This window comes from Varroa jacobsoni, unplaced genomic scaffold (assembly GCF_002532875.2).
Source record: "Varroa jacobsoni isolate VJ856 unplaced genomic scaffold, vjacob_1.0 scaffold_1277, whole genome shotgun sequence".
Taxonomy (NCBI): domain Eukaryota; kingdom Metazoa; phylum Arthropoda; class Arachnida; order Mesostigmata; family Varroidae; genus Varroa; species Varroa jacobsoni.
Genome location: NW_019214179.1, coordinates 47,116 through 118,568, shown reverse-complemented (window position 1 = coordinate 118,568; position 71,453 = coordinate 47,116). Strand labels below are relative to the sequence as shown.

The 71,453-nt window shown below is 42.2% G+C and overlaps 4 protein-coding genes and 1 long non-coding RNA gene across 12 annotated transcripts in view; 2 read left to right on the top strand and 3 right to left on the bottom strand.

The window, feature by feature from the left end:
* Positions 1–21,501: 21,501 nt before the first annotated feature.
* LOC111268340 (uncharacterized) lies at positions 21,502–34,080 on the bottom strand. 2 transcript variants are annotated; one of them, XR_002685160.2, is made up of 5 exons: positions 31,571–34,080; positions 31,086–31,161; positions 25,497–25,562; positions 23,005–23,290; positions 21,502–22,045 (listed from the first exon to the last, which is right to left on the bottom strand). It is a non-coding gene; the product is annotated as an uncharacterized LOC111268340 (long non-coding RNA). The 2 variants fall into 2 exon arrangements; XR_002685159.2 differs by lacking the exons at positions 21,502–22,045; positions 23,005–23,290 and adding an exon at positions 22,801–22,928.
* A 2,268-nt stretch (positions 34,081–36,348) lies between these two features.
* AlaRS (alanine--tRNA ligase, cytoplasmic) lies at positions 36,349–43,806 on the bottom strand. 3 transcript variants are annotated; one of them, XM_022847285.2, is made up of 9 exons: positions 43,650–43,806; positions 41,921–42,073; positions 40,141–41,667; positions 39,685–39,912; positions 39,079–39,380; positions 38,570–38,732; positions 38,229–38,380; positions 37,779–37,968; positions 36,349–37,453 (listed from the first exon to the last, which is right to left on the bottom strand). In XM_022847285.2, exons 2-9 carry the CDS (start codon positions 42,027–42,029, stop codon positions 37,110–37,112), a joined length of 3,015 nt encoding a protein of 1,004 aa, XP_022703020.1. In that variant the 5' UTR covers positions 42,030–42,073; positions 43,650–43,806; the 3' UTR covers positions 36,349–37,109. The 3 variants fall into 3 exon arrangements, with proteins under 3 accessions (XP_022703020.1, XP_022703021.1, XP_022703022.1); XM_022847286.2 differs by having other exon boundaries at positions 41,921–42,023; XM_022847287.2 differs by lacking the exon at positions 41,921–42,073.
* A 305-nt stretch (positions 43,807–44,111) lies between these two features.
* On the top strand, positions 44,112–49,675 carry LOC111268337 (ribosome biogenesis protein bop1). Its single transcript, XM_022847278.2, has 10 exons — positions 44,112–44,304; positions 44,986–45,300; positions 45,574–46,004; positions 46,138–46,437; positions 46,646–47,100; positions 47,344–47,574; positions 47,850–48,043; positions 48,136–48,313; positions 48,449–48,641; positions 49,140–49,675. Exons 1-10 carry the CDS (start codon positions 44,245–44,247, stop codon positions 49,291–49,293), a joined length of 2,511 nt encoding a protein of 836 aa, XP_022703013.1. The 5' UTR covers positions 44,112–44,244; the 3' UTR covers positions 49,294–49,675.
* Positions 49,676–49,817: 142 nt separating this feature from the next.
* Positions 49,818–64,485, top strand: Hmt4-20 (Histone methyltransferase 4-20). Of its 5 annotated transcripts, none has more exons than XM_022847282.2 (6): positions 49,818–54,065; positions 56,051–56,213; positions 56,471–57,415; positions 61,478–61,854; positions 62,341–62,510; positions 64,372–64,485. In XM_022847282.2, exons 1-4 carry the CDS (start codon positions 53,908–53,910, stop codon positions 61,535–61,537), a joined length of 1,326 nt encoding a protein of 441 aa, XP_022703017.1. In that variant the 5' UTR covers positions 49,818–53,907; the 3' UTR covers positions 61,538–61,854; positions 62,341–62,510; positions 64,372–64,485. The 5 variants fall into 5 exon arrangements, with proteins under 5 accessions (XP_022703017.1, XP_022703015.1, XP_022703019.1 ...); XM_022847280.2 differs by having other exon boundaries at positions 61,478–62,180; XM_022847284.2 differs by lacking the exon at positions 61,478–61,854.
* A 6,387-nt stretch (positions 64,486–70,872) lies between these two features.
* Positions 70,873–71,453, bottom strand: part of LOC111268336 (uncharacterized) — a 13,383-nt gene continuing 12,802 nt past the window's right edge. The window contains exon 7 of the mRNA XM_022847277.2: positions 70,873–71,453. This exon is cut by the window's right edge and continues 7,713 nt beyond it. The gene's annotated coding sequence lies outside the window, so the exon portion shown is untranslated.

The following is a 71,453-nucleotide window of genomic DNA, read 5'->3' as shown; positions in this document are numbered from 1 at the left end:
TTTTCCACACGACGTAGCTGAAATAGCTAACGTAACGAGGGTTTTTAGCTTCAACGTGATGAGAGTGCCGCCGCAAACGGGTAGTTGGTCTTTCTTGAAGGCAGAGTCCCGTGGCTTGATATATAATAGAGATCGATGCATTGGAAAACACAACAAAATCAAAGTCGGTTGCTCATAGCCAAGAGAAAATCCGTTAGATACATTATTTTAATTAAATCATCCATTGAAATTAACTTGTTTATAGTCTAGGTACTAAAACGAAGGCTGTCCTATTGTTTTTTTTTGAAGAATTAATGCTTATTCAACGAGTTACCGTCAGCCAAAGTTGACAGTTGCCTGTACGGTTCATGATTTAGGAGAATAGCTAAATATTCTTTAAGGTAGTTTAATAGACTCTATTATATATTTTGTCAAAAGTATTTCTTTTTTAAATATAAGGAGACGTTACTGGATATCTGTTGGTAATGGGTATGCTAACTGGTGACTTTTTAAGCCAATGGCTTGGGTATCTGACTCAACTTTGAAGAACGTACACGCAGGCTACATCGCACCTTCTGCACCACAGTACACAATAAGATTATAACGGTATAAGAAAAACCTCGCAAGCAACTTCCGCTGATTCATCATTTTGAGCTTCAACGAAGATGCTAATAGTAGCGCTTAGACACTGTGTTCATAATGTATCCTTTGCTTTAATATGATGAGCCACATGATGAACAGGGATGAAAAGCGCTTCCAGCGTTTTGCTGTTTCCATAGAATCGATAATATTAATGCATCGAAAGAAGTCTTCAGAGCGAGGAACGTATTGTTTTTTATGCATCTGTTTGATATTGCCGATTGGCGATGATTGATTGGCCGATTACTATAGCTAGGCCGACCTTAGCTCGGGAAGGTCGATGCTAATTGGTATTGAAAACAGTTTGTTATGGCATCCCGCTAGGCTGGACCTGACCTGATGATCGATCTTTATACATATATATTTAGTACTGTAAAAGAATCCTATATATATACACGCAGCATTCTTCCGGCATACTTACTAGTCGGGGTGTCTAAATAAGGACTATTTTACTTCTACGGTTTCAGCAACCTTACCTTTGTTTGTCTATCTGTAATAAAATTGTTTTTCTTGTTTGGCCTTTCTGTCGATTCGGCCTGAAATTGGTCCTTAAAAAGTACTTATATTGACAAATCGCAGCGCCTTAATGTGTCGAGTACTCGAGCAGGTTCTGCTATTGCAACAGTAAGAAGATCCCGCAGGATAAAACTGATGTTTCAGTTTTCTACATGCACTGAATATAGGCCGTATAAATAGGTGCAATAGAACGTCAGCATGCTCGAATGTATTCTTCCGCTTACTATTTTTTTTAATAGGTTCATAGTTTTTCTTGTCTCGCATTGGAGGTAGTGAACATCATTGATATTGCTATGATAAACTTATTGAAAAACCCAGAAACAGAACTCTGTGGCTTAAGGTCCAGCAAGCGCGATCTCCAGGCTTTTCTATTAAAGTATATTAGCTCGTCTTCGTCGCCACCTGATGCATGATAATCAACATACACTGCAAGCATTTCATTACAGAACCTCATTAGATTGGACATATTTAATTTTGAATTGACACACCGCATAAGACCAGTCTTTCGATTTTGATGCAACTTCTACCCACAGCTGTAGGTAACCTTTCTGGCTTTATAAGCGGCTGCGTACTGCAATTAATTGCAGCATAAAGGTCGTCCAGGTAGATAAACTGTAGGTATCACTAACCGTCTTTGTCCAAAAGTTTTGCTGTGCCACTGTAAAAGCTCAACCTGAGATCTTGACGCAAGTGTCATCTCATAGCTTATCTAAGACCTGAGCATCGGGATAAACAACTTACCCCTAGTTTCTTCTTGTATAGATCAAATCGAAGCAGTCACCGGCACCTCGTCTATCTGAAAAGCTTTTTCCTTTACTACAGTAAAAACGAATACGATCTATATGAAGTATAATGAAGCAGGTAGCTCTATCAGCAAACCAATGAGCCAATGATCGTTATTAACCGTTACCCAAATAGAAGGTTCATTCCACACCGCCTTGAAAAAATCCGCCTCTCCATTGTTTTTCACGCAACCGAAAAAGCATCGTCAACGAAACCTATCATGGGGGGCATCGCTGCCCCGAAGTGCGTCAAGGAACAGAACGATTTCAAACGAAACCTACTTATTCCGTGTCTTCGCTCTACCTACAGGTATGATTGTGACAACCAACAAGCTCATGCTTGTTTCTCTACGCTTTTCGGTGGTTACATTATGAACGCCTTCTTTGCTCCCTCACATCCATTTGCTCACCGCAGATTCCATCAAGTTCTTTCTGCTACCTCAGGCGACTCTCCTCGACCGCGTTCAGTTCCCCCAGCGAAGCCTCCCTCGGCTGTTTAAGCGCTTACACTAGTCCTTGATCGCGAGATCTCTCCCCCCATCCGCAACGGCAGCCACGCGACGGCCGTTCCAAGTCGCCGACGAATGGATTTCGTTTATGCCGTCGTTTTTCCTGGCGTTGTTGTTGTCGTCGCCGGTCGTCTGCTGGTTGAACTTGTGTTTCCTCTCTATATTATGTGTACTACTGCTTGTGCCGCTACGGCAGCGCAGGGCTCTGTAAGCGTTTGCGTTTGTGTAGCGCAATTTAGCCTGCCGTGACGTGTCAGCGCTTTTAGGCCATCGCTGTCTAAATATACGCGCGGACTCGCGTGGTAGCGGTCACCATTATATGCTACTATTAGTTGAATCAGTTGTAGAGTTGTAAGAAACGCGGAAGAGGGCCAAGGGGTAGTTGTAACCGTAGCAAGGGTTTCTCGTCTATTTGTTGCTGCGGCAGTGGCCGTTCCTTAAAGTCAGGTTGACTAGCAGCCTTCATAACAGCAATGGCACTAGCAGCAGTGCAGTGCTTGTGATAGCGATAGAAATATAGTTGAGTAACAAGACAGTACTCTTTAGATAGTACCAAGTGGCCGACCGACCGACCGACCGACCAACCGTCCAGCCAGCTGTCGTTGACGCGTTTCGCGTTCGACTGAAACGTCGGAGCTTTCTCAGTTGTTGCGTGCGTCCGGCCATTAGCGGCTGTTCCAGCCGCTGTGTTTTGCCGTATATTTGCTAGTAGCTAGGTCTCCCCACCAGCGTCGACTGCTGTAGCTATCGTTGCTTCAGGTCTCATTGATGGTAGCAGCACAAAAGAGCAGTCAAACCTCAGCGAGAACACAATTTACAAAGATGACGGGGTTACTTCTCAAAGTTATGGCAGCAGTTCTAGTGGTCGTCGTCGTTGTGGCCGGTTCGTCGACACGTCTGGCATTGCGTGGTCAACGGCTGAGGCGATCGCAACACCATCTGCTATAGCGCTCCTGTATGAGCGTGTCTGTGGCACAGCAGGTCCGTTGGCTATGCACCCCCCTATGCTGACGAATTGCACCCTGTAAGCTGGGCAGCAAACTTGCCCTTATGTCGCCGGCGCGCGCTTGAGGCAGTGTAACTATAGCAGAAGAACTGAACTAATCAGACAAGGACGACGTTAAGTAAGAAAGCGGCAGCTAGCCATTAGCGACAGCGCCAGCGACATTGGCAGCATCAAATAGACGGGACACGGTAAAAGGACGAATAGCAATAGGAGCCGTAGCAGAATCGACGCTATCAATTGGCCACTGCTGGCACTGAATCATCGCCGTTGACGTCTTCGCCGTCGCTACTGCTGTCACAAATGCCGCCCTCAGAGGAAGGCTGCCTCGCTTTCATTCTTACTGTTGCTGGTCTGTTGCGCTGATCTGATTTGTCGGATGCTTATGTGTGCGCGCCAATGGCATTTATGTAATGTTACTTTCAGAAAAAGGGGGCCTTAGTAAAGCATCAGTAGCAATACATGTACCATTATCTAAGATCTATCTCACTATTTAAATCCACGAAATTCGCAAATTTAAGATAAGATAGAAAAATACAGTTCACACTGACGTTTTCGTATCGTTGATAATTTATCTCTACGAAGCGAACATCCGAGTAGACGATGGGTTCTTTAGTGGCCTTTATCATATTTGCTCACATTATTATACTATGCACGTCCTTCATACAAACAGAAATATCAAAGCAAAATTTGAGCACCACTAGCGTTCTTCTTTCATCGCACCTCAATAAAGGGCTATTTAACTAAAAACAAAAAAAGTTTTAACTAAAAACTTCAACCAGCATCGACCATGTCACTTTTTGCGTAGACATTATACCTAGTCTAACGCCTATCTTGCCCTGCCTGGATAACAGCGTTGAACAGCCGTAGCGTGCCGAACTTGGACCTAGCGCGCTTTACTATTGTTGTTGTCGTAAACGAACGAAAAAGTTTCACCCAGTATCTCTTATGTTGGCATAAACCATAAACAACAAGAAAGAACTTGCGTGGAGCAAGCGATCTTACGCAAAGACGTCAGGATAGAATAACCAAATCGTTGACGACAACATCTGCTGCTGCTGCTGCCAAGAGATCTCCTTAGGTGCTATTCTGACTCACTGTTATTGTTGATTCTAAATTACGTTTGGTAACTTCTCTATATATGTATGTATGTATATAAAAACATGGACCTCTGTAAGCCTATGCACCGGGATTTGTTCTATGTAGTTCCGCCGAAGAGCGCTGCACTGCGAGTACATTGCACATCTAAGGCGCTAAGTAAACATGAGGACGGGTGAAAGAAAATGAAACGTATTTCTAGTAATATTTTTCAAATTCATGAAAAATGTTTACAGAAAACCGCTGTAGACTTTTTTCTCATAATGGTTAGCCTCACACATTTCGTCACCCGAGTCCTTTCCGGTACATAATCCTTGTATGTACATTGTACTGTCGCGCTCCACAATATCTAACGTAAACTAGTTTATTTTGCCGCCTCTCGTTTCTATTAAAAGTATTTGACTTTAATCACTTTCCGAACTTTAATCGTGTCACCTAGTAATTATCTCGTGAATCGCGTAATTAAGTGTTTCAAATGCTATGTTCACTGCGATTGCCCCCTAGTATTGCCTCAGACGGCTGACCCCTAGCACTAAGCGAGCGTGTCCCTGCGCGGTCTCAAACCTAGCCCCCTAATTGGTGTTTTTCGACCCAAAAGCTTGATTAAATAATTCTGTCACAAGAGCGAGATTGTCAGTCAATCCAGCCCAGCAAGCATGCACCTATCGGTGTGTATAGTATTTACATAAAGAATGGCGTATACGACAACTTGCGCCGCGACTCAACTTCCATTCCTAACTCATATGTGTTGTATAGCAAATATCGATAATCAATGATCCCTGATTTTTCTTTTTAAGCAAAGGAGCGCCATAATTCGATCTATAAATGCAGATGTTATTTTTCAGTGCTGCACATATCACTTCGCTACTTCAGCCATTGTTTCCTCGCTACCAATATACGATACCAATTTGAGCAGGTCAGTATTGTGGAACTGGCGCACCACTAGATGATGACAGAAACCGTTTCTGGGACAATGGGCAAAAATGCCTCTAATAGGAGCTATTTATCTATCTGTACCTAGGTTTGAACTAAAGCCTGCATAGTTCAGTTCTTGCTGAACTATCTGGAAATAGGCTAACTTCTGGAAAATTTTATCATTTGCATACTGGATCGTCTTGGTGGTGTAATCACGCATTAAACTTACTGACGCGTGCCCTTCCGATATTTTTGGTAGAGTTGATCTCTGTGAGAAAATCCCGCGTAATATCAACTGCGAAAAACAGAATGTGTAATGCACGTAGATCGCATGTTATCGCATGTAGAGGTAATGCCAGGTTGTATGATGGCAGACATGGCCGGTATTATTTAAGTAAATAGAAGGCTACAGTACCTATTCATGGGTCAATTGTCCTTCTGCGTATTACAGTAACCCAATATCTCTAATGAATCACGAAATGCTTAATTAAGAAAAATTAATTAAGAAAGAAAAAAAAACTAATCGTGGCTTTTTTTTCGTATATTTTAATAAAGCATATTTGATTAACAGTACGCAGCAGACCACACCCTAATTTTACACCTACAGTAAATTATTATCTACCATCATCTAAATATAGTAGCATTTGCTTAGCTCGGTTATTCGTAGGCCAGTTTAGATCGTTGCTCAGCCATCTAGAGCGAAATTTTATCGGCAAAAAAGACATATTTTATCCCTTTTGTAAACTAGTGAGTCTAACTCCATCTTCGTTAAAAACTTAACGAAATAAAGATGTTGTCATAGCCATTAACCTAGGATAAGTTCACGACCTTTTCATTTTCTTGCAAAGCCGCCTAAATTAAAGAACTTCTATTGCTACCGGTCGCCTGGCGAAGATATACATCTCAACTTTGTTTTGCGATTCTATCCCACCCATAGAATTGAACGGATGTGTATTTACCTAAAGCACCTAACTTCAGCCTATTCGACAGGCGTCGCTCGATAGGCTCTAATCAATACAAATGATGTGAAACCTACACACGTTAGAGTAACAGAAAATTGCTATTTATCAGCAACGCTTCTACTCAAGTCGCAAGCACAGGTTAAAAAAGCAGTGGAAAAATTTACAGAGGTTTATGTATGACAAGGCGTGACACACGTGTCAATTCAACCTAATTCTGAATAGTAGCAATGCGTTGCAAAAACACGTTGAATCTTTTGAGTAAGCTAGCCGGTACAAAAAGCACGGTATAAGAAACAGCCAGACTGCAAATGCAGCCGAATTTTCTTTCCAATACTGGGGGCAAACCGCCTTAGGTTTACGCCACATCGAGTGGCACGATTCCAAAAGCAAATAAAATTCTCCAAATATTGAAACCTCCACAACACTTGACCTCGAATGATTTGCGGATTAGATAGATATTAAGCCGCCTAGACGGGGTTGACGCTAGTATCGAAGCTCCTGTCATTCATCCTGAACTACCTACACAATATGCGCAGGACATTGTCTTAATTAGACGACTTCAAAATTCATTTTCTACGCGTCCCGGCAGACGATGAGGCTCGGCTTGATGTTTCAACCAAATCGGGGCCTTAATAAACCTAAGGTCTTTAACATCAGGGGGTTGCGAGTGGTGAAAACTTGCTGTAAAAGCGAAGCTCCAGCAGTAACGAAGTATGAGACTTGCACCGAGAAAAGTCTTACTGTATTTTGAACCTTAAGCGGAGACTTTGCAAGTTTACCCATTGGTAATAAAGCTCTACTAATAGCTTAACTAGCTTAATGTTTTAAAAGTCGTACGTGTTATTTAACAAAATAAATTTATAGTATATTGGGTAGATGATAAACATCGATCGTTCAGATTAAGCAAAGCGCAGTTGATCAACGTCAAGCCACTATAGCTATAAATTATTATTATAAAACATAATTCTCGTTAAAATTCAAACCTTTGCCAAATTGGTATGAATTTATTTAATCGTCTAAATCTAAATTGTGCCCACCAAAGTAATTTCCGCCAAACGAAGCACGCTTTTTCCAGCTCTCAAAACACCCTTCAAGTTCGATCGACGGGATAGCCCTCAGCTCGATTAGTGATTTCACTATTAGTCCAAATGTGATGTAGAGACGCGTTCCCTCAAAACTTTTTTCAGTTATAGGAAAGGGAAAAGTCTTTTAGCTTTACGGTTTAGATCTAGCGAACACGGGGGCATACATATTGATTTTTCCTCACCAAAAAACGCTGTTGAGTAGTGAGCTACGAGCCAGTGTGTTGTCATGATAGAAAACCTAAAATTTGTTATGCTGCGGTTCTTTTCTCCTGCGTCAGTGACACCTGCGCGGTCATCTTAAAACTTATTGGTAGTACCCCCTAGAGCGGCACAGCATGAACTCAAGGTGAAGGATTCTCGTATGGTCGAAGCAAGCCATGAAGGGCACCATGTCCTCGCACGTGATCGCTGTCACAGGCCTTCCAGAATAAGAATCGTACGTGGAAACACTGTATCCACTTATTTATTCGGTGCCTGATTTCCATTTTTGTACTGCAGACTCCACATAGTACCTATGCAGTTGACTTTACGTATCTCCACACGATAAACCTCTTACACGCTTGTTACTCTATCTGAGAAAGATCGCGGAACGCCCAATATATAAAGTTACTCAATGAGAAAACTTGAAATCGCATTAAATTGTTACCTTATGTATAGTAGAAGCCCTGTTCTTTTTACCAAGGCAAACGTCCACTACAAGCGAGCATTCAATAAAAATTTTATCCAGTCGAAGGAATACGAAACTCATTAATTACTAAACAAAGTAGTAACTTGTATTATTTCTCACTACTTGTAGCGATGCTTGTACTCATTACATTGATATATATATCCTGTGCTAACGGTTTGTCTGAAGATTTTGTGTTTTTAACTTCACTTCAAATCTTGCCAACCACAAGTGAACACTAGAAAATTAACATAAATTTTTCGATAACTTGAAATATCACGAACTACTAGTTTACAGTTATTGACCCAGATCCACTTTGATAAGCGAACCGATAAGTAGTCGAACGAGCGACTTGTGGCTCTTATCAATATATTCGCAGGAGACCTTTACGACGATGCTGCCCCACTTTTTTTTGAAGCAGACTCCATGTGAGTGCGCAAATTCGTCCTATAGGGGTCTCGATCTCACTTCTATACTGCAGTGGCGGCAACTCTTTATCATACTACTTGCAGCCATCACTTAATGACTGGAACTAGGCACCTAGGTTGTTACTAGGCCTACGGATTCATCTAAGCCTAAATAATCTTCTAAGATACTAGACATTTCAGGCAGTCATCTCATTATGCTAATATTATCGTGTTGGGAGCCGGAAGTCTATCTCAATCCCCATGTGAATTATCTGGGCACTTCTAGTGTAGGGTATTAAGACGACTGGCTGAAAATGTTCAATAACTAGGATATACGTTTAATATTTTACTTTTCATGTTCGAGCTATACAAAGATGAACTATGACTTCGCTCCGGCACCATTACAACTTTAGAAATCTGCAAGAAAAGAAAAGAAGAAGGTTTCAAACTACAACCCAGATATTGTAACGTAGACTCGGAAAACGGTTGATTATTGGATGGATGCCCTACATCTTTGGAAGAAGTTCATAATTTATCTTTTACTTTCTTCTAAGAAAGATATTTATTTCATTTATACCACCGCTACAAAACAAAACTAAGTTAAATTCAATTTGTTATTATACCGCAATAGAAACATCGGGTGCGTACTACGTTATGGCTGAGTCTTGCGCCGTATGCTTTTGCTGCTTGAGTTATTGATACTTTGAGGAAACATAAAGAAGCTCTATACGAATTGGCGACGCTTCAGTTACCTCAGTCAAACGCCTGTATCAATGATAAAGAAATGTTCCCAAGAAATTCACCGCAAGATTTAACCTCGTCATAAAGTGCCTTGGAGTTAGCACTGCAAAATATATAAAATGGTCAGATTTGACTAGTCGGATTAGGAACAAACAACGGATGACAGTGGCTTATCCTGTTTTCGTTTTACCAGTAGTTATCTCTTTGTCCATCGCTGCAACTTTCGTTCCGTAGAAGTTAACTTATGCTGCTGCATTACAATGTTAAGTTTTGCAGACAAGATTATGAACCAACCCCACGTCCTTGAAAATTACGCGGTTCGAAATGCGCTTCGCTTTCATTGCTCGAGACCTGTTGCAAGATTTTGGTCCCAGAAACCCTCAGTAAAAAAAATTGCGCCCTGGTTAGCCCCATGATTGACGGGGATGACCTACCCTCATCTAACATGACGGAAAGTAAAAGATAGCTATTCCCAAAAATATGATAAACAATTTGCCTCAGAGGATTCAGAAACGGTGGCTATAATAACTTGAAACTTAATAAATCTCGCTTATGGGTGATGCCAAGACCAAAGACTCTTATTTCGATATCGAATGTATATATATATGTGTGTGTACATGTCAAAAATAGAAAAAATGCCCAACGTAATGCCACTCGAATGTATACCTCTAGATTAAAGTCAAGCCCACCAAATATCGTTACTTATCTATAGAATTATATTCTACCCATATTCGTCTCTAAGAGAGATTACTATCAAGATGGCATCCTCGAAATGTTTTATATCGACGTCAGAGAGGTACTTACTTTCAATTACATACGTGGAACTGCAATACTATGCCCGATATGATCTTTCCCCCAGTTTCTACGTACAGTTACTTATTGAGCCTTCTCTACAGCTCAAAAGGTTCGTTAGTGAGACACTCACTTATCATAATGAATCCAGTCACGGCGTTGCATCATTGACGCCGCCATCACTAACTGTGCAGATCTACGAGAGAGTCGCCATGGCTTGGGGGTGGTCCGTATCGAAGTATGGTATAATAGAACACGTCTATGCTTGGATGGACTCATTAAGCTAAAGAAAACTTGCGTGTTTCGAAGTGAAATATTAACGGCGTCTATTTCACGCTCACTTTTCCTCGCACGGTTGACGCAGATCACGCAAATACTACGTAAAACGAATGGATATGCTCATATGGAAGGTGGCAGTTGTTCTCCGCTTATTCTTAAGTGCTGCCACTTAATTAATATAATAATAAGAAAGTAAAGTGTTCCTGTTGCCGATCGATAACATAACTTGGACCTTTTTAATGTGACAACGTCCTATAATAGTGTCCTGATAATTATATGACGATATTTTTCAAAGGTTAATATCTTTGAGGAAAGATAGCTCCACTAAAGGACTGGCATTTTAGCCTTAAATGATTTTTATCTTACCGATTAGGTTGTGGGCTTGATTCGATCCCTTGAGCCAATAGCAACCAAACAAAACGTGCTTCTTCGTATGGAACGTTTTTTGTTAGCTATTAAAGTGCATTATATTACGTTGTAGTGCTTTTTACCTGTATGCTTGTTTGTGGTGTTCTGCTGAAAGACCCTACGATGTGCAATCACAGACAAAATAGGCGATATTGAATGAGTGCATCTATCCCGACTAGGAAAAAAATATCTAGAATTTAGTGTTAAAACATGCTCAAACCGTTTTTTTTCCAATTCTATAATGATATCCTAGCAATACGAAATTCTATTTCTTTGAATCGTCTGTGTAAGGAAATAGGTATATAGGAAATGTAAGGCAAAGGCAAACGGCTGGTGAACACACGATCCTTAAAGCATTTCCTTTTTTCTTTACTATTCCAATTGCAACGAAGAATAGAAACTCGTCCCACACCTAAGAAAATTTATTCTAATCCTTCTAAGTAACTCGTTCTATCTAAAAAATATCAATACAACCCAAAATGCAAATACAAGCTACATATTCGAGGGCTTTCTTTTGCGCTTGAAGCATCCCGTCCAAGCTTAGCTGGGTTTCTTTATTAGCGTTGCATTTACCCACTGATATCACAGATTCTAGTCTGCTATTCAATGTTCACATTATGCATACCGCCTGTAAATCCCGCAGTAGGTATTGTGCACAACGGCACTGCTGTGTGCATAGACCCGCATCGATGACCCGCCAGAGCCTTATTTAGGTTGGCCACGCCAGTTGTGACTTTCGTGCATACAGCATGGGAGTCATCTCAGAATTTGTCACTCGTTTTAGTTCACACAAAGGACCGTATCGCTACTCACAGTCAATTCCACCGTACACGGGTCTGCATTTAGCAGAATCATCATGTCATTGGATAGGAAAGAGGAGAACGTGAGGGAAAGAAACTAGCAGCTAGCATCACAAACGAAACTTCGCTGAGATAGAGTCTAGTCTTTGAAGCAGCTTTTCTCCCCCTCGATCTCTTGTTGTCTCTCTACGAGGACATCAGCACTTCAGCAATAGCATTGCTCCAAGGGGGTGCGATGACGCGCGTCTATACCAAACGGCTCTGCAGTCTCTTGGACACACACGCCTCATGAGATTCGAGGATTATTACTGAGCAGACCCACAGCCATGTCAGAACGACACAGCTCTTGGGAGTTGACATTATGTGAAATGAGTATCTGTCCTGCCATCATACCTGGTGCCAACCATCGCTAGTGTTCGCATATGGGTGGCCCTAAAATCGCGACGGATTGTCTCCGGTCTCACGTCTCGTGCCTGTTGTATGGTTGGAGCCTGATGCCAAATGAGTCAGCTTCACCAGGATTCGGATGTGATTGCGACTTCGTTACTATGTGGGGCTGACGCCACAATAAGCTACTGAATGCTTCCGCCCCTACTGTGACTCCAGTACTTAGTGAGTCTACCGAATTTTAGCAGAGCAGAATGCAGCAAAGCGGAGTTCGAGTTCTACCTACCTTCGCGCGCGCCTCATGTTCCCCTAGATTTTTCCTTTCAGGAGAATCGCTTCAAATATCTAGAGAGTATGCGGATGCAGAGAAGTCACAAATACGATGACGAACCATTGAAGTACTGTCGAGAAGAGCTTCGTGGGCCGGCTCAAGAAAGTAGGAAGGCTCGCAGGAGGATTCTCCTCCCGCCTATGAATCGGAGGCTGGTATCATCATCGTCATCATTATGATCCACGATAACAATGACAACCTCAGCTATGCCAGGGGGCTGCGGGTAGAACCGAACGAAGATTGAGGTTCACAGACTGTTTAGTGTGTCCTCATCGTTGGTCCGACTAACAATAGCAATAGAGCCTGAGAGCGGTTCATGAGTTGGCTTTCAGACTTCGCCAAGGAGGCGGAGGTGAGCCTTTTTATGCGTTTCAATGTTAAGCTTAGCGCCATTCGACAATGCTCCACACAGCACATGGACCCGGTGAACGAAAACACTTGAAGACCTTCTTCTGATGTGTATGTATATATAAATGAAATATATTTGAACCAGCCGGCACTCTTTTTATCTTTAAATAGGCAACGCAGCATATACGAAGCTTGCACATCCAACCACACATCTATCTATATTTTGCAGGGGTACCATTTGGCTTGTCGCGCAATTGATATGTATCATCGAATTTTGCCACTCACCGCACGCTATTGTGTATGAGTTCAATTTAGTCCATTGATATAAGAAAATACAAAAACCAGCTAATATACAAGCACTTACCGAATTTAACCGAATATATCCATAGGAAAGGCCAATGAAAGTACTTATTGGGTTCCAATGCTAACAGCGGATCCTAGGATTCATTAACAATCAACTCGACCCGTAGTCAGACCGTCTGTACAGTTTGATTTGTATACATCCATATTTTATAGCTAGACTTCACGGATTCCGTTTAGGGTTTCGCCCAAGCGACGACAGCGAGAGCTCTATTGATTTGACAAAACCGCTGAACTGATATATTGTTGCCAGTTTTAGCTTGCGTTGTGTGGAAAAAAGCAAAATTTTTATTTTCCATGTGATTTTATTTATAATACTAACGCATAATGATATTTTCCTTTAACTGATGTCTGTAAATCAAGTGTCAGTAATCTTACACTCCTCCTACCGTCCGTATGAGCCAGGTTAGGTTAGGTTAGGTTAGGTCACACTGGACCTTACACAAGTCTCGCCAATGTTGCCTTCTCCGAAAACTAATTGTGGAAAAACACGGTCAGGCTAAGTAAAATCTTTGTTTTCCATAATTTGGGAGAATTTCTTCGACCTGCGTAGCTGTTTTCAGGCCCGTAGTGTCCAGACAGTGCAGTTTAGTCGGTTAGACGACACGGGACGTGCCGACGGTCGCCAAGATGGGTTATCGCTTTTTCACGACATCGGCGGCCCAACGACCTCTTTCCTTTCAGCGAAATCTAAATAAAATGCAACATTATAAGTAAGGTTTAACTATTGACTGTAAAGATGACTTTCGGTGACATGAGTCGCCGGGCAAACCGCCACCGATCCCATCACAGTAGTCATGTAGAGAGTCAGACAGCCTTCCGAAGGCCCCCTCAAGTTTATCGAGACGACTGACCATATGATGCGATCATCTTCCGAAGTCAACCGGAGTTCCTGAGGCGCCGTCAGACCCCATATGTATTTATACAAATCGTTGAATTGTCCCACATAGCCCATTCGATCCTTCGACTGTCTAATACTTCGGGTAAGTCAGCCCAGACGAGGGCAGAGCAGCAGTATTCTGTAGAGCACTCGAGAAGATGCACTTTCGTCGAAGCATCATATTGTTCCTGTTCGAGATTTGTTGGCCGAATAAAAGGTCACAAGAAACTCCGAAGTGATCCGAAAGTCGAGCCATTTCCACAAGTGCGCAAAACCCATATTATATTGGTACACAACGACAACTTCAGTGGACCGGAACTGAGTCGGGGCTAAAAAGCAGGTAGTATTCGGGATGTCACGTACGCTCCGATTTCCTAAATGTTGCCCCGCGTCCCCAAGCTTCATCCTTAGGCTCGTTCTTTTGAATTTCTGGTCTGACTGAAGCTCTCGACCAGCCGAATCACTAGTCGCTTTAGCTTGCCGTAGAAAGATAATACAGTTGTTGACTCGATCGCAATATCGTGATGTTTACTAGGCTCGGGCACAGGATACATTGGCGAAGGAGGTATTACTGAGATCACAATGATCTGAGAGGATAGACGATTTGATAAGTCCGCGCATCAATCCGTTCGCAGGCGGCAATGAAAGGCAGGAACCTTTGAAGGTTTGCCGGTACAGGCACGACGATCATTTTCGAGCGACTTTTCGTCGGAGTCTTCATTCTCAATGCCGGCGTCCCTTCCTTATCAGATATTGTTTTGATTCTGTTGCGGCGCCAACAAGCCGACCGATCACTATACCTCTGATTTCTAGCTGGATCTCCTGATTGAATTATGTTGAAAAGAGAAAAGGTTCAATATCTTGAACGAATGACTCAGAGGTATCTATTGTGCTCGTCAGGCCGAACTGGCGCATTGTTTAGGCCTAACTAGTCATATATTTGTTCTCAGTTCAATTCATGCATAACCACATAACACTCGTAGTGAATACGTTCAATGGAAATTGTTCATAAGTAAATGCACATTAGTACAAGAAGCTAACTATACACATACGTATATATATATATATATATATATATATATATAAGAATTTTAATCGAACGCTAAACCATAGCTTATATATGCGGGCAGTTAATCACCAAATAGAGTGATATGACGCTGTAACTTCCATTATACATGGCTGTTTTTGCCTAGTTTAGCTGAAGAAAAAGAGCAGAAAAGAAAAACACTTCGAGAAAACTGCTAGCACCGTGACGACGAATCGACGCGCTCGGTAAATGCAGCATAACCGTATGTTTACACTAACTAGATACTAATCTTGCTACAGCGGGTCCGTCTTTCTCCTTAAAAATGACGAACCACTATGTCGTTATGAAGGCAGCACTCGTAGTTCATTCTAGTCAAGATAGTAGTATTAGTAATAGGACTGATCGTGATAACAGATAAAATCAACCACACTATCTAGACGATCCTATAATCACCTGGTTTCTCCCGCCATCATCAGCCTGATTACTCGAGCTCTGGCCTAACATGTCGGTTGTCACTAGTCATGTCCGTTATGGTAGCAAAGCATTGCAGTAGTCCTCGTCTGAGTAACGTTTACCCGCGCCGCCTTTATCATCATTATAATGATCGTATTAGAACAAAAAATTCTATCTGTTTTACATTGGCCTATGTGTTCAGTGTTTTAATATTGCTTTGTTTACATGATGGCGACGTCGTTGTTTTTGATGCTTGTTCTTCTTTGTGTAACTCCGTTAACTGCTGCCGGTGCCAGCTTGAGAGGAACACCGAACCCACAATTTACAATTTTACTAGTCACAGCGTACCTTGCACGCATGCATAAGTCTTCATATGCTGTCAATGCTGGGATACATATTTATCTGGAGGATGTATAGGTTATAGCTTACATGTCTGTTGTATTCCGTATGTGGACACGGAGCGGCCCGAGTGTTTCACACGCAACGTAACCTGATGGGTCTTCCATTGAAGTCCATCTTGGACAGTTGAATATGGCTGTGCTGGGACGCTGAATATATTGTTAGTGGCCATGGGCTCCGCCTGGACATGAGCTACGAATGTTCAACTATACTATTCGAATTTAACAACGGTTCTGAAACATTACATTTATGCCCGTTAAAGCAGGTATAGCGCGTAGAAGGAAATAAAAGTTAACCTGTCAGGCGTAAACATTACAGGAAATGATTACCATTTAGTCTGTCGGTATAGAAAATTAAGCCTGAACACCTATCTCTGAATGGGCTGTGTACTGAGCACTCACTAGGCAGAGAGGTCAAGAAAGGCCACTTTCGTTTTTAGATTAGACCAATAGCGAAAAAGGAGAAACATCCACGATTAGTACATTGCTGAGGCCTGAGCTTGAGGCGACATCCTTACGTTTGAGTAAAAAAAAAGTATCTAATAGGTTCACCTAGCGTAGCTTCAATTGCGGCCGTAGCTACTCCCGACTAAATTGTTTGATAGAGTACAAAATTCGCTTTATCGTTAGATCATATTTATTGATCGCAGTAAATCGTCATAAAAAGATCGTCGAAGCAATTTATCGTAAATTTGAATAACTCAGCTGCCATGAACAAGGCCTGTAAGGCGACCCTCAAACAGGGTCCTGCGCATCGCCTTTGTCAAATAAAAATGGACTGTAACCAGGCGTTGGTGTTTACGCCTTTCCCAGAGCGATCTATACTTAGTGGGTCGGTATTGCGAATTAATTGTCCGAAAGTACGTTGTATTTGTTTATATGCGCACAAACGACTAATGGTAAATAGATTCATAAGTGGGCGATTTTTATGCCAGAGGGCAAACAAATGGGGCGGTGGAGGGTTTTTTTTAATTCATTGTATGTCTTGCCGAGTCAATGAAAAGCGAATAAGAGCTTTACCGTATATAGTATCTTCTAATAAAACGCCACTGTTTTTCTTTGTCCTGTAGTAAAGCGGATTGCTGGAAGCCTTTCGATTCATTTAGGGCATGAATAGTGTTTAAGTCCTTTACCAAGGTACTTCCTTATAGCAACATATATATGTATACATATATAGTTCGAATTTCTAGAGAGGGAACTCGTAATAAACCTGGAACGACACAGCACCGGCATTACGGACAACACTATTCCGGACGTATAAGCGGTAAGCGTCGGCATTTGTCATCGTTGTCAAACTCACAGGCTGAGAGAGTTGATCATTGCGAGAGATTGAGAATTATCGCTATCAAGAATCAACCCGTTCATTGTCATTGACGGAGTCACGTTAATGAGTTCGCGCGAGACGCATAAGGAGACACACACACAAAAAAAAAGCATACGTAAAGATAACGAGCCCTCCGATAAACAAACGCTACTTGTCATTCCGTTATTATTTAGGCGACAAGATTTCTGTATCAAGTCTACCTATACTGTTCGTGTCAGCAGAAGATGTCTGCAAATCAGACCTCCCCTGGTTGACTTGTCGTGCCATCAGATCGCACAATTACGAAAAGAATCGCGCATGTCCCTTATTTCTGTCGTTTTTCCCATTGTCGGCGACAGAGTGCTCTGTGGCCGCGTTCCTCCTGAACGACTTTGTCTTCGAGCCGCGGCCCGCTTCTGGCGCTTAACTGAGCTGTTATTACTCATCAGCGGGGATTGTTTATTCTTCGTAATTGTTTTTCTGTGCTGCTTATATCGTTTGATTTTGTCACAGGTGGCAGTATTTCAATAGTCGAAAAGTCGAGGCACAAGTCGGCGATCAAAGAGGAAACGGGCGGGCGAAGCAGTCTCATCTTTTTTTTCTTTGGATAAATCGTTGTTTTAAACGGATGACGTAGTCGGCGACCGAGAGAAACGTACTCGACCCAGATGCGTGAGCGCCAACCATAGCTGAGACTTCGTATGAAAATTACATCCGATACGTAACAACGTGATGCTAAGCAAGCCAACGTGGGGCACCTTAAAATTAAATAAGCGATCTGACCAGTTCTGCCTACTGGACGGCGGCCGTTTTCTCCTGAGCGGTGCATACATGCATAGTCTCTGATATTCGCATGACGTCGTACAGAAGACGTATTCCCTAATGCCACTGCTGGATGGTAGGACCGATGAAGATTCGCTAGATTGAGTTGTTATGAAATATTACCTAGTTTGTATCGAAGGTCTGAGCTTGTTTTTATGAACTTCTAGAATAACTGATTCTTCGGGAATCTATGTTGCCAGAGTTAGACGGGGCTGATATGTGCATATCCAACAACATTATTATCACTGCTAATTATTTTTTCATTGAGAAGACCATCTACGAGGGTACAGATTCAATGAGCGTCACTTTCTATAATACAGCTCATTCTGTAATTCGGGTAATTAGCAAAGTATGTTAACGAGAACCCCTTTCGAATTTTGGTCGCATCAACTTTGTCTCAGCTTATTATTGGTATATTGGCTACGTTTAACCGACGTAGGTCGTCAACGTAGAAAGCGGTCTGTTCAAAATAGTTTTTCTCACCTAATATCGCCACTAACCAACGGCGGTAAAGTGATCACTTCTCCACTGATTGTGTGTGCCCCTTTGAGCTCTTTCCCGTACGCCCCTCGACATTCCACCGGCAACCAATCGCTTCTTCACAAATGCAGAAGTTTGTGAGTACTGATGCCACGCAATGACCTCAAATGGCTAACCTTCACAGACACACGCTTACGCGGTCATACTCATCGTGCTGCCGCATCTCCCATAACAAGCTACCTCATCGTTGGGTTCATCAAAACGTACGAAGATAAGACGACAGCAAAACTAACCTGTCTCCAGTGGTTGCCATCGAAGCCACTTTTCCTCGCTAACTTTGGGGTACGGAGGTAGTTAGCTGGGGTTTGCGACTACGCGGGACCGCCAGGGCGGTACCGTCGCCGCGAACACTCATAGTGAACGCGGTCACCTACAGACGTCACTTAGCGACGGCGGTTGTGGCACAGACGCTGCTGCTTCGGGACGGAACGGCTGTAAGCACCGAAAACGGTACAATCACCACAGTGGGATGTTGTTGCTGTCGTCTTTTCTATCGCAAGTTTTTCGTTCCGTGTCGTCTCGCGTGTTGTTGTTTTGTCGACGATTTGTATCCACTTTACTTGATGATGTCCACTTTGTGACACGGTGTTTCTGATTGGACGCGCGGATGTATGTGTGTATGATTGCAGGACTACGGTTACTGCCGTTGCCGCTGCTTAGTGCCCAGCGGATACTATCATATCGCATAGCTGTCCGTGTCACTGGTCATTTGTCGAGGCACCGTCGCCAATTCAGAGACCCCGTATGTGATTTAGTGTCGCTTGTCGAAGCTATGTGATTCGGTGCGGTGCGGTGCGGTGCGGTGCGGTGCGGTGCGTGGATGGTAACCGGTTGTCGGCGAGATCGACGCACCATAGCGAAAACCAGCAGGAGCTACTAATAGAGTTATCATTGGAGGGGACGAAACAAGCGATGGGTTTTCTCGCAGACGACAGTCGAAAACGACTGTCGCTTTTGCTGCGACTGCTACTAGCAAAATTACGGCGGCAACTGTTGCTGTTAATGTCGGTACTGGTGCGGCCGACGATGTTGAAAGAGTAGTTGAAGAGCAGTCTGACAAAAAGCAAAATGCTTTAAGGAACGGAACATCGAATGCCTTGTTGTGAGCCGGGTCGAGATGCCGTTTCATCGCTGGCCTTTGCGGTGTTGATGGTCGCGGCTACTAGTTAGCCGGCCACATGTTTCTGTGGTGAGCCTCTGTCACTAGCAATGGTTTGTGTGTATTTGGGCGTGTGCGTCAGTCTATGACTGTGTCTGCCTGTTTGTCCAGACATTGTCTGGGTGGACATTACGCTTCATCTGTTACCACTGCGAACCACGGTTATCATCATCGTTGTTTCTAATAACCACTCCAGCCAACGTAGGGAAAAGACGGAAAGCCAACATGGTAGCGCGCCCAATAGCACGGTGTCGAACGTAAAAAATGTGTGTTATAGCTATAACAAGGGGTCGAAGTATAAACAAGATCGTGACGAGACAGGATTAACCGACTAAACACAAACGAAGATGTCTTGTGGTTTCTTATGGCCAACCGATTTAGTCGAGAACCTTCATCGTTGGACCTTCAGCGGGCAGATTCATTTGCGGCTTCATAATACATTCGCAGTTTGAAAAATGGGTGGTTAACCTTAGAACTTTGCTTGAAAAAGATGGCCATTATAACAGATTCAATAGTAATAGAATTCAAACAAGCCGACAGTTTGTATAATGAAAATAAAAGGATTCGTCGTCCTCGTGGTCGGTGGTTCTTAAGTTCCTCTCGACCTGATTTTGTCCTATGTGTTTTCCTACTTGAACATAAAATTACCCGCATTGCAGTCTGATTTTAGCAGCGTAGGGCCGTATACGGGATTTACCATAGTGCCCAGAAATTAGTAGAATCTGTCCCCTACAAGCTGTCGGGATGGTATCATAGCATTAAGAAAAAACGTACTCATTAGTATGACGACGTAGAGTTGAATGCAAAGCCTAGTTCCTGTGACCAAAAATGTACGTCTATTACTAAAAGTAAATCCTTCAACTTCCAACTTCAATTAACGGATGAAGCCAACATAGTGCGACTCGTTTGGCCATGGGCGCGATCTTACGTAAGACAAACGAATGCTTGTTAATACAGTTTTTTGTTCGTATTCGAAAGTCGATCCTAATAAACAATACCGTGATCTGCTCGTTAGATAGGTATCAAAATTAGGACGCATTTGGAACAGCTGTATAACAACTGTACGTTACCATAGGAGCTGCCTGGATCTATACAGACTGGTTACGATACAATTAGAGCTTTACGAGCAATCGAGCCACCCGCACCCTTGTACCGCTACCTTTACAATATCACATAAGCATTACACACTGTTTCAAATTCACAGAGCTCTTTTGAATTCGGATGACTTTTGAAAAATGTAATTTTAGATTTTTTTTTATCGATCGGTATGGTATGTACGCTTATTACCTATTTATATTTCTGACGGCAACGAACGTCGACCATCAACGAGCAAACGTTTCGTGGCCAACTTTGCGTACATGAAAAATGTACGTGCTAATTGAAATTAAAGCAGAAACCAAAGTTGGATTGTTAGGAAAATGCGCCCCGCTCCACTCCTGGCAGCTTCGCTGGTATCGCTCGTTGGTCCTATTTAATAGTTACCTGTTCTACTATTGTGCACATAGTGAAAATGGCGTATTACGTTAGCGTTAATTGAATAAAACACATTAAAAACTATTTTTCTTTCCATCTCGTTATCGATTCGTTCGCGCTGCATCTTACTGATAAACTTTTATTGTTCTATATATGTATATATAAGCATTCGTCGACCTTATTACCTTTGAGTACTTGAGCTCGCGGTAACTATGGGACTCTGTTTGTTTGTATGCGATTTACTAATGAGATTCTCGGTTGTTGACAAGAAGAGATCGTTCGTTTGTTTGTTGGTTGTCTGCCTCACACGTTTTCGTTCGATATCGACGAGTCTTCTAGGGTCTATCAGATGACGACACACTAGGTAATTTGCGAGAGCAAACTAAAAAGGCCACTAATACTGACATCTAAAAACTGTCGTAATAACACACCAGAACAAATCTTATTGATAATTCACGCGGTTTATTTACAAAAACACCAACCTTCTGCATTAGAAAACAATAGAAGCAAACTAATATGCGCCATTTCGATCGACGGCCCTACGCCACACGTATCCCGTCACTGTAGAATTTCTAGGCGTAACAAATGACCTTTGCATCTCTTCGTCCAAACAAAGGAAGCGCCATTAAAACAATTCTAAAGAGAATGAAGTAGATGATTTTGATTTAATGGCATCATATACGGATGCATTATGTTATTCAGTTCTCAGAATTTTTCTCTGGTGAAAGATGGCGCCCTTTGTTTACCATTTTTCTCTATTTTCTATAATCTGATTAGTTGTTCAGACCGTGAACGTCTGAATCATCCGTTTTGGTAGGCGGGAGCAGCTACGATTCCTTCCGAACCTCGCTATATCGCACACATCGCATCACTGTCGTTGACGTCAGTCCGGGCTTTGCTACAAACATTTGATTGTCGTTTGTGAGGTTTCTTATCGCTCGTAATCGACCGCTTCAGAGAGGGAGCGCTCGATTTCGTAATGTTGCTGTAAAGTTCCGCAGGCGTAAATACGATTGAGTAAATGATCTTGCATTAATTCGTTCAGCACCCGAACGTCGAGCTTTTGTTCGTAACCAGCTCTCTTCAAATGGATGAAAGCCTTTTGTTCTAGATATCTAGTTCCTTGATGACATGGTAACTACTTACGTGTTTATCCCGCTCAAACTTCGCGATATATTGTCAGCTTTTTTTTTTGTATCGGCCACCTGGGGGGAAGCATATTTTACATGCAAATCTCCAGAACTAAACCGTCATCCCCAATAGTGCACCTTGGATAACACGTAGGCAGCACAGCTTTTTTGAGACTAGGTAACACCGGTATATTATGAGAAACCGTAATAAGCGAATTTTCCTATGAATTGCGCCCAAATTCGAAACGATCTATACCATGTTTAAATGGGCGCATCCCAATGGTTTTAGCCCATCTACTGCTGCCACATCTTGGCCTCAAAATAACATTGCTTCCTACCCGACGCAATTGATATACCATAGAGCTAGAAAACCATTTGATACCCCTTCGACAGACTAGTGCTATTCGGAGACTCCACAAGTTTCTCGTCGCACGGTCCGGTCTCTAAATAACTTACACTTAAACTAGCATTATCACGTTAAACACGCGTGTATCGGTTCACTCGTCCTCTAGCCATGGCAAGCTCTCGCGTTTCCTCGCCGTTCTAGTGGCGTCTGCGGCCCGCGACCCCCCGCCCGCCCGCCCGCCCGAAAATGAGGTAATTCTATTTGACGGCTTTTGCGGTACATGACAACCGCGGAAAGAAGAATAACAGCTGTCATCATAGAACTGGCCGCCGATCCATAGTCAGCAGATCGCGCGTCATTTACAAGGCTGCTTCATTGTTGTCTGCTACCATCTGTAATGTAATATATGCATATACAAAGTTGTAATAACGATTTCATTTGATTGTCCGTTAATAGTAGACGACTTACTCGCGTCCGGCTGCACCCCGTCCTGTTTCGATGACAGTAACAACGGTTTCTCTACTGCTGCGGCAGTCGGCGTTGTGAACGTCTGGACGTGTGTTACGTTGGTTTCGTTGAGGCAGTCGGACGGCGTCAAGTTCGTACGTAGCTGGCTCTTCAGCAGGCTGTTTGCTAGCCAAGCGACACGATGCCGCAACGAATAATAAGCCATCATTGCAAGCAGTCAGAGGGCCAATAAGTAACGGTTTCGGCTGATGGCGTAAAAGCTAGGCTGTATTACGTGGTCGGGATACTGAAATGAAGGTACCGAGCGAGCAGCATCGATAACAGATGAATAGATGCGAAATAGCGAGCGGTCAGATTGCTACTACCATGTCACCTTATTAGAGCCTTCTTGTCACCGGGGTGACACGGCCGTATGCATGTATGTGCTGACGACATATCGCAACAAACATTAACAGTAACGCGCTTTTTTGAATAATCCACTTGCGTCGCTGGTAGCAGCAGCGGTGGCGACAACAAACAATAATATAAAGGACGTACTGTGAAGGCAACAATAAAAGCTTCGCGTGGAGGTTGAAGCGCCGCTAATACAATGAATAGCTGACGAGCTGTGGTGAATAAGGATCGATCTGCAGTACTAGATCGTGAAGTGAACAGAGGACGTTTCTCGGCAAACAGAATGCAGACGCCAGTGTAGTGATAAAAGGAACCACTACAAGCTACAAAGGTGAAACTTTCGGCCCTTGCAAAATTGTTCATGGATTAATTATACTGATATATGAGTGAAGTAAGCCAACGGCTAAGCGGGAAAACCACTTTCGAAATAGATTTGAAGAAACAATACATATTTCTCGCAGATCCGATTAACAAAGCAGCCCATCGACTAATTATGATGGTGTTCTCGGTAAATATCAGATCCGGACAGCAAACATCGCTGGCGGAGAACGGTGACAAAGTTGACAAGGTTTATATCCTTCATTCAGACCTGCTGGCAACAACGGGGACAGGCAACATGAGAATTTGCCCTTTTGCAAATTCTACGGCGACAAAAAATTTAGCTTACAAAAAGGCTTAGAATCCCAATTTTGAATTTGGGATTTCGAGAAAACGAAACGTGTGCTCAAAAGACAACAAATGGGATGTCCTATGTGTATTAAGTGGCCTAGGCAGACCTTCGCGGGTTTCTACACCGCACATTTATCGAATGAATCTTTGAAGTACCTATGCCTAATGACGATGTTTGAGTCTTTCATCATCTAATGCAGCGACTTCATACTGTGCCATTGATTTCACGCCAACATATTCACACATTTTCACTCTTAGCTAATCACGTCACGATTTACAAAATGAAACCCTGAGCCCCCTAGGCTGAAAGGCTTAATGCTGGTGAGCTAAGGTCTCATCGAGAAATCCTTGTGTCATAAGAAGAGTGTATTAATATTAATTTATCCTTACAACTAATGGACATCCTAGCACTAGAATTTGAATAAACAGATAGTCATTCAGTCCTTGCGTACCACTTATAGCTCGCTGAGCAGTAATAGTAAAAGCAAAACTGAATTTTCCCTAAGCAGTCTGCCGCTAGCCAGCACACACCTCGGATCGTTGTTTTTTCTATGCCGTCGTTAAACGAGTTGTTATGTCATTATGCAGTGCGAGAACAGCGATGTCGACGCCGCTAACAACGGGGCTGCCGTTCTGAACTAGGTCGGACTGTACTGCTGTAAAAGCTACCATAGATCCCTCGTAACTGTTGGCTGAGCCCCTCTTCTGCTCGCTGGCACCTCCTCCATTGCGCTAGCGAACGCCGCTGTAACAGCCATAAATACTGTAGTGACCGTCATGCTAGTACTGACGATGACTGCATGATGAGTGCCTCTATGGTCACGTCTGCCGCGGCTAATAGAATTCGTACCGACACGAATCAACTGCGGACCTGGTACAGTAATTGCTCGCTTGGAAGAAAAGCGAACCAATTCTTAGTGACGTTTGGGTTGGGCTACCTCTACGGCAGCCATGGCGGCGACAAGAGCAGAACTCGGACCGAAAAAAAGATCCCCACTGTAGTTCCGCTGAAGTGGTTTGTTTTCTGGCATTCACACCAACAAAAGGTAAGCTAGATAAGGGCACATGGAGGCTGCGGTGCACAAATGGACAGAGCATTACATTTCATGATGAAGTCACTTGCCCTCGACCATTAGCGGGGCCGAGATCGATTTGGGGACTACGCTGATATGTCTGTTGACTGGACATGTACAGATGACAACGGCGCATAAACAAATGCGTACCGATGCCGGTAAGGGACATAAACGCACGCAAAGGAAATTCTTCTACTTCTTCGTTCTTGCTTAGCAGAGGTTAGAACCAACGGCGAACTCTAGTATATATGTAAAAATGACGATTGGTAAGAGCAATAGTTGTGGAGGGACGGAAACGTGCGGGACGAATAAGAAACTAAAAATACATAAAGTAAATAGTATCATGGTTTTACTTACTTATTAGATCAGCGCGTCTCCAGTCCAAAAGGCGACGCCGCTTTAGGACAACAAGTTGATCCTTAACTGCAAAAAAACGATGACCTCTGTAGATCTTCACAGTCTATTCTAGTATCTATTGTCTACTTAAGGTTTGTATCCATAATTTTCACACGAGCTAGTACCGATGCAATCGAGTGCGTCAAAAGTTAAGCTAGTTCATGATTTGCTTAAATGTTTTTATTAAGCTGCTTAGTATCCTGTACATCCGTGGAGACTATATCTGTTATGAAACACATAAGGTGTGCGAATCAGGGTGGACGACGTGCCATGAAGATACTGATGTCGAAATCTATTTCTCGTAGTCTTCTCGTCAGGTCTAAAGTCAAAGCCAATTTAGATCAGATGTATGTCGCAGGAGCGCATTCTTGCTAATTGATGAAGAAACTGGAACTTCGGAAGAAAGACAACTAGCTTCAATAATTTTTTATGTCATTCCGTTCGATCGTGAAGTGAACTTACCCGTCACAGGTTTTGCTTACCAGTCGCACCTCAGCAAACAAGCTGAACCATACTCGTTCAACGTAACGCTCGTTCAACACCTGACCATTTCATGAAAAAATGGCGCCTTTAGCGTTCATAACAGAAAAAATTATGAGACTCTATCAAAAATTGAATACTACGAATGATCCTGGAGTCAATAGAAAAACGCGATTGTTCATTTTCTAGCAAACATTGGCTGACTAATTCATTTAGTAGCTCAACAATGTATGCTATTGGCATAAAAAGAACAAAAAAAAAAAAGCTAGACCAGTCATCGACGATTACCGATACGCACGATTTACGTCGCAGTTTTTTCCTGGATGAAATTTTGTTTATATCAATATACCAATAATGTTGAGTATATAAATTGATTGTTACGTTAGAATGTCTCAATTCATAGCTTTTGATCTACTCCCTAGGCAATGCACGTTAACCACATCCAAGTTCTTTTGAACCTGGACAACCTTCGCCGTATGTCCTCTCGAGTCGCTCATCGAAATTTACAATTGAGGACCAAAAAACTGGCGACATAATATCCTAACTCACGCGATCGTTGCCACGTTCTTAAATTCTGAACATAATCTCCAGTCGGTCATCCGTATCCTATGCGGCGAACGAAGGATGTCCCATACTGTGAATGTATGTGACGCACCTCAGGCATTACTTTTAGGCATCAACTGATAGTAGAGAAAAGTGGCTAGATGTTTAAGGTCGCATGAACCGAACGGTTCTATATACTGAAAACCACTAAGTAAATGTAATACAAATGTGACAATACATCTGTTACCTCCACTATGATTTTGTCGCCAACGTTGTGAATGATAAAGAGCAGTTCTCCTGTTGAACACAATTCAAAATACACGTTCGCTAATTATTCAACTCCAGTTAAGGGATTCAAATCCTTTTAGCTGGTGGAAGGTTAAGGAAATCTCCTTGGAAAATGTACGCGCTGCAAAGTTCCGTCATTGACGTTCCGGGCAGGCTCTAAGTCCATGCTAAAGTTACGATGATTTTGTGTTCTAACTACGGAATTCTGTGACTGGCCACTAGAACGAGAAGTCACGTTAATAAAGCAGTAATGTTTTTACTCTCAAGCAAAGTTCTTGCTAGGCCGTTATGAGCGAGCTAGTTGATGGGCTAGAATGATGAATTTCCCTTTTAACCTTTTGCACAGAACCGTTGGCGTTGTGGTAGCCCCTAAACCTACTAATCGTCTATGTGATTTTTCTATTTCTCAACGTTAAATCGATAGTAAGATATGTTTACCCACTAGATGCGCTTCTTAAGGCATAAAGAACCTCCTAATCAAGCGGGCCTAGCTCGGCATGGTAGGCTGGTTAAAGCCGATATTTCCTTGCCCAATCGGAGAAGTAATGGAGACTGAAGATGATCATGGCTTTGTCACCAGGTAACCAAACTGCGTCCTTTCGATTGCCATGCCAACGGCTTAGAAGTCTCTTGGGGAACTCGAAATACCGGGTTGCACTGATCATTTCATTTTCGGCAGATATCTTTCCATAGTAAATACTCCTACTGCCACCTTACCTGTGAGCTTATTCAAACGTGCTCCTGAACGCGATTTCTCTCCAGGGCGACGCCATTCTCTCGCTTGTCGCCGCTTCGGCCGAGGCTAATCAACGCCTGCATGCACCTAGGTTCCACAGCACACGCGTTTTTAACCAGTTTCCGCATTTTCATTGTATAGTTTTGTACATATAATAATTGCATATGGAGTGGCAGCTTTGGCCGACTCCCAGTTCTGCTTGAAAAGCCCCTTCAAATGTGTTTCTATCCCTCGGGTCCAGACACCTCGCTGGTCCTCAGTACTACAATATTCACTGAGCGCTAATTTTCGAGATCCCTTCGAAACGATACATTTTACTTTCTTCTAGAATGAACTTAACCGGTTTCCGCTACAGATTTGTAAAAGCGTATATATATATATATATATTAGACAATCCTCATTTAGAAGAAGCGCGTAATGCAATCTGACCGTCTACCGCACTCGCTTGTAACAGCCAACTACTATGTTTGTATTATAACTGGATGTAGATATAATAGATTAACTGTTAAAATTGCTGACTGTACATATTTCTATATACTAATAATCAGTAGTAATTTTTTTTACGTGGCTAGAAATCGATTTTAGTGATTTTTTGTTTGTAGGCTTCTCATGGCGAAGAAAAAACAGATTAGATTGAGAACGACATCTTCAAAAATAATCGCTCTTATGCTGGATTGTCAAAAAACTCACCATGGGGAAGACGTTTCTTCTCAATGGGTTTCTTAAGGCAGCCCTTATATTCAGCTCTACACAATAGCTAGAAAGCTGTATTTCGTGGAAAATTGATTCTGTCACATCGAACGAGATATAATGTTGTATGCATTTACTTTGAGGAAAAAGTCGATCATCTGTGAACAACCTTCTCCCATTGCGTGCTTACCTGATGTTTTAGTATAGTATTTACAAAACTTATCGTGGGCGTCCTCATCTCGAAATACTAGAATACCCCACAAGGAAATAGCGGGTCAAGTGAATTCGAGTGGCTATGGATAGTAATTGATATCGGGTACAGGACTTCTACGACAGACTTCGTGTTCGATACATCACGGAAAGGGACGAACAAATCTGCGTTGGTCATTGGTAAAAATTAAGCTGTGCACGCGTGGCATCGTTCGTTGTTGCGTTTGTTCCCTAATAAACAATACACTTTTTCGACAAAAAACTTCAGTTTGGCCTTGTTGCATCACCCACTTAAATAAGAGAAATAAGATTGCCTTCAATTTCATTATATGATCATTTCTACTTCAATGCCTCGCGCCAACAGTTCGATAGTCTGCTGGTTGGAGCTAACCTCAACTTTTTACATACACCTCAATATAAAATTGTGCGATCAAGAGTTGATCTGGCTTCAGCGTCGTTGTTAGCCGACAATAACGACCGTAACATTCGAACAAATGTTGTCTCTCTATCGAATAGTTTGTAGCAGCGTTCGGTCGCCACATAAATCTCCTGGGCCGTAGTCTAGTTCCAGCATTGTCAGCCACCTTTGTTGGGTGTCCACTTGGGTGCGTCTTTGAGTCTATCGATGCGTCTGAAAGCGTCTACGTGTGTGTGTGTGTATGTGTGTGTGTGTGTGTGTGTGTTTGGGTGTGTGTGTGTGTTTGGGTGTGTGTGTGCGCGCGCGCGTTTGCCCGGGTGTTATGCGACTTACGAGTTGACTTGTTGGGGCTGTACGAACAAATGGTCGAAGGAAGCTGCTGTAGCGGGCAGTGTTTTGGATGGTAAAATGGGGGTCTCTCGCCGGTCGGAAGAATGGGGCAGGAAATCGTGCAGTAAAAATCGGAGGTAACCAGGGGTACAATCCATAAAGGGAGCTAGCATAGTAGAAGAACGCAGGGTACTGTTGCTGCTGCTGCTGCTGCTGCTGCGGCGGCACCACGACGACTACTATCATCAGCATCAGCACCGCATTATGTGGCTCCTCCCACTCAGCAGCATGAGACCCCACATCACACATTGTATTATCGCATGTGTTTTTCACAATACCTATACAGCGACATTGAGAATGTGATGAGTCACACATCGTCGAGACTAATCCTGATTGAAGCCGTGCTGGTGATTGAAGTCATCAATGCTGGCATCACAAGTCACCGCTTACCTTCTCTATTGAGCGGCTTGAACAAGGCAGCTTAAAGGTGCACACAGCCGTAGCGGGTGATGTCGACCGATGCAAACGGATTTAGTCCTCGCAGGTTTTAAAGCTTTGATAGCTTAGCCATCAGGGCAATCTGATGCAGTTGCGAGTGTGAACAAACTAAAAAAATATATGTAAAGGACAATTAATATATCGCAAGCCATCAATCTTTAACATAACTGCTCGGGACGTTTCTATTTGTAGAAGTAACAACAACCGTGTACGACTCACACTGGGACGGTGGCAAAAATTGGCGATTGCATTAATGGCTGGCAATGCTTGACTTGTAATGTCAGTAGCCGCTACTTGCGGTTAAGGAGCGTGTCCTTGTTTGAAAAAGCTGCGCGTGGCAGCTAAAGGAGGGTTTTTCAACAGTACCGTGCATATGTGCCGTAGGAAGTTGCTGTAAGTTCGATCGACCTGTATCATGTTTCTTGATTTTTCCTCGGCATCGAACTTCTGACCTTGCAGAAGCTAAAATTCTCATTTGTTAACCCGTAAAAGGAATGAAGTTAATAGAAAAAACTATCATAAGATCATCGTGGGCCCTAACAGTAGCAGGCACTGTTTATATAACCATGAATTACATAGACAGAACGACAGTATCTGTAACAGGCTGTTCCCTTTCGACGTTGCCGGCATTCGCAGGTGCGACCAATGTCGTCGTCCCAATGACAAACAATTTGTCTCCAACAGTGGACCCGTTCGAAACTACAAAATAATACTCTGTTAAGGCTCGCTTGATGCTGTTGAAGTTTTCTATGGACATCACGTCAACTTTGGCCCGCTAAACATGTAATGTGGCCTAGCTTGAGGCAACGAGATAAACACGGCAACCTCACTGCCAAAGCTCCATCTGTCTTGCATGCCCGGCAAAGGCGGCTGGCGGTTAAACTAGCAAGGGGAACTTTTTCAGTCAAGCTTAAAGCGAAGCAAAAGTTGCTACGTAAACCTGCAGAAGTATTAGAAGCACATGCGCTAACAATGAACTGCACCCTAATAACTACTTATTCTGATATATATACACATACGGGGAACATGTCTCTTGGCGGTTGAGGTGGCCTTATTCTATTTATGCTAGATTACCAAATGGTGGGCGAATTATTTGAATTAAGCGCGACTTTAATCGTGCAATACATTCGCGATAGCGACACCGTGATACCACTCAGATCTTCATGTCATGCTACGTTACAGGCTAGTCTGATATCGGCCGAAGAAACTGTCTGAGTAATCACAGTATATACAAACTGACTGATATGGAATTATAATAATATAGTGTTACAGAAAGCTTCTCGTAGCTTCATTTTCTGTTTGTTGTCATCACTTCCTTATCCTCTATTGGTTGACAAATGTCAGATGGCTTACCTACCTTATATGTATGTGTGTTTACCCACGGCTGGTGGTTTGCTGTTGACACCCCTCAACATAATGCACGCGCACGTGACCTGCACACAAACATCCACATGCAACACGAACTGATGAGATACTAGAACATTCACGAGATAACAGCTCGCCTTAGTTTGACCTGGAAAATTCTTATTATTCATTCATATTATGAGTTATTACTTTTCGAAATAGCCGGTAAAACGATGATGGCATTGCGAAACCTGAGATACTCCTGGATGAAAGAAGATTCCGCAATTACAGGTTTTCCATTATTAGTATTATCGAGTTCGTAGTAGCTCATTATAATATGCTATTGTCACCTGCAAAAACCACCTAATCTAGAGGGGGAGTCTAGAAAGAAACAGATTCAGTGAAGTCACAAGCTGCTTCTTTGGTTCTAGCGTCGCTGAATTTCGTTGAATAGCGGGAGTCGCGGTGTGACCTCGCGCAGCTCCAACCTGTACCTACCATCGGCACCTTCGTCCTAGTCGAACTGGACCGGTCGAATTATTGATAATTTCAACTTGCTACATGTTCAGTATGTACTAATAGTTTCATCGGCCTTCCAATAGTGCAATGATCGAAGTAAAGTTTAGCGCTATCCGGTTAGCTGCGCCACAAAATCCAAGTTCATTTGAAAGTATCGTAGGTGCCGCGCAGGACACCGATTGCTTAGGCTCCAAGTCAAAAAATCGGCTTTGACATACCCTCCCTATTATCGCACGATTTGACTGAGATAAAATCTATGTTTGTGGTGATCATTTAGTTACCGGCTAGGTTGCCCAGCCAAAATCTTCACGATCCATATCTGTGTGAGCAATTAGCAGCGCATTTTTGTTCTTCTACGGGTGACGCAGCCGACACACCAGTCAGCCGTCACCAAACCCATTAAGTCGCCGATGAAAAACGAAGTTTGTTGGCCTGCTGTTTTTACCCTTTTCGTAGTCCACAACCGATACAAAATTGGAGTGATTCAAATCTTCTGCCGAACGGTCGATCTCCTACAATGTGTGCGCATCCACTTCTAGCTCTTTACTCTGCTACGATATAGTCGATGTGGGACGGCGACCGACTCACAAGCCCTTATCATCAACGTTCCTCTATGCGTTGAAGCTTGACTCCGTTTTTAGCGCCGCTTCAACAGCTTAGCAGTCTCCACATCGGAGGAGGGAGTCCTTCACTATACAATTAACCGAACTGTACTTCTGCCCATGCGGCGTCCCAACAACAGCAGCAGCAGAAACAAATCCTGCACGATGCGTCACAAGTAAGCTAATAAACCAGTCCAATAGCAACGACACCAATCAAACGGAACAGCGCACTGGACATACTTAGACACTCATGTAAATGAGGCTCTATTGTATTGATATGGTGTTTCGCAACGGATACGTCTGGTAAATTTGTGCCAGCCTTTTCGCCATTCTAGTGGCGGCTTAGTTCGTAATAGGCCTGCTTTTACGCCTTCTCGAATTGTTGGTGCGTGCGGGTGTAGCAGCTTCTGGTGATATATAGAACGATGTTATCTGTGGCAGCAAGCGCCTGCGCTGTCTCTGTTGAATTTATCTACTATAATAGATAGATGGATCCTTTTGTTGCTGTCGTGTAGACAAATTTGTATGTGCATCTTCGTTATGAAACAATTTCGAACGAGATGCTAGCCTGGCTTGGCTGAGCGATAAACCAGCAAACTGACAATTTACAGTACGTGCCTGCTACGTCCGTTCCGCGATGCCGCCTCCTGACCGCGTTCGTTATCTCGGAATCAAAGGGTGGCCGGTTTTTGCAATGCTGGTGCCATACCGGAACTTAACCGATGTTCGCCTCGCCTTATTGTTGCCGCAGCTGCCGCCGCCTTTGTTGCCAGCGGCGTTTATAGGGTTGATTCTGTTATTTGCTCAATTCGGCCGTGGCGGCGACGACAGCTATTGATAATCGCTTGTCGTCTTCGCTGGACGAACCCGACAAGGTCTCCAATAATCGAGTACGAACGCGCAAACGTTCTCGTTTAGTTCAGCCGCCGGAGAAAGAGACGGAGGCAGCTGATTGTGTCCGTCAACGAAGGCAATTGACGAGTAGCAGTAGCGTCGGCAGGACGACAGGCGGATACTGGCACGCATTCGGCACTATTGACCGCTACGAAAAGTATTAGCACCGGCGAAAATTTTAGCATTGAAAGCCGTTTGTCCATTGGGCATGAACGCGGGCCCGAAGTCGCCACACTGCAGACGGACCGCTCTGTCTGCACCTCTTTTCGTGTTGACTGGACCTCAATAACGAAGCATAGGGTGTGCTTATTACTTTATTAGCTGAAGCATACTAAACATGGAAGCTGTTTTGGGAAGACACAGTACGTCAGAACTGGGAAGAAGGGGGCATTCACATCATACGGTGCATTATTATTGGCTGGTAGTTTTAGTAATACGAGGATAACGACTGCGTTTTCTGCGAACTAATATCCGCTCGAATCGTAATTTATTGCAAGAAAGCTACCGAAATCACAAGGATGGGAACATTTCACACACATTTTCAGTATGTTAAACGAAAAACAGATGTTTACATTGACGCGAAAGCATACGATATAGGGATGCCATCGTCAACTTTTCTCGCATCGGAGCTTCACCGCAGAGTCCGTCTTTGAATGCTTAAAACGTGAACGATCTCAGCATAAACATACGATTTGTATATGAGAATGGGTCGTGCAATTAGTGCTGTGGGTGCGTCATATCTGAAACTTAGCAGTGTCGACGGTAGGAAGTTTGAAAGGCAACTCACAGAAACGTGGTAACGTGCTGCTTCTGCACATGAACGTGCAACTGCCAATTCTGGAATACTGCTTGTTTTCAGTTGACTTGACTTTACTAAATCGTATCATGTTTAATAGTACTTTTATATAATTATATATACTTAATTATAAGTATAAAATATGATTATAAAATACACAACAGACCTTGTTGACCAGTCGTTTTTTTCCGAACGAGATAGTGAATCGTCGGTAAAACTATTCAAAACAGAGAAAACAGATAACAGCAAACGTTGAAAAGCTTTTCCACGTTTGCTCTCAAAATATTTTGTAAGCTCATCTGAGCAGACTGGGGCAATGACTGCCGACCCGTCTTATGATATTGAATCTTGATCATGATTTGGAGTATGCTAATGTAGAATTCTGAATGTGTGATCAATATTATAACCCAGTTGGAACAATTCCATCGTAAATAAGTACTGGGCTCGCACAGCCGACTATATAAAACTTCGAACTTTTCCGTGTCAGGTTTCATTAAAGGTCTTTGCTATTTGGCAAATAAAATCTTTAGTCAATCAAATTTTCCTTCCTTCTAACTCACAGTGACTGTATAAAGTGTTCAGTCTTCATCGCATTTCTTCATCCACCGTTCATATGGCTGTATTTTTCTAACCTTAACTGCGCAACTTCCAACTTAGGTCCGAATATCAGACGTTTTGCGCAAGGTTAGGATCTCTTCTGTTTCGAGCCGTTATCTCTGATCCTAAAGGCGTGTGTCTACGAAGCATTGTTCGCAGTTAGCATACATATGAATCAAAAGTATTTGGTTGGCTTTTTACAATTGGATACCAAACTCTGCAATGTTTCATTAGGTACACTTAGAGATATCGCATATTTTTTTTTGCAAAGTTCTACTTATATTTTATTAGTGATCTGTTTTTAGGATTTAGACTATCTAGGACCTAAGTTTCTTAACAGATCTTTGTTAGATATTTGACCTTTACATTGTATCGCCGTGAATTATATATTTCACTGATTTTTTTCGGCAGCTATGTCAAGTTCTACGTGACATGATATAGAATTCTAACAATGCCCTAATTTTTATTCTAGGGCCTAGCTTCTATTTAGGGCTCAAGAAAAGACATGTTTATGCTCAGAAAGGTATAAATACTTATTCGCAGAGCGGATGTCAGGCTCGAGGTTTAATGCAGTGCCTGTCAAAAGTCAATCATAATACGATAACTTACGCACAGAACAGGCGCAATTGGAATCGGAGCGAGCCATCATGCATTTACATACGGATTGGTTCGTATAATAATATAAGTTAGTATTTTAATAATACTTTCTGATTAATATCAATATGATTCATAACGAAAACTGTATTCTTATGACTCTTTACTTTAAAGGAAAGTATAGTAGTGATATTATAACTTCGCGCCATCGCTATGCCGTACTTGTAAACTTCCTCCGCCTTTTGAGTTTATTCGTTAGTTGTAACTACAGTCCCATTGTAGACCTCGCAGCCAAATGCCGAAATGCTTGAACCGTTACCGTTGTCTAAACTGCTCTTTATGTCCACTGGTTAAATTGCATTTGAGGATTTCACGAAATTTCTGTGAATTTCACTAACGAGTTGATCTTTGAAAACCTTTGATCTTTGAAAAGAGCTGAACGTTTCAAGACACTTGTGGTTCTCCTCTGCAAGATCCATTGCAAGATCTGCAAGATCCTTTACCGTATGTTTCAAGTTTCACGTTCGGTATTGCCGTTAAGCATTCCATCCAACGTTTTATCTAGAGGTAAGTTATACTTACACATGATAAAATAAAATACGACACGTGGCCAGATCTCGTCGAGCTCATAAACCGCTTGGCTGGCAACGTATTAGAGCTCTACGCGTTTGACAACTGAGCCCCCCCGTCTATAATTGCATTGGTCAGGAAAGCAGGACCATCTCTTAACACCCAAGAAACAAAATAGTAGTCCATGTTATGCATCATCTTACCTACTTGTCTATTCTTATACATGACGATATATGTAGGCACATTTATACTGTAAACAGTATATATTCATTCATAGTGAATATGTAAAGTAGAAATTCATTCCGGGGCAAAAGTTGTAGAAGGAATTATGTTGGATCGGAGCGGAGTTTGCGAACTGTGTAGCAAACGATTTCTTGTTTTAAAAATGTGTATTTAAAGAAAAAAAAACAAAAGCAAAAAAATCATTGCTTTATTCATTCACTAACGACTTTCGTAAAGCTAGAAGGCCGCGAAAAGTGCTAGTATCCTAGCAGTAGATGCCAGAACATCAAGTTAACGGTCTAAAGCCCACCCATAGTACCCAAAGCAGAGGACAAATTTAATTACCTTTTAACAGCTTGAACAGAATGTGGCGTATTGCAGGGTATATTTAAAGTCTATAATCATATAATTTAATAATGGGTATATATTAGAGAATCTAGAAAAAGAAACTGTAACGCCATGTAAAGAACGCGCCGAATTCCTTCGTTGGATATATTGTTTTTATTAAACTTCCTCTCTCCATACAAAATAGCCATAAATATATAAGCATTTCGATAACCTGTCATGTTTTTACTTACCGGATACCTACATAAGGTTAGATCGCTCCTTTAGTTAAGTTATGATATCTATTGGCGGGAACAAGGGTTTCGTAGAGGTTACAGGACTGTCAATTAACGGTAAGCGTGAAAATGTTCATTTACCCTCAGCAAACAAATGATGATTAATATTGAACCTTTCTGTAACTATTCATATGGTGGTGCTATCTAAAATGTGTGTTGGGAATGTCCATTTGTATCTGGGATTCAGTCTGGACATGAATCTTTGTAGTGTGCATTTTAATAGAAAAAAGCAAACAAACAGAACGAAACAGAGCTGGAGAAGTTTTCTTTTTCTTTAAGCTATGAAATAAAGGCTGCTCTCAGTTCTCTCACTGATCATTTCCTCGTTACTTTGTAGTAGCGACTGGTACTCTTTACGCACCGTTATTCGTTGATGGGAAGCTAAATCCATTGTGCAACATAATTGCTATTAGCACACGTAAACACAAAGTACTGCATTTTCTTTCAAAAACGGAACACTCCGTAATCTGATACGCTATGTTATGACCTCACATGGACTTCAATATGTTACGTTATACTCGGAAAGTTGGTTCTTACAGATCACAGATTGTCTCTATTTTCCTTTTCAGCACCAATAAGTGCCGATGCATATCAGTAAGTGTGGCGATGCGCAATAGATTTATTCAGACGAACTTCAGGCGCGCGAACTCCTTCGCCAGTTCCATTGCTCTGTTAAGGGCGTGAGGGTTAGTGCCTGATGCTTGGGCGGATTCATCCTTGCCACCGCCCTTGCCACCGATAACCTCGGCCACCTGACGTACCCACTCGACGGCTGATAGCCCCTTGTCAGCCACTACCTGCTTGGGTACACCACATAGACAAATCAATCGGCCTCTTTCTTCGTCGACAGAGAACAGCATAGCGGCTGCTGACGGTGCAAGTGCACGGATCTGTTTCAAAACGATGTCCAAAGCCTTTGCGTTATTGCCGACCTGCAACTGTTTGACAAGAAATTGTGGCGCGCGTCCTGGAATGGCATAATTTCAGGTTACTAATATGCTGTGGTGATAATTTTGAGCCACCTTGCAAACTTCCATTAAAACACTTTGTTTGCTACATGAGAACACAGATAATAATGCCAATGTATATGGTAGTCCGAATATTAGACACGCACTCAACACGTGGCACCAATGTATGTAGCGTACAATGATGTGATAGAAATCAGAAATAATAGTAAAATAGTATGATATGAATGGCCCCGCATTGTCCTGGCACTGTCTAGCTCTTTTGGTGCGAATAGGCTGTTAGTTAGTAATGGCGTCGGAGCAAACTCTGATTGTGTGGTATCTTACCACGATCAGTTAGTTCGCGCTTGATCTCCTCAAGCGCTTCCATTTGGGCAGCGGCCTTGTTCTGCTTGTCCTGATCGTCCAGAACCTTCTTAACCTTCTTGAGCTCGTTTCGCAAATCGTCTTTGCGCCAGCAACTAATGGTGCTCTGCGAAATCTCCTCAGACAGTTCAGCAATTCGTTTCGCTAGAGACTATTAGATGAAAACATGTTAATGATTGACCTTCAAGTTCAGTTTGAGTGAATCTGAACAGCAGCAAGATAAAAAAAACAGACCCCCTGGAATACAATAAGTGGCTTTTCCACAACCGATTTGTGGACTCAGGGTGGGATGACAAAATTACGCTGACTGCCATCGTTAACATAAAATCCAGAAAGCATGAAGATTTTGAAGCGCAATTGTTTACATTGTTAAACAGGGGGTAAATAGAGGCCCGTTTGGTAGGTAATAACCTTGTTCTTAGAGAGGTCTTCTTTAATGCAATTCACTTTAGCTTCGAATAGCTCAGCACGTTTCACTGCCTTAGCAGCTTCAAGTCCAGTAAGAGCGACAACTCGCCGAATACCCTTGGCAATGGCCTCCTCCTGAGAAATTACGAAATCGGCTGCAAAAATCACAAACATACATATTTACGAATACTTCAAAAGCGCTCTTGGTGAATACGGCCTTTTCTTTCTAATTACAAATACACCGAGTTTGAATAGTTTCGCTACAATGAACGCATTGAAAGCGAATAAATAACAAAGGTGAGAAACAATAACAAGAGCAACTTTTCTATTCTTCTAAAACTAACCGATATGGCTGACGTTTACGAGATGGGTTCCGCCGCAGAACTCAACGGATGTGTTCAAGGCGTCTCCTCGATCCGGATTGGCAAGCAACTCATCTACAGGTACTCCGATAGATACTACCCGAACGGGATCTGGATACGTTTCGTTGAACACCGCACGCAACCCCTGAAATCAAGTTGCATACATTTAACTGAGAGTTAAGGTGGTTGGAACACTAAGCCCTGATATCTGGAAGCACTTACAAGATGTGTATATCCTTTATTTTTTTTAATTTTTCAATTTATTTTTATTCGCTTTGCTTATTACCGCTGTGTGAACAAATCCTTGAAATCATGTACTAATAAATATATTTCGTTACTTTTTTACAAGTTCTGCACACCTTTACATGGTTTATTTCGAGTCAGAGATGCTCGAGTGTCAACTAATAAGCTAGCATAAGACCGAGTTATACGAAAAGCAGCTATAGTAATCAAACTCGGAAATGCTGAATCAATAAGGACGTGCTAAGTACCTTAACGGCCTTGGCCTGAGCCAGCGAGCTGTCCTTGGCAAACACATTGCCATTCTTCCATATTAGTTCAGAGGCGGCCTCTTCGGCCTGGCGGATTTCGGCAGCGGTCATGGGTCGATTCGAGGTAAAATCGAATCGCATCCTCTCGGGGGCCACAAGAGAGCCTCGCTGATCAGCATCTGCCGACAAGACCCTGCGCAAGGCGTAATTGAGGACGTGGGTTCCAGTATGGTTCCGCATGATTGATAAGCGACGCATCTCGTCAATCAGCAAACGTAACTCGTCGCCAACCTTTACAGTTCCTGCAATCACCAAAGCCAGATGAGGTTTTGCTCAGAGAAGTCGCAGATATGTCGGAGTGCTTGGTCATCATTTGCAGGATATAATTATACTAGTAACCATTTTGAAACTCTGTTTTGTAACACTAAAAGTCATACTAACCTTTGCAGCGAACTATATACTGAAGACATTCCATCATTCATAAATCAAGTAAATAATAATAGTGGAAAGCAATACGATAAAACCGTAGTCGGCATTAGAGATGAATCAAGAGGGGATAATTGAATTATTTCCTTGTCATGAAAATACTTAGCTATGTAACCATACCTTCCACAATACGGCCGATGTGCACAACATATCCTCCCTGAAGGTGGACTTCGTTGACGGCAAACTCCACATCATCATCGGCGCATACTGCTTGCATGAAACCTGTATCGTAGATTTGGCCTCCCTGCTCTGCATAGAAGCTGGTACGATCTAGAATCAGACCGCATAGGCTGCCAGAATGGGCTTCGTCCACAAACTGTTTATTCATTCGAATCGCCACGACCTTTCCTAGAAAGATATACGAGATAAAGACAGCATAGATTTTTGACCGCAGCTTCTGGATCTAACAATTACAGCCGTACTGAACCGCAACAGTCATTTTCCATTAGCACAGAATATTAGTAAATAAACCTTAACATTCAAATGTAGAACTGCCTGCCGATTGCCAATTACTGATATGCTCTAGCTAATTATAGAAGTAGTGCATACTAACAAAACAGTCTTTGTCCTACTTACCTTTGCACGACTCAAACTCATACAGAGCTTCTCTGCCCATATATTTCGACGAATAGTTATATTTAGGTGAATCATCAGTAGCAGGGACTTTCTTCTGGTCCTGTAACTCAGCGATTGCATGCACATCCAGCTTGGACGTGTCGTCAGCTCTATCTCCGCCTCCCTGCGAAGCCAGTTGAGCTGCTTGTTTGGCTTTTTCGTAGGCAACCATGTCAACGAAGATGCCCTTTTCTTCTACCATCAACTGGGTAAGATCGACCGGAAAACCGTACGTATCATACAAACGCCATGCCACTTCTCCCGGCAGCAAAGCTTTTCTTTCCAGCTTCGATATGGATTTTTCCAGCAGGCGACGACCTCTAGACAGAGTCTTGAGAAACTGAGCTTCTTCCTCGTTGATGATTTCCATGATTCCTTCGGGATCTTTACGTAATTCCGGGAAAACGTCTCCCAGAATCTCGACCACAACGGGCACTAAACCAGCGAACATACCCGGCTGAGCTCCCATCTTCTCTGTGGCATAACGAACGGCACGTCTGAGAATGCGACGTAGTACATAGCCCCGGCCCACGTTATCGGGATGACCTCCGTCGCTGAGGGCGATGGAAAGCGTGCGTGCGTGGTCAGCCAGTACGCGATAAGCCATGTCAATGCCATCCGTATCATCATCGCCAACCTTACCCGTATAAGCTCGCACCCCCGTAGCCTTTTGGATAGCTTCGAATATAGGCACGAATAGATCGGTGTCGTAGTTGGCACGCTTGTTCTGAATAACTGAGACAAGACGTTCGAGGCCCATGCCTGTGTCGACGTGCTTTTTTGGCAAAGGCTTAAGCTTACCGTCGCTTTCACGATTGAACTGAATGAACACGAGGTTCCAAATCTCGAGCACATCAGGGTCGTCCATGTTGACCAGATGGGCGGCATTACGTCCACCAAGGCGATCGTAGTGGATCTCCGAGCACGGCCCGCATGGACCCGTCTCACCCATTTCCCAAAAATTGTCTTTCATATTACCTGGAAGTATGCGATTTTCAGGAAGGCCGAGTGCCTTCCAGATGTTCTTGCACTCCTCATCAGGCTCAAGGTCGGCGTCCTTATTGCCACCGAAGTAAGTTACATATAAGCGATCCTCGGCTAAGCCGTATTCTTTCGTCAGCAACTCCCAAGCCCATGCGCAGATCTCTTTTTTGAAGTAGTCACCAAACGACCAATTTCCAAGCATCTCGAAAAAAGTGTGATGGTATACGTCCTTGCCAACATCATCAAGGTCGTTGTGTTTACCACCGGCACGTATACATTTCTGGGTGTCGACAGTGCGCTTCCACTTAGCAGCCTCAGTCGAAGGATCAACAGTACCAAGAAAAATCGGCTTGAACTGGTTCATGCCAGCATTTGTGAATAGCAGCGTGGGGTCGTCATGTGGAATAACGCACGATGACGGAACCTCTGTATGTGCGTATTTGTCCCGGAAAAATGCGATAAACTTGGAACGGATCTCTTTGGCCGAGCTCATCCTTTTAGTCTCTGTAATAATAAAAGAAAAGCCGTAACAAATTATTAGTAAAGAATAATACAAGCTTAAATTGGCTAAAATAAAATTATAAAAACGCTCAACGCAACGCGCTGCCGTGAGCATTTTCAATCATAACATAGACATTTGTATTTATATCGGCGTCCATAACGATAGCTGGTATGTGTACCAATAAGGTGCGGTCTGCGCTTCGAGGAAAGAAACCAATACAACGCATCCTCTAGTTAGTGCAAAATTAAGATTTACCGGTGAGTAGCTTGTCGCAGATCTTTTCCTTGACAGTTGCAATTGTCTCGCTGGGTTCGACTTCAAGTGTGATTGTTCTGCCGGTCAGGGTTTTAACAAAGATCTGCATTCCACCACGAAAAGTCGGAGGACAAGATTAAGTATGGACTCCTTCTGAATATGATAATCAGAGAGGATAGGAATAAATTCAAATGCAGTAAGCATAGATTCTCATGCATCTAATGAAATTTAGAAACACACAGTGGTCTGACATCGGCAACGACATGTCGAACCCTTTGATTCATGCTTGAAAACTCAAACACAATGAACCTGCCTAGTCAACACGAAGCCAGTTGCTAAAAGTACTGATATACTTTTAAATAAACCTGATCGGCATCACGATGTTGCTATTCCCTATTTCAGTAGTTTTCAGCTGCGCCTTGTGTATGATCGAAGTGTTTTACATAGATGCCAAGCTACATCTTTAACTCTATCGATAATCATCGGCGGATCAGCCAACAGCTGAGTCAAAGGGTCTAAATGGACAGTCACCGGTCTACCGTAAACACGGCAGTACTGCGTCTTGGCTCTTCGCCATAATTCGGGAAGGCCTGCTCTGCTAACGTCAATAGCTAGATCGGCCATTACAGCTACAGGAGAATTGACATGTTGCTAAAATGTCTTACGATGCCAATCGCACACAAGCGCCCCTCGCATGTACAGTCAAGTCTATTCCGCTCCCACTTATTTATTGTTTGAGAATTAATATTATGGTTATTGTTTTTTTACAAACATTTAAACATTGTTTCAGAGGTTATATAGAAACCACATATTGAGGAGACAAGAATATCACTTTGAGTAGATTTTGATGAACCCAAGACTGAATCCCAAAACGTGACAAAAGTCTCAAAAGAAAAAGGTTGAATTAATGATAAATCCACGTATGGTATATGCGAAAACAACCTTATGATGCAGAATTGCGCACAATGGAAAATTACGAGCAAGCAAGCTATTTTTAGAGAATGTAGCATTTTCGTTTAATTTTTAATAAGGGTTGTTCGTGGTATAGCGTAAAAGGATTTATATCGGCGCGGCGCGATGCAGCTGTCCCCTCTGCGCCGATCTTTTCATTTCTAATAAAAACATCATATGCGCGCTTAATACCCTTCTTGGCGCTATCATAGCCACGAAACGTTTACGAACAACAGAATCTTAGGCGTAACAATGAAAACCGGAGGCGGCTGTTAATGAGTCATGCGCTCCTGCCATACATCATCTAATGGTTACAAGCCGCAACAAAAACCACCTCTTCGAAGCCTTGAACCGCATCTAAGATACGAGAGTCCAGTCGTAATAACGGTTTAGTGAAGCGCACGTGCTTATCTTTGAGTTATTAGAGCTGAAGAGAGGTCTGTTCAAAGCAATGAAGAATATGACTTGGAATGATCATCCTGATGTGAATCAGTAACGACGATTCGTGCCTCATTTCCACATCACAACAATATATATATATATATACATATATATATGAGGCACTATATCTAGTAGTAGTTTCGAGCCGTCATTGTATGCAACATCTTGACTAAAAAATGAGTACCACGCATAATGGTAGACCATATGGTGATTTCGACGCCGTCAAGATATCAGCTACCATGGCGCTCACAACGGCAATACCGCTACAAAATCAGACGTTCGTTAAGGCTTCAATGCTTCATGCTCACGCCTCAACCGGCTTCAAAAAGATACTAACCTGAAGCTCACGGATCGACACACAGTCAACAACGGCCAGATGAATCAGCTGTCTTTAAAACAACTCTATGGAAAGCTTCGTCACTGCCACCGCAGTGTCTGAAGCTCTACGAACTACACGGCGCGCTGTTGGCCCTCAATGATAACGAAAAGACTTGCATGATACTGCTATTGTAGCTACTGCTGTTGCGCTAACATCTGAGTTGGTTTATCGTCTATTAACTGTCTGGCCCTACGAGAGTTTCTATTAGGAATATGTGAGCGGTCATATTGATACCACTGCAGGCATCACATGATGGTCAAGGCGTGAAAATTATGAGATTTGTTTAATTATTAAGAAACTGCAGTGCTGTTGTGCCCGAACACTTCGAATTAGTACAATTTTTGCGTACAAATTTTACAAAACTCCGACGAGTCGACCGGCATGAGAATGTTGACAAAGGTCAGATCTTAGCGTGTAAACATTCTAGGCACGTGGACTCGTGAGAATCGATTGCTGGTGGGGCCAATGCAGTTCTGTAACATCTTGTGTCCGTCTATTGTCGCATTGTAGTGGTCTAGGTTAGAATACGCACATAGCAATAGTTTAGGCTACGATGGGTACAAAACGCAGTTCGGATAAGGGCTCGCACGCCAAACGACAGACTGCCCCACAGGTATTGTGACTGTAAATTGACTTAGCGATAGATTTTTCCCGTCGCTTTTTCTAACATTTTGACTAAATTGTTGATACGTACGACGCTCTGATGCGGAATAAACAGAAAAAAATCTGTGGGCTAAACAACTGTACTGAAATAAGTCTGGTGATTAAATTTTTCGTGCTGGTTTTTATTACAGCACACATTTTTGCTTGCACGCTGCTTAGTTTACCGCGTAAAGTTAGAATGTTCCATAAATTACACATAGGTTGCGTAATAGCAGCGCTGCGAAGTTGACTTTTGATGCTTATTGTGTGATAAACGTGACGTGTGCATTTCACTTTTTAAGTGTAACTCATATTATAACTTGTCAGTTCGTGAAGGAAAGGACCTGTTCTAGGTTAAATTAATAAAATTAGTTCCAATAATTACCAGGTTAGATCAAAGGCATGGTCTTACAACATGAGTACATATGTATATATGATAATTCAATACCCGCGGCATGCCATGGTACCGTTCAGTGCCGTTTCTCGTAGAATCTCTATTTTGCGATAGTGTTATGAACCTTTTTTTTTGATATTAAATTGATATGAAGTTTGACCTCTATGATATAGTCATGAAAAAGACAAAAACAGAAAAACACTTCTACAAGGTACTAAACTCTTGGCTCAATATCGTTTATTTTCCTCCTATCCGTAGGGACATGGAAAAACCAAAGACAGATTGGCATCTGGAGATTCTCAGCGGAGCGTAAAGCTATCTCTGGAGAGGCCCCTATTTGAAGACAGCGATTCTGATGACTCATCAGTTCTTGAGGACAGCGACGACCCGACATCATCAGAGGGGGAAATCGATATAGAGGAAGAAATGTCAGATGAGAACGGCCTTAATGAACCAGATTCAGACAATAAACAAAGTGACGAATCCGGCCAAGAGGAACTAGACGAGGGCGATTCGATTGAGGACATCCTTGCGACGGGAAATGATGCCGAAGTTGAGGAAAATGCTGACCAGGTAATATAGCATGGCATACATCATTTAAACAAGACAACTGTATACGAGTTACTGAGCATGCAAAAAAATATAATATATTCTGCAAGTTTTTATTTACTAGGATGTGCTTTCCTGTATATCAAATTTTGACTAGTGGTGCTCTACCCTTGTGCCTCTCTTACCTGCTATTTACCTGTGCTACATTCCCCAGAACTATGAGGCTATTTATACGAATATAAGCGAAGATCTGAGCACTGGGATATCTTTAATTATTATGCCTCAATGATTTCTCAGGAGGCGAAAGATGATACAGTCACAGTATCATTCGATGTTGGTAAGCAAGAGGATTTTCATCCCATAGCTGGAGGCAGAGTTTCGTCTCTGGTGACAAAAATCAAGCAACGCAGAAATCTTGACAAACATGAAGCTCGGATAAAGGCTAATCATAAACGAACAGCATCACCTCAATCATCGTCATCTGCCGCTGCTCCGTCTTCAGGTAAGGGCCAAGATAAGCAAACTATTAGTGAAAATGATGAAGATGAGTATGCGGTGGATTCGTCAGACGAAGAAGATCTACGCAACACTATTGGCAACGTGCCGATTGAATGGTACGACAATTACCCACATATTGGATACGATGTCGGTGGTAAGCGCGTCCTTAAGCCTGTTCGCGAAGATCAACTGGACTACTTTCTCAAACGTATGGACGACCCAACGTTCTGGTAAGTTGACTTGTGCGCTTTTTTTTTCTTTAATAAAAAAGGTCTCGGAGTTTTTTTTTTTATAGTTCACGAGGTGTTTGATAAAAGGCAAATATAGAAGTCGTATTTTAATGCATGTTTCATTTCACTGTAGGCGAACTGTAAAGGATCGCATGACCGGGCAGAACGTGGTGTTATCGGATGCCGATATAGATCTTATTTCGAGGCTACAAAAAGGCCAAAACCCCGATCCCACGATGGAGATGTATCCTAAGTTTGAGGATCTTTACTCGCACGAGGTTATGATTCATCCGCTCAGAGCAACTCCAGAAGCTAAGAGGAGCTTCATACCTTCGCTGCACGAAAAACGACTTGTAGGACGCATGGTCCATCTAATTAAAAGTGGCATTTACGCAAAATGCTGGAAGCCGAAACCCAAAGACGAAGGACCCAGGTAGATGTTCTTTAAATGTTAACATTGATTTGTCGCCCGATATGCTTCAGGCATGAGAGTTGTTGACGTGTAGGAAAAAGTTATCACAAAGCTCATGGGCCTCATCGCAGGTTTCAATCTAAAAAAGGCCTTCAAATCTTTTTGAATGCCCGCTGAGGTAATGTTATTTTGATGCATTTGCGCACTTTTTTATTCATTAATCCCTTAGATACTACAACATCTGGAAGGATGAGGAAGACCCAGCACTAGTACGTCGCTTAAGGTCATTTATTCCTGCACCAAAACTTAAACTACCAGGCCACGAGGAGTCATACAACCCTCCTGAAGAGTATCTCTTTACACCCGAGGAAGAAGCTGAATGGCACAATCAGGATCCGGAAGAGCGGCGACTGAACTTTATTCCTCGAAAGTTCACTTCATTGCGACAGGTTCCAGGTTACGCGAATTTCGTACAGGAACGATTCGAACGTTGTCTCGATTTGTATCTCTGTCCCCGACAGAGAAAGATGCGTATGAACGTCAATCCTGAGGATCTGATTCCACAGCTGCCCAAGCCTAAAGATCTTCATCCGTTCCCAGCACAGTGTGCGATCGTCTATAGAGGACACACGGCACCAGTACGATCTGTGTCCATGGGACCTCTAGGGCAGTTCTTTGCGTCAGGTAGGATGCGGTTATTCAGATTAGATATCTAGAGAAAAGAGACTATTAAGGCATAAGGTGTGTAGGTACACAAAGCGATAAATACTGTTAGTTTCTTCAAACTATTCGTACGCGTGCGAATTTCGAGCTCATCAAAGGTACAACCTGACAAGATGTTTCATTTCCTAATATACAAATATTCCTTGTTATTACAAATTCCTTTTGCATTGACTATCTTTGCTTTTCTTGCTGTTACTTTTGTAGGTAGCGATGATTGCACAGTACGCGTGTGGGAAACATTAACTGGGCGGTGTCTACGAACGATTGTGCTTGAGTCAAGCGTGCGCTGTGTCCAGTGGTGCCCTAATAAAGCGATTTCTCTCTTAGCAGTGGCTGCGGGGCCTTTTATCTATTTTATTAATCCAGGCGTAGGTGACAAGATTATAATGTCAAATACTGACGCCATCTTAGACGCTCTGCCTGAAGCTACTGAAGGTAATTTTCGAATAGCGAAAATAATTATAACGAGCGCTCAATCACTGTGCTCATTGAGCTTTTGTTATGAACACAGTGATTGATAAATACGTTGCGAAATGTAAATTACGCTAATTAAACCGTGTATGAAATCAAACATGCCCTCGAAGTCGCCCCATGAAGTATTTTTAGACCAAGAAGCCCCCTACTAAAGCAGGTACTATTAACAATACCTAAATGCGTAGAGAAAAATGACTAATCTGTACGCATAACTTTTTCATTTCATTGTCCTGTAGAGAACAGCTCATCGAACTGGTCATTGGTGGACGATCAGACGTTACGCAGCCAGGGTCAACGTTTAAAGGTGGCTCACCATCAGGATGTAGCCCAAGTGTCTTGGCATGCAAAAGGAGATTATATTGCTGTTGTTTATGGAAGTGCGTCGACCACTGCACTTATCATTCATCAGTTATCGCTTCGCAGAAGTCAGGTAAAGTCAAAGTACCTTAACATAAAATGAAACTAGCTATCCAAGGCATCGCTTAACACTGTTCTACCTATGTTTATATCCCGAATTTGCAGAATCCGTTTAGCAAATTTGGCAGCGTGATCTCCCGCGTCCTATTCCATCCGACGCGACCGCATTTGTTTGTTGCCACTCAAACGGTCATTCGTGTTTATAATCTCGTTAAGCAAGAACTGCAAAAGAAGCTTTTAACAAATTGCAAATACGTATCGAGTATCGCTGTTCATCCAAAAGGTAAAATAAATTTTTATATTTACTTTTAAAACGTCCGGTCGGCTTGTAGAAACGGCAGTAGACATCATGTTTTTTTTTTGTAGAGACGTTTGGCGAATCGTGCTAATTTTTTATCTTATACTGTATGTGTAACAGGCGATAATGTAATTGCTGGAAGCTACGAAGCTCGTTTGTCATGGTTCGATATGGATCTATCGACAAAGCCGTACAAGGCGATGAAGTATCACAAGGGAGCGATTCGGGCGGTTACCTTCCATCGAAAATATCCTTTATTCGCCTCTGCATCTGATGATGGATCCGTAATCGTCAGCCACGGCATGGTCTACAAGTAAGCCCCGCCTACAAACAGTGTATTTTACATAACCATTATTGTTATACAGGCATGTATGAAATCGCCAAGTTATCATATTATGTTATTATATTAGGGTGACTCCGCTCACGAATGAGACATCCATTTTAGCAAACTTTATACGTGAAATTGTTATCTAGATGATGGTGCAGCAGTACCTCGTTTACATAGGGACATGCGGGGTTGTCCATATTCGAAACAGAGTGGTACACACACTTGGTTCCATGATGGAAGGGGCCATCAGCCGTCTCAAGCCATCAAATTAAGTGAGACATTACTGGACACGAAACCTGAAGCGTTTCTTGATGCACACAGCGGTAAACGTGAGACAATGCAGTTAGTTAGGTTTTAGTGGTGCAAATTAGGCAAACACTGAGATATTCAGTCAAAGGGTCGCTTTGACAAATATAGTGCGCATTATTGTTAAATTATCAAAGTGCTTACGTCGCTTCGTTTTATTTTTTCTTTGTATTTAAGTGACTTCATGCAGAATCCGTTAATTGTACCTGTAAAGGTCCTGCGCGGACACAATCAACATGATAATCTGGGAGTTCTGGATTGCACGTTCCATCCGACACAGCCTTGGCTAATAAGCGCAGGCGCAGATTCAACATTGCGTCTTTTTACCTGAACAGGCGTATTTGATGAAATATCCGCGCAAACTTTTCGCCTTTTTCTTGGTCCGAAGTATATAAGCCACTAGCAAAACGAATCTTTTGGTTATCAAAAACGTATCTAACTGAGACTATGTAATCATATGATTAGACTTAATTCGTACATACAAAATCTATATACAGTAGAAAAGAATAGAATTTACTACATAGGTAGGTCATTGGTTAATACTGACGAACTATTTCACGTTGGATATGTCGCGATATTGGCATGTATCTCGTTGAATGTATCTTTCGCTTGTTGGTCTGTATCTCATACACTATTAAAGTAATTATTATTAGATAGAGAAGGCACTTTACTCAGGATGTCGTTAAAAATAAAATAAAAATCTGGCTCTCTAATAGCTTGATTTTTGTGTTTAGGTATATGAAGCGCTTGAAAGTTTTTGTAAGCTTTTAGAAAAATGGCGAGTTATGTTCGGGAAGTAATTGTTCATCATACGAGTATAATTTTGTGTAAAAGTTTGTCTAGAACGTAAGATCTTCACTCGCATTTAGCTCTGGCCTCGAGCTTATTAAAGGGCGTGTTCTTATCGTAGCGAACATCAGGTGAAGTTATCAAATCAACGAAAACTATCTTTGGAGTTGGCTTTGCTCACCCAAATCGAAGGTATAGCGAAGACTAACTATATAGTGAGAGGCGTCATTGCGGAGTGTTGCTGATACTAGCTCCTAATTACCTTCCCTATATGCAATGTAGTTGTATTCGTCTGCAGTTGTGTCTGCTGCGCAACTGCGGAATGTCGAGAAGATGGTTTTCCTTACATCACTACATATAGACAGATTACTCACATATTGGCGTAGACTCGCAAGCCGCGCAGCTTTTATGCACAAAATTTCAAGAATTTCAGACAAATGTAGTGTTGTCTTTTTTTACCGTACAAGGACACTGCTGGTATTAAGATAGCATCGGGACCTGTCAAACTACCGGCAAAAATTTATGAATAGACACTTCATAGGGTTTTGGGATGCTGATTTATACAGCTGCGGGACATGCCTGTAAACAAGGTGTACAATGTATGCTTTCGGAACGTGTACTTCAACAAGCACTTCATAGGGCTTTTTAACGAGGACGCTGTACGGAAGCAGAACTTCTTTGATGACTTTCACTTGTTTGATCGTTTCTTCTGTAACGTTAATCTTTTCGAAGCCAGACACCAGCTGTTTCACTGGAACGTCTGTGTACACTAGTACTAGCTGAGGTACTTGAACTTCGACGAGAACATGTACAAATTGAACTACGTGTACAGCTTTTCCAATGGCCGGATCCTCGACAACTGTCTTCTTACTTTTGTGGATTTTACCATGAAGTAAATCTAGAATCTTGTCAACGTTAGTATGGATGACCCCGGTTAGCGCTGCAAGAAGCACACATATCGAAGCCTTTTTTAGACATCGTTGCTGTATTATACAATTCGGGGATCTGTCATTAAATGGCTACCGTGTCAACAGTTTAGTATCCTAAAGAGACGAGTGACACAAATAAAAGCGTTGCCGCAAATTTTTTTTTATTGATTCTTGTAGAACAAGTAATCAATCAATCAAGGTTGAGGGTCGAAGATGGACATTTTTCGTCATCATCAGCCTGGAGCAAGCTGATGCCCTATTCAAATAAATCTGTAATTACTGTGGAGACAGCATTTGCATGTTTTTATTTTTGCATAGTTCTTTAGAAAATTTTTATTTATACATTTATCGAAAACTGCATTGCGCAAAGCAGAACGACGTAATTTATAACCGTTTAATGTGCAAGTATAACGTCAGACTGATGTAGACGAAGTACACATAATTGTCGAGAATTCAGTATTAAAGTAAGACAAAAAATAAATAATCAGACAGATTCTCGAGGATTTTAATCTCAGTGTTAGGATTCTAAGAGTTTATTACACAAATTTGATTTTCAGGGTACATTCGACCTAACTACAAAAAGGTTTGAAGTTTGGTCTTTTCTGTTTTTTTTTTTGCTTCTGTTTTTTTTTTTTCGGTCAATGCGTATCCTAATAACGATACTAAATATTGCATTTGTATTAAATCAGTGAGTCAGCCTACCTTAAGATCTTCTGTTATTCGCTGTTTCGAACCCCCCAAGTACAGAGTTGCCTGCAAACTGTATAACCGTTCCTTCATCTAGAAGGCGGGCTTGTGTAATGTTACTGGTCTTCTGAATTAATCTCGAACTAACTTCTAATCAAAATATTTATATTCGGATCGTCTAAACAGAAACTGTGGCAGTCAATTTAGGGCCTGTTGCAAATATTTTGTAGATATTTTGATAAATGCCCCGTTTTTTTACACACCACTAGTTGCACATACGTGAAATATGGTTAGTTTGTATGCAGACTATGCATTATCAATCTGCAAAACAGGACGCTGCCCGAAACTTGGAATGTACCGATTGTCGTGAGGCTTGAGCAAAAATAATGTCGCATATATGCAAAAAAAAAAAAGATTAGTTGTTCTATTCCAGTGTTTTATACCGTAATTAGTCGATCGCATTAGTGGATTAAAAGATCTCCTTTATCCTTGCTTAACATAAAACCACATGAATAATTTAACTTAAGTATATGTGTTTGTATGCATTTGCACATGTATGATAAACGATATGAGACTTTTTTGATTCGTCGACCGCTGTAATTCCGACCATGTGTGAAGGTGCTGTTAGGCCTGCGTCTTCTTTCTAGCCCTAGAGACGACCAGCACGATTTCTAGCCGTCTTCTTTGCTAATTGTTTGAAATAAAGGCCCGGGGTAAGCTTTGTCCACCACCTACTTTAGCGTATATCATAATATTTGAGAATTTCGTAAATGCTAAGAAATCCAAATCTTTACTGTTCATTATTTCTTTGAAAGTTTCCTTTAATAAACGTACGTGCCTTCAATTACATCCAGGCCAACGTCCTCGGGCCAAGTGGATATAAACGAAACAAAGTCCTGCGAATTACATATCGATGTCGAGCAGTCTTCCCACCATCTCCAGAACGAACCTTCTTCTCAGCTCGCCGTCAACATGGTTTGCGCTACTGTATACTGTTCGTTTCATTGCGGCTGGCACAGAAGTGGGAGGGAATGTTTTCTCTTCTCAACAGCAGTTCCATTCCATTTACTGGTAGCATTGTTTCTATCTACTGAACTGGGCAGACGAGCAATATTGTTATTGTTATAAACACGGCCGCAGCAGCAGCAGTAGTCGTGCAAGTAGCAGAGACCCCCGACCGTCAACACTAGTTGATCTATTGGACGATAGCGCTGTGCGAGCAGTAGGCCCATATCGAAGGTATCTAACACAACAGAGCATAGACGACGGATAGTGGTCAGTCAGCAGCACGAGTCAAAGAGTTGGGCATCGCGACACCAGAAAGCCCGACGAGCTACCCGCCTTCTCTCTCTCGCCATGCGTGTGTTTCGATAACCATTCAGTGCACCCAGAGAGATACACGGGCACACATACGCAGACCCACTTACTAGCTCTCCCTCTATTGTATTTGAGTGCTATGTATGTTGTGTATTATGAGTTCGGTGCGTGTGTTTGATTCTGTCTGTCGAAGTTGGATTGTCGGTGGACAACAGACAGATTAGCTACGGCGAAACAAAATCAGAACAAGTCATCATTTGGTAGACCAGCAGTCAGTAGGAGCAGAGACAGTCGGCAACAGCTAAGATAGGGGAAGTGTATATGCAGGTGTTGACGACTAACAACAAGGAACAGCAAAACAAACGAAACCTACGAATGAACGATCGATTGAATGAAGACTTTGACTACTTGAGCTGGCACTTTCGTGCGAATCCCAGTGACCAAGAATTCGCTATAAGTACTTCCACTGCTACTAATGACAGTGTGAAGGCGAACAGGCTGTGAGAGTCGTGGTTCTGTTGGTTAGTGGTAGTGCCTTGCAGATACTGTTCATAGTGGGAGGGAAGTAAAACGAAACAATTGAAAGGTAACTACGAAGCAACGAGTTCGACAATACGGTTGCGTTGGAGCAGGACACGAAGGTCCGCCGGCAATTGTGGTACTGCGTGAGGAGGCTGTTCGTCGGCGACGTTGCCTGAATTGTCAAGCGATGATGATGCTGTTTGTCGCCGCAGCGCTAAAAGTATTAGTACTAGAGGCTTTAGTCGTCCTGTCTATTCTCGCCAACAAGTGAATCAACGAGTGATTGTGGGTAGCGCCATTATAGCTCGCGAAAGGGAACACGTCAGCTGCTACTACCATTCAGCCTTGTTTACTTCTTTTTCACCTTCATTCAGTCGTCGACGAGTTACGCAGACGAGACTTAGAAAGAGCAGCGGCAGGCACGTGTGGCAAAAGCGCGAGCCTATAATGTTGCCAATATTGAACATGAGCTGGTCCATGATTTAGTCGGGCTACGACGAGTAGCCCAATAAAGCTCGTACGGCTGAGAGCCAACAGTGCCCCCAAGACGAGGGTAGGATTTCTTTTGGTTCCTGCTTGCTCGACCACGGCCGCGGTACGAACCGCAGCAATCGTTCCCGAAGTGGAGGCGGTAGTGGTAATTGAGCCCGTTGTGAGCAGCGAGACGAGCTTGCTTTGGCGTTCGTTTCGTTGGAGCGACGATGGGCTCGGAAACAGCCGCTGGTCGAGGTGCCGGTGGAGCGCCGAACAAACTTCAGCTGAGTATGACTGCACGCGAACTCGCCGAAAACGACGATTTGGCCACCAGCCTCGTACTGGATTCGTGGCTGGGCTTCCAGACGCACAAAATGAACCTCAGGTAGGAACATCTACAGGGGCAATAACGCGGGAGTAACAGGTATAATTTGTCGAGACGACGAGCTAATGAAAGGCGAATTGGCAGCAGACGTCAGATGAATGCAGGCGCTAGCGGAAAAACATTCGTATATCATCTACATCTATCTGTATAATGTTATACCTTTTAGGTTATACCGCGCAGACGTCCTTTCAAAGTGGTAGACTTCAACGACAAAAAGCGATAGTCAGATAGTTGACTGCGGATATTTGAAGCGATTCTTGAAACGTTTGTCTGTGAATATATCGCGTGCGCGTACTGAGCTGGATAATGGTGACTAACTTTGAGTTCAACGTCAATTGATACTGATAAAACACTGAATAAATCTACTATTAAGGTGATTCTGTAACACCTCTGGCTTATTGCTAGATATCCCTGACTTGTTTTTTGTGCTGTTAATTAATCAGCAATGTGACAGCTTATAACGCGCCTGCTCGTTCGAATGAAACGTACGGCAAATGTCGGTGGCAATTTGTTAAAAAAAAAACTTCATCAACAATATTCACTTCTCTGATCTGTGTTATATTTGCCTTCTTTTTCTGAACAGCTACTGTTCATAGCTGTTCGTAGCATTAGCATACTATAGAAAACTTGATTATGTACTTTCGGATAAGCAGCAGCTCCGTCGTAACAGCATTGCCACGTTATGTGTACATGGCGACGAGTTGAGCAATTTAACTTGCTACCAACCAGCTAAGCAAACAGACATGAAAGTAATGAATAAATTCAAATAATTACGGAACAAATAGCTCGTCATCGTACGAGAGACTAAACGGGTCACTCACTGTCGATATACTCTGGTGCAATTGCTGCTACCTTTACGGACTGATCGCCATCCCCAGCTGTTGCGTTAAACATCCACTTGTCAGAACGCGCCGTTATCGTTTAATGCATCGTACGCTCAAATCTGTGAACCCGTACAAGGGAAGCTGTACGTCCTGGGGATTTGTGTGCAATTTTGTATAGCCTTGTGTGCATTCGCCTTGCCTCTGTATCAGCCGTCGACTCCTGCAAACGATGATGGTGGAATATTTGCCCATTTAGTGTCTTTTCCGCATTCGATGCTGTGGTTGTGTTGTCGCAATGACAGACTGGGGTTGGAAGCATAAAAAGGCCGCTTTTTAAATTCCTATATCTCTTTCAATTTTCGCGCATTTCGTGTTTTATCGCTATACTTTCAAGCAACAGTAGCCTGGGGATTGATTTCTAGGCGGCTGCTAATGGCCAGCCCTAACATTCCGACGGTCATTATACGGTGCACCACACGCAACAGGATTTTCTTGTTGGCGTCTGCGATTGGTCACTTGTTCGTTGTCTGTTTGTGTTTGCACATCGCCGCTGGGTGACGCTTGTACGTACGCCTCAGATGGCATTGAAGGGAAGCTGGAAATTGGATGGGCGCTAAAACAAGGGGAGAAGAGGGTGCTATATTGTGTGCCGATGTGCAAGATAAGATTTTGGGCTTACATCAGGAAATTCATTACGACGAAGGCCTCTGGATATGCGTGCAATTAATTTTTAGTCATTTCGTAGCTAAAGACGTTGTGAGGAACGTCTTTGCGGCACTGTTTAGACCTTGAGCGTCAATGAGGTCAGATGATATCGCTTAAGGTGGATTGTGTACGAACTATGCGTTTTAATTGAAACCTAGAGCTAGTGAAGATTATCAAAAGGAAGATCAAAGTAAACATTGCACGCGTTTTTTTTCTTGATATATGTGATTTTCCTGTTTTGTTTTTCACTGAACAAATTGCTAGTTAACGTTGTAGATGATAACCTTTGACAGATCCTTATCATTTACACGATAATAGTCGGCTGTAACGTACTGTTCTAGTCATGGTAGACATTTTTGTTCCTTTTAAAGATATCACCTTACAAACTGATAAGAACAACGTTATGACAGAATAGCATTTGTTTGCCGAAATATAAATGCATGTTTTGTATTTCAGATTTCGACCAACCCGAGCAAACCAGCGAGGTCAACTTCGTACAATCGTGGAAAATTTTCGCAACGACCTCAACTACGAATTGGCTTTCGAGAAGCTACTCAAAGGCGGATGGCTGCCACCAGCCTATGTTTCAAAAGCACGTCGGGAAGCCCTTCGAGTGCATGTAGGCGTCTCGCAGAAGAAACCTTCATATGATATGATAGATCTCAAATTTTCTGCGGACCAAAGTAGTAGTTCCAATAATTACTTAGAATAATTTAAGCTGTTCTTTTCTATAATGATCTACTATTTGTTCTTTTTATATTACATTATCCTATTTTAATAGTGTTTCGCGAAAGCCTGTATATAAAAAGACTTTTCTTTATAACTATATTCCACACATACCATAATTCTTTTTTTGCTATCCTATTCTGTTTCCAGATTTATCGGTACCTTAGGTTGTTTGACAAGGAGAGCGGCTTCGAGATTCTGCCATGTGATCGTTACTCCATGGAAGGTCACATGGGTGCGCGGTTATGCGCCACCCGACGTTGGCAGAAAAATGACAAGATCCCAAATCTAGTCGGGTGCATTGCCGAGTTAAGTGCGCTGGAGGAACGGCAAATGCTTGTAGCTGGCCGTAACGACTTCAGCGTGATGTACTCGACGCGCAAGAACTGTGCCCAGCTATGGCTCGGCCCTGCAGCCTTTATCAATCACGACTGCCGAGCTAATTGTCGGTTTGTCTCTACGGGACGAGATAGCGCCTGTGTCAAAGTCCTTCGAGATATTGAGGCCGGTGAAGAGATTACGTGCTTTTACGGGGAAGACTTCTTTGGCGATGCGAATTCGCTGTGCGAGTGCCACACATGCGAGAGGAGAGCTGCCGGTGCATTTCGTCTTACCGAAGATTCGGATACGACGGATGCCCCGGGGGCGCTGGGAATTGGCAACAGCAAGGCAGGTGGCTGTGTCACCATGAACGGAGTGATGTCGATGCTTCCGACAGCGCGCAAATACTCGTTCCGAGAAACCGACAATAGGCTGAAACGTATTCTTAGCGTAAACGGGCATGCTGACGTACGGTCGCCCGGCATTGTTTCTTTTGTTGAACAACAACAAATAGTTCAACAGCAACAACAACAACTGGCCGTAGCCGACCAGCCAGTTTCGTTAAGCGGCGTACTACACGCTGCTACTGTTGCGAATAACAGCAACAGCAGTAGCGAAAACAATTGCAATGGAAATACGCACAGCAGTGCTACAAGCGGGGTTCAAATTGTCGCAGGTTTTCGAAAACCATCTGCTCGAAGAACAAGTTCCTCGCATTCGTCAACGTCTGTAGCTGTGACTCCGATGACGGCAGCGTCGGCGGCGTCTTACGAGGTAAAAAATGCATCTTCCACAACCTCTCTGAAAAAAGGGGACAAATCTCAACAGGGAATTAATGCCACAGCGGTTACTGCCACATGTGTGACTGACAACCGCAGTGTTTCAGCAGTCACAAAAACGAGCAGTCACAAAATAGTCGATAATTCTAATTCAAGGATAACTTTGTCTTCGGTGATGTTACCCTCATCGACGAGTCAACGGTTGACGAGTTCGCTCGATGTAGTTAATTGTGCTTCTCAGTTGACGCAGAATTGCCGCCAGAAGCAACAACAGCTACAACAACACCAGTTAAAAACAGAAGAATCCAACTCACAACAACAACAACAACGACAACAACAAGAACAGAAAAGTCATCAACAGCAACTACCTCAGAGTCATCCATCATCACCACAACAACAACAACAACAGCAACGGCAGCAGCAGCCGCTGCAAAGAACGCAAAACCAGATTCAAACGCACATTACTCGATCTGCGCGAATCAAATCGCAGACCACCACGACGACGACGACTACGAGTACAGCTTCAGGCAAAAGTACTCTTAAAGGAAATCACGGCAGCCATAATCATACTAATAACAGTAACACCGAGAACCATGAACATGGGGGGGTTAGATTACGAAAATCGGCAGCGGGCCTGGGAATGGGCCTGGCTAGAGGGTCAGCGACAGCTGCCTCCGGTGGACTCATGCCGATCAGCGGTTCACGCGAGGCCACGCAAGCGGCAGCAGCAGCAGCAGCTGTTAGCGGTGGTCGAGGCGTCGATGCCGGAAGTAGTGTAAACTCAGTCGCAGGCCATAATCATACTAACCAGGTCGTAACTGATAGCGGTGAGAAACCAAAGCCACGAACGCGGCCAGGCCAACTGCAGGTTCACAAAGTAAGTAGTCAAAGCGGTCCTGATGGGGAACCACCGGAGCAGTTTATTGGCCACCGCCGCCGTCAACTTGGCGGCCAGCAGCAGCCACAACAACAACAGCAGCAGGTGGATAGCGCTGCAAACTCGTTGCATCGCCCCTCGTCGCGCGACCATAGCCCGTTGAAGCTGACGATCAAGATGGATGCCAATCACCTGTACCAGGTGTACCCGTCGTCCGAGAAGGTGCGTCCGAATATCCGTCAGGTAGGCGGAGCCGTCGGCGTAGGCCATACACACAGGCAGACGGCAGCAGCACCTACTGTAGCGGCTGGTGCCGCTGGCGGGGTTACTGGAAAAAACGCAACTGGTCGAAAAGTTGGGAGCGATCGGTCACCGTTAACGCGCGCGCGTCGCGCTTTTTCGTCGGGGAACCTGAGCCAGGCGAAGCGTATCCGGTTGATTGTTGGCACATACTCGATTAACATCGATCTCACCAAACGCGAGCGGGACCGCTAGCCTCCAAAAGTCAGCGCCTTCGTGTTCCTTTGATTTTCATGATTTTTTCTTATCCAACAATTACGGTTTTTAAGAGAGTTGCTGCATCTGGCGATGATTATGACCATGATTACGGCAGTAAGAAGAACGAGACTGTAGATAGGATAACTAAAAAGAACACGTTTTAAGAAAAGAGCAAAAAGTGAGGATTATACCAATGATTGCATACTATCACAACGTGTAGGGGCAAAATAGGCAGATAATGCTCTCATAGGTTTTGTTTGCATTGAAAGCAAAATCAGCGTGTGAAAGTAGACGACTTACCGGTGGACGCACGCTGGGGAAAATTTGGGATTGTTTTAGTAAGATTTGAGCAACAAGGCCTTTTGCTTGTCGCAACGTCAGCAACGTAATGCTGAGACGTTCAGTATTCAACATATGGACGGTTTTTAGATGCCGCGCTTAACCGTGTTTGACCGTGTTGCATTGATATGTGACATATTTTGGATCCGATCAATTGCATAAAGGCTTGCAGTTCTAGGATCATTGGGTTTCTCCATGTAACTTGTTTAAGTAATTTTAATGTTTGTGTGTTAATGCTTGGTGAGTATACGAAACCGGTGTAGGGCAATAGCCCTAAGTATCGTAGATTACTTTGGTAGATTAATCTGAGGGTCACAGTCAATTGAACTTTGAGGAGCCGTATCACCTTTTTTGTAGATAACCTTCGGTTTTTTGAAAATCGTTGAGCGATCTCTTCTTCTTTCGCCTTTCGAATTAGCCTTCGAGGGCAAAACTTATAAACTATGGAGCCGATTAAAGCACGAAGGCCTAGTGCGTAAAAAAATGAACAAATTATTTTCTTTTCTCATTCGCAAAAGCGTGACTGCACTTCCACAGGTATCGTGCGCACTGACTACTGACCCAGCGGATCCATGACGCGCCACTGGCAAGATCGCAACAAAACCATCTCACAAACACTGCCATATTGATTAACTGATAGAGGGGTGCGCAATGAGTCGTGAAAGTTACGTGCTGGTGAAGAATGTTCGAAACATCCATACGAAGTATGCTGGTGCTTTTGGTGCTTCTGGTTTTAGTAAGGTTTTGACGCCAGTTAACGCGCAAGTTCCTCAGTTATACGGTAATGGACCATACTGGTCGGCGTTTAAAAACGGTGTGAAGTATGGGCTTAAATGTCCAGGCATTTTACGTAGGCGGAATGTAAATTGACTTAATTGAAACAAAAGCCATCGCATACAACGAACCTCAGTCATAATTAGCCGGTCTCGCCTCTTATATGCTCTCTAAATTTTATTGTAGTTAATGTTTTTACTTAATAATCTTAGTGAAAAAATTTTCTCCGCTAAAGCTGTAACCACGATCGTGTTAATAAACCAACTAAACGGGGCTGAAAAGTCTGGATACCTGGCCATACAACATCTTTAAAATTAGCTAGGAAACCCGAACATAAATGTAATTTTCACAGACATAATGACAATTATGATAATAATATATTGAACGTACAACAATAATTAGTCGAATCGAGGAAAATGGCACGTCAAGGAAGCTACGAAACAACAGACGTGTGGGAAGATGAAAAGCTGTTTTTCAGTGGTATATCCGCAAGAAAAAGAATCTATTGCAGTTAATTTTATGATATTAGTCAGTACAACTCCTGTGGTAGAAGAAAGGTATAGCCCTAAGTCATGTCCGATTTCAAAAGTTTGCGCGAGGTGATTATCACCCAGATGAGAGGCTGAGTTAGGCGACAGAATAATGGGATGATTAGAGTCTTTTCCGTGAGAAGATTTCCATCGATAGGGTTAACCAGTACTGTTGAGTTATGAATGATCGTGGGTGCCATCGTACATCATAGACAATTCAAACAAAGAGAGAATAGCGAATTAATTATTCCGTGAAATAGAGTACAGACGAAAGAATGAGCTGGTTTGTGGTCTGTGGTTGATAGGCAAATAATGAACTCAACGAAAGGTGTCCTTCGTAGGACCAGTACCGACTTAACGAGCGACGCAACCTGTACTATGGCGTGCTACAGACCGTCCTCGCATGGCTTAAACGTGTTGACTTTTGAATGGAGCTGGACAAAAAATGTTTATGGGGGTAAAATGGCGTAAATATTTGGTGGTTTCAGATAAGAGTTAAAAAAATCCGTTAGGAAGAAGATTACTTAGCTAATACGGCAGTGGGTTGGTCTACAAACAAACCTATGGATTTAAAAAATTGTAGGATTTAAAAGAAGTCGATACTCGCGATAGCCAGGTACATGCACACAAAAGTATTCAAGCTATGACAGATACGCGAGGGGTGGCTAGTAATAGACAACACTGTTGAAAAAATAGAAGATTCGTTTTGATCGATCGGTGTGCTTACGTCTATGTACCAGTTTACGAACAGATCCCACATCGGGTTGGGGAGTATTAAGGGAGGAACTGTTGGTTATTATTGTATCTTCGAGCGTTTGTAGATGCTCTGAATGGGAAAAAGCGTTCCAGTGAGAGATTACGAAAAGCTGTGTACATCTCTGTAGAATTTAGTCGAACTGGTTGACGCTGCTGTAGCGATTAAGGGACGCAAACAAAAAAAAAACTGAAACAAAGAGGGAGGAAGGGGGGTATGGGGTGAAATATAGGTGAATTTGGACGCCAGCAGACTTATCTCAGCGGAGTCGACCCTATTTTTCAGCTCCGTTCGGACCGGGAGCTCTGCTTTAAGCACGAGCCGGTTGTTGGTTTCGCTCGGTGACGATTAGCCGAGCAGGCTGGGCGCGAGGTTGCTGCTGGGGCTATAGCAGGATCGAAGGCGTTCGAAAATCGAGATAAGATTTGTGGTGATTTCAAGAGTGGTGGCTGTGTTGGCGGAGTGGCAATCAGGCAAGACGTAAGTGCGACGGCGGGCTTAGTCGTGCCAAGTTCAAAACATATTGAACTTGAGCTATCAAGTGCGGGAGATGAGTACGGCAAACTAGCGCTGGCTATGGCGGCGATAGCGGTAACGGCGGCAGCAGCAGCAGCAGCAGCAGCAGCGAAAGGTGATGTAGCTGTTACTGCTGTAAGAGGCAGGTAGGCAAGCAGATGTCGACGGCATCAACAAGACGAAAGTGTTAACGCCCAGAGGTAACTTGGCGATGACGATATCAGGCAAGAGACTAGACAAAGAGCGGGGGTTAGGCGTGTCAAGAACAGGAGATCAAGCATTAAGAAACAAAAGTAGGCTGGTACTACAGTGCTGGTCACAAAATGCGGCTGTGTCCCCGAATCGAAACAAAAAAGGAAGTAGTTACTATGTACGATCCGGAAGCCCTAACAACGTTCGCAAGTTCCATCTGTTGAAAATGTTTGGCCTTTACGGTTTGTGCTAAAAGGGTTCGGCACCGATCGGTTGTTTGGTGAGACCTCTCTTAAAAACTAGCGCGCGTGTACATTGTGTGTGAGTGTGTGTGTGTGTGTGTGTGTGTGTGTGTGTATATGTTTGTGTTTAGTAATGTCGTATGTAGTATTTTCGAGATTTTCTTTGATTTGTGTCACTGTCGTTTCGCTTGCTTTCAGTGCCTCTTTCATAGTAACTAGTAAAGCATGTGCTCGCCACCGTGCTACTTGACAGTCGGCTTGCGATGCCTACTATAGGTCCTGCTAATTAAATAAACAACTGCACGACTACCGTATGCTTCGCTGAGAAAAAGCAGACAAACGTGCAAGTTGGTACGGCTTCTTCAAAGGTAATTAATTAAAGCAGAACTCGTAAAATATTTTTCAACTTTTACGAAAACTTGAATTTGCCAGTATTAATATTAACTTCGATAAAACAGATTGCTGAAATTGAATTGATCGTTTCGATGGGTTTTGATTGTGTTACGAAAATCCTGCACCGCTTATAGTCGTTTACTACTATATAATATAAATATAGCATAAAGTGATTTATGTATGTTCAACAAATTCGGACAAAGAAAAAAGTAAGTTTTCGTACAAAAATGAATCACTCTCAAATAACTTTTTCAATTCGTAGGACATTTGTGCAGTTGAACAATGGATTTTCCCTAGCACGCTCGATTCATTTTGCTGGCACCGTAATGTATACATTGTGTTCAGCTTGCATATTTTCCTATAATAGTTCCTATGTAACTTTGTTTTCTTTTGCCATTAAAGTGGTACTGCAATGGGTTATCGGAACAGTTGTCTGCGAGGGTAATTGGGTTTAGTCAGATTTGCCAGAGACGTTTGTTTATAGTTAACAAGATATAAAGCACTGTATAGAGAACTCTTGATAGTGTAGATGTGTTTGTTCTAGAAAAAGCGCTCAATAACACAGTGTACAGATAGAGATAAAGGTGAATGTGTAAAAATTTACTGCTTTTTTTTTTTTTTTTTTTCGATTTGCATGATGTTTGAATAGAGACGACAAACGAAATGAGAACAGGATGCTATATAGAACCTAAAGTTGTTTGAGCAATTAATCGGTGTTAGGATGTATGATTGCAACGAGCGAGCTGATTATTGTGAATAATAATTTATAGTTTATGGGTTAGTGTTATAATTGCGGGTAGCAAAAAAGATAATAGCAGCAGGGCAAATATCTGCCCTCTTCTCCTAGCTTAGACGGAGAATTTATACTGTGAGGTCAATGCTCATTTATACATACGGTCGTTACAGGTTTCAGTCGAAAAAACTTTTTCGTCGCACAGACGAATGGCTCATCATTGAGTCATGGCGATTGAACGTAAATTTTGTCTGTTCATTATTATTGATTCTTTAATCGATTTAGAGGTTATTACCGCGTAACAGCATGATAGGTATTGGGAAATTCATTCAAAAATTGATGTTCTCGATAATGATCATTGGATTCCATGTTAGATGCGTTGTTATCAATATTAATATTAGAAATAACTCCAATTTATAATTATTCTTTTTACCTCCAATATTGTTGCCTATGAAGACCTAATCTTCAATAACTCGTTATTGGCCATTTTGGTTGAAGCAATGCGGTAGCTTATCTTAAAACATTCTAACCTGTGGCATTTGATTATATCGACCAACAACAGTGAGCTAATAAATATATAGCCATGTGATATAAGTTGACCATTGGGTGCCACATAGAAATTAAGTAACAATGGACTTCGGCGTAACAACGGGAGTAAAATTATAATCCGTTTAACCCAGTTAATTGTATACTGTTCACACATGACGATTTTATTGGCATACGAAACCTTTGGTAAAGGCTCGAAATTAATGGTTCTTAGAAAGAAAAAATATAGGTTAGCCTTTTACCTGTAGAGGAAGCTAAAAATCTCTCGATTGAATAAGCCATTTTGCGTTCATGCTCAGAATGCGAGTTAAATTTGTGGGCCGTTTTTCGTCATGAACATAGGAACAAGCAAAAAAAAAATTGCCAACGATCAAGAATAAGTGTCCTGAATGTAAACATCATCTCTTCAAGAATTATTCTGATGCTCGAATATAGTAGAAAAGAACTGCTAGAAACAGGGAATATTAAAGCGACATTTATAGACCGTGACATCTGCTTTGGGCGGGTGGATGAGGACTGTGTTGTTTGTGAGCGTACGCGGGTCTGTTTGTTCGCAGATTACCAAGGAGGCCAAAACAAAGTATCGGATCGATAATTCGCTGCCACGGCTCTTTCGAAATCTGTGAGTCAATGCGGAAGTACGAGTGTCAGGTGGAAAGCGCAAAGGATAACGAAGATCGAGCGAATGAGCTTGCGAAAGGTAGAAACGAAGCGAAGAAATTATATACTATGGAAATTATTATTATATTGTACTGACAAGATGTGATGCTAGGAAGGCCGACGAGGGTTCTGTATTGAACTACGCTGTAGTGTATATATAAGACTGTAAATAAATTGTTACGACAGAGGTCATGAGGTGAAAAGGAAACAAAGCATTGTCTTTACCGTCTGAGAGTAGAATAATGAAATAACAAATCACTGAAAAAACCGCTGATAAGTCTAGCAAATCTATAAAAGCCTAATGACTTTAAGAATGGTTTACGTTAATGCTTGACATAGACCATTTTAATGCGATCTATTTAAAGCAACATTGTTCATAATTGACTGTATATTCACTTGTGATCGTGTTACCTTCGTTGTTGTATTCGTTCCTTAAAAACAACAGGGCTATCAAGGTGTTATTACCGTATCACGAGTTCTATTTATACACGAAAGCGTAAGTGTTCGAGAAAAGTATTTACATTATTTCATGCATAAGAATTACCAATTACAACTCAGTAGTTGCATTTTCTATTTAGGACCTATCAGGGATCTAAAAGCGTCGAGTCCGCTCGATAGGCGCTGTCTGGTAAATACCTGTGTCATCGATTTAGTGCCGCGCGGATAAAGCCTGTGGCTATTTATATTTCTATTGAGTGTTCGTATATGCTGTAACGGCCAAGTTTTCAACTTCAAACAATCATGCAAAATGCTAGAAACTCTGTACTATTAATGAGGCTGAATTTGACTCTGTGTTGGTCGTTAATCGCTATGCATGACGCGATCAAGTCGTTGACGATCTTCGATAGATGTTCTATATTTGTCAGCGAACGTCAATTACTATAATAGCATTTGGAGCCAGCCATCAAGCAATGGCTATTGTTAGGCTCAAGTAATTATTTCGCTTTTAGGGTTAGATACAATTAACGGACTCGACAGACAGAGTTAGCTTCACTCGCCAGTCGATATGAATATCCCAGAAAATACGATGATCACCCCAGATAATGTTACTATGCTGGCAAAAGCCTGATTAAACTGTACACAGGAATATTGTCCTGAAAATGGAAGCTGCACACTTACATGTATACGTCAAATATCTATGAAGCTATCGGCGAAAACAACGTGTGATAATAACAAGTACCATCAGGCAAGTAAATATCGGCGTGCTGAATATCCTCAGTCAAATCAATACCTCATGTGTGCAGTTTACACGACATTGGATACAGATATTGTTTTGCTTGCTTCGTTTCTTCTGCGTTCGTACTAGAACATCTTCTTTTTCAAACGTTGCAAAGATACAGTTTTCTTTTCCTTAGATTTCTTGCATAATTTTTCATTACACAATATATATTTAGGCGTCTTAGGTTGGTTTATTATTTGAAGTATCTAGGCTACAACTAGTGAACGTTTTTCTAAAAGGCTCTTGTAGATCCAAATCGTATTTTTTTCTTACCAGCTTCTAATCCGTCTTTAACAACTTTCGATATCTGATCGGGAACAAAGTACGTACCATATTGTGCTCGAATCTCAATGATGAACTACTGTAAACAAGTTCCAGGTTTTTAGGCCGTTCTGTTTAACTGATGTAAATGGACGCAAGCTACGTTTTACTTCAACAAGTTTGCAGTGATTTACGGAAAAGTGCGTTCCAAAGGTTCGTGCTTGTCGAAGCAGGTAGGCCGAAAGGATTAAAGGCAGGATGAATATTTCCCTACATATGCCCAACAATAGACTTCTGTTACAGGGTCATTGATTGAGCTAAAACGCCGTCGATACCAACCGCACTCCGAATCTAAACTATATTACTCATTGCGTGAACCGCGTCTTTTGGGGCAGACACGTAGTGTCAGCTCATGTGATTGTACACTACCTGGAATCTACTGTTACCTGCGAATAAAAAGGATTATAAAAATATATGTGTGAGAGCAGTTTTGATAGCGCAAATGCAAGCAGTATCGAGTGCTCACTTACATTTCCGTTCAGGTGCGAAGCTGCCTTCATTGAAACTACAGACCCTGTCGTATCCTCTACTGCGCCAATTTGTCATTTCTCCCAGCGTACGCCATTGACTCTGAACTTACCGGCGGTAGCTGTAAATATTTGTTTTTTCGAAGTTGTAACCTTTGCGGTAAGAGTACGAAAATAATTCATTTAATCCGTTGACCACCGAGTGACACGTAATTCAGTAGCCTTGAATTTCTGTATGCAGCATTGAGGCCAACCTCAAATCAAACCGACTACCTATGAAAATCGTAAAGAGGGTTAATTAGTGTTACCTAGTAGTCACTTTTCGAGGTTAATCACTTGCCTGTACGAAGCTAGGTGGCTTACTGTTTTACCACCATTCCTATTGCTGTTAAAATATTTACTAGAGGATCAAAAAATCAAAGAGATAAACTGCGTTCACTTAATCTCTATTTATCGAACCTGCCTTTATCGTAAGATGCTTATCTTGACCTTGTTATCCAAAATATATTTCAAAATAGTTCACTATTTAGAGTGCTCTATTCATTTTAGCGATCTTTCATAGCTCTGGCGAAGCGGACGTCACTGCTGGATGATCTGAGGCGTGTATGGTAATGCATTTTGTGAACGGGGGCGCGGTTATCATTTCAACAGCGCTTTACGTGACCTGTCTGACAAATGTAAGAATAAACCTATTATATTTGCCAGTGTTGGGTATTCAAGCTAACATAAATAAACTTTCAATAAAATGACTGAAATTTTTTACATTAAGTAACGGGAAAATTTGGAAGAACAACTAACGTTTAAATACTAACCCGATTACCTGCAGTGATAATTTGTACACCTCGATACAACAAACGACAGTTATCATCAGCGCTACTGATTTTAACCAGCAAATGTATATGATAAAAAGTATAAATAAAAAAAAAACAGTATATGATAAAAAAGCTCATAAACTAAGCTATAAAATACTGTCGAGTTTGTAAAATCTATTTGATCCATGTTATACCATTTGAATTAGTATTTTTCACCGTGATTACAAATATCTATTCCTGCTATTCCCATATCGGAACTCCAAATACAGAAATAATGGTACCAGTTCAACACAAAATACATCGTGTATTATAGGCCCTCTGACATTTAACTAGTTCTAATGACTGTCGAGCTTGAAACAAACTATTTTTTTTTATTGTGATTAGAAAAATAACCGACAGAGTTTTGATGACCTTCATCAATGACGGACGTTGGGGATCCTCGTAGTGATAACGACACCACAGATGTAAAATTGTTATACTTTACATCCAAACTATATTTATCTTTTACATTACTTCTTTGAAATTTCGCGTTAATATAGAATTTAGTTAACAAGGACAGTGGCATGGGTTAAAGACTTCCTCTTCAAGCTGGTTCAGCCCAGTGTACGACGGTGCCCGTTTGATTGGCCTATTAGAGTGACTTAGGTGTCTTGCTAGGTCAGCTAGAGATTTTATGATTAGAGTGCTGCATACTAAACCTATTTGTTATAGAAGGCTCTGAGCTAGACGCAGGAAGAGAAAGGTGTCGAATTCGTATAATGTGGTGCTAAGGCGACTAGTAATTTATTTAATAATTTTTTTATTGATTCGAACAAGATAGATCTTTAACTGTAAAAAGTCGATCTACCGTATCTGTTAACGGAAATTGATAAAAAGACCAATCGTCTTTTCTCAAAATCATCTCTTTGCCGTTCGATTACGCTAACGCCTTACACATTTGCGTAATCGATAGACCCTCCATCAAAAGAAGAAGACTTCCATAAAGTGATCCGCTCATTAGTATTTTATTTCTGTCTCTCTTACTTTCCAAGCCATGCTAAGGTTCTGAACGGGCGATAATATCTTTGGAGTGAGGTTTACATCACAAGCCTAGTAAAATAAGTTGTTTTTTGTGACCGAAGGATTGGAAATCTCGTAATTTAGTTAAGAATAAAATTGCATTTCATTGTGCAACGAAATTACTTCACACACTTTTTCCTGCTCGGGGCCTTTTTCGAGAAGGTACGATCGCATGTACCTTATCTACCGAAGGCCCCGTAGAATTTTCCGATAGACGTAATTCAAGCGCGGTTAGCTTTCTTCATCGTAACGATAGACCACCTCTTTCACGGGCGTACGAGCAATTGTTAACTCAGATTTTCGCCATCTATGTTTCAACCATTACGCGTATTTACTCACATGTCTTTACTTTTCAATTACTTGTTTTTTATAGTGCGTATATATCGCCGCAAGACGGGTAGCGCTAAATATAAGTCGTTAATATATAAGATACAAATTGTATTATTTAAAGATTTGTATTTGTATCCATATTGTGGAACATACACCAGTTGATGTGACAACATGTAAGAGCATGAGCATTATAGCACGGACCCCTGTGCGTTTTCTCAGATTCAGTTGTAAATTTTTACAATTCGCCAATAAATGCCGGCCCATCCATAGAAATAGTGTTGTCCTTTTTTTTTGAAGTTCGACATCCTCCGCTGTTCCAATCTCAAATATCGTTGAGAATCCGAAAGTCGCTATTTGATAAATATCAACATCAGAATAGTAATTGCGGGAATGACCACACACAGGCACCGTACCACAGTAGGCTCTATTCAAGTATATAAACATGGAAAGTCTTATTTTAGGATAGAGCATGTTATTTAAACGTTTGATTTTACTCTGAACAGCATTTTATGCAATCATCAGCAGTTATTGGGGTACAAAGGTGTTTGTACCTCGTCGGGAGTTACTGATGGCGGAACCCTCAAAGTAATCTCTGTGTTTCACATACGCTTCCGGCAGTAATGGGCCCTTCGGCAACTCTTTTCTGGCGTTTTTGTTTTCACACATTCATAATTAGACGAACAGTTAGCTACACATATAGCGGTGTAGCAAACATTATTATGGAGTAATACTATGAGTACAAGACTACTGAGCAATACTTTTAACTATATCAAATTTGTTCAACTTGTAAAGTTTAATTACTGAAGAAAAAATCTTCATAGCTGCACTTATTTCACCTGGTGCAGAGCATCGCACTATTGAAAAACAATGAATAACTTAATAGGCACAACATACCTTAAGCAGCTACGGCAAAAATGCTAAACTTAATTTTTCTGCCAGTTTCACTGATTGACAGTTCGTTCAATTTTGGCTGTAAGGGGTGATGCCAGTACACGGATAACATCCAAGTTTGATGACCCGGTGCAGTGTAAAAAGTGGCATCTTTCAAACAGTTACGACAAGCTAGTCCGCCTTTGCCTCGGTTATGTACTTACAGTGACTAGAAGTCATCCATTTTGACGATAGATAGACGCGTATTATTGGTTCTTCATCGTCAAAACAACCTGTGCTAGTTATTTCTTATTCACTAGAAGTAGAATTATAACAAAATCTATTTAATGTCTTGAATGCTCAATGTGAAACAGTCAGCTTTTTAGAAAGAAATAATTGTGGATCTTCTGTGTCGCACTTCTTCCATTTAGGTAAAGCGCTGTCATTAGGCACTTTTTGGACTTTCGAATGTCCAGACAATCAGAGCTCGGACAAAATCTTGATAGGTACCAAGCGATAACACAAGCGAACTTCACGTCAGAGAAACGGGTAAGTCTACTCATCAGCGAAGGTGGTTTAGGTGTGAAAAAGCGGTAAAGCTGAAGTTTACACGGCAAGTGCTTTCTCTAATCCCATTTAAGATCCGTTCGTTGTCTATATAATGTCTAATTAAAATGTATCTGAAGTCAAAAATAATGCAGAGCATACTGCAGAAAAAATGTTAGAAATGTCGAGAAAATATGCCTCGCTATAAAAATTCAAACCAGCGTAGCGAAAAGACAAGTGGCAAGATAACGAGCGAATCCTCAAAGTTATCCTGAATATTCCTGCAAATGATGCGAAAATAAATGCGAGCACGAAAAGAATTCCGGTTCGGATTTATGAATAATAAAAAAACAAATTGTGACGTTGGTAGCGTGTTTGCCTTGTGTCTGATCAGTGCTTGTCTTAACACATCACCGAAGACATGTAATGCAGCCGTTTGATATCCGACGGGTAACACAGTTAACCCGGAGCGGACAAAGCGAATTTATTCGGGGGGGGGCAATTCAATTTATTAATCGTGATCGGATTATCTAAATGAACCGTCAATTACCGGGCAAAGCTCTTCCTCTCTCTCTCGCTCTCTATGTATATGTATATGAGCAAAAAAGACGAAATATAGTGCTCACAGTGACCCCTGCCAGGTTACTTCAACAGCAATAATAGTCAATCAAAAATTGTTGTATTACTGAGGGCCGAAGATGATGCCGAAAGGTGGAGTGATGAGGCGTAATAGCTAGTTAAAAAAAATCACCACTTGTAATAAAAACACTTACGTCCATTCTTCATCGCGCTGTCATTTTTATTCTGTGTATAAACTATGCATTCTCATCAACGCACAACAACATGCACTCTTCTTACTTTCGTTGTTTTCTTATAATCTTGCTGAAGACATCTAAACAGCGGTCGTATTAATTCATCAGCCATTGTTCCAATATTTTTCGCATTCATCGTTCGGTTATCCGGTCCATAATTGTCATTTATGTATCTATATATAGCTGTAATCAAGCGGCACACTGTTATTGTAAACCACTATAATCCTTGTGTGTTTATGTACCTGCGTAAATGATCACGTTTTTTCCGCGATTATTAGGCTTCTTTAGCCAGTTGATTGCACTACATACCAGAAATATATGAACGCAGAACCTCCTTAGCAGTTGCGGTTGAGCGATTACATGGTTTTTTCGCAAGTTTTAAACTGTGTTTTTATTTTGTCGTTGTAATACATCAAAACGTTCGAACCGTTGCGTCAATCCAAAAGTCCGCTCTGAAAAATACGCACGCTAGGTTCGGCAATAAGAGTAAATAAAATTTTTAAAAACTAACCAACAATGTTGCCATTGTTAGTTATTTTAATT

What these genes read in the sequence shown, in the direction of transcription:
- Hmt4-20 (XM_022847282.2), top strand. Translation starts at nt 53,908, where the DNA reads ATGGGCTCGGAAACAGCCGCTGGTCGAGGTGCCGGTGGAGCGCCGAAC. An exon ending in GGGAAGCCCTTCGAGTGCAT is followed by an intron (nt 56,214 to 56,470) that starts GTAGGCGTCTCG and finishes TTCTGTTTCCAG; the next exon opens with ATTTATCGGTACCTTAGGTT. An exon ending in CGTCGGCGGCGTCTTACGAG is followed by an intron (nt 57,416 to 61,477) that starts GTAAAAAATGCA and finishes CCTATTTTTCAG; the next exon opens with CTCCGTTCGGACCGGGAGCT.
- AlaRS (XM_022847285.2), bottom strand. Translation starts at nt 42,029, where the DNA reads ATGCAGATCTTTGTTAAAACCCTGACCGGCAGAACAATCACACTTGAA. An exon ending in CTGCGACAAGCTACTCACCG is followed by an intron (nt 41,668 to 41,920) that starts GTAAATCTTAAT and finishes TTATTATTACAG; the next exon opens with AGACTAAAAGGATGAGCTCG. An exon ending in TGAGTTTGAGTCGTGCAAAG is followed by an intron (nt 39,913 to 40,140) that starts GTAAGTAGGACA and finishes ATATCTTTCTAG; the next exon opens with GAAAGGTCGTGGCGATTCGA.
- LOC111268337 (XM_022847278.2), top strand. Translation starts at nt 44,245, where the DNA reads ATGGGTACAAAACGCAGTTCGGATAAGGGCTCGCACGCCAAACGACAG. An exon ending in TTGAGGAAAATGCTGACCAG is followed by an intron (nt 45,301 to 45,573) that starts GTAATATAGCAT and finishes ATGATTTCTCAG; the next exon opens with GAGGCGAAAGATGATACAGT. An exon ending in TATCGCTTCGCAGAAGTCAG is followed by an intron (nt 48,044 to 48,135) that starts GTAAAGTCAAAG and finishes CCGAATTTGCAG; the next exon opens with AATCCGTTTAGCAAATTTGG.